We start from the raw sequence: 72,089 nt of genomic DNA, 5'->3' as shown, positions 1-72,089 counted from the left end.
TTTTTTTTGGTAGCGGGTTCTTATTTTTAGAGATACCTTACGTTGAAAATGATAAGTTATTACTTTTGTTAAACATACCTATACATTTTACTAACTTATTTTTAAACTATAACAGACTACCTTTTGATCTCTAATTTAGTAATTCGTCATCTTTTTTTTTGCATAGTCCAGCTAAGGTTTGATGGACAGTAGTTTTAAACGGCCCGTCTCTGTCATAGAAGGTCCCAGGTTCGAAGCCCTGTCAATCCAATATATGTAGGTATATTCGCTTATAGATTTTTATTTTTACTAGCTCATATATTGATCTGATAGACTTGTAGTGGGTGTTCAAAGACCATCAGATTAAAGGGTTATGAAAGAAGATTTAATAAAATCCAGATTAACTATAACAAGTAATTTCCATGTCCCGGTTATGTAGAACGGAAGCGGCTTAATTAAAACTCTCCTAATGAAGGACGTAAGCGCTTAACTTATAATAACAAAGGTGAAATTACACGTAAAAGGCGAGTAAGGTCTGCCACATAGTCGTTTAGTCCCAAGTTCTTTAGGCGATGGGTTAGCAACCTGTCACCATTTAAATCTTAATTAAATATATAATTTTACCATACAGCGACTTAGAAATTTTATGTATACGGTGCGATGAAATGTAAGTAGGTAGGTAATGATGTCCCAAGAAAGCTAGAAACATGTAAAGAACGGTTTTAACTGGATAACAGAAGTTTGGTAGGACCATTTTTTTATATTACCCTATATTCTTGCTATATATACATGACTTTATTTTTGCAAACAAAAGTAATTTTTGTCCTTGTTTATGACGTCACTATTTTCGTAGGTACAGCCGCACGCACCGCTTATGTCGATGTTTGGCCACGTGATGCTTCCCAGCGGAGCGTCTGTTATCCAGCATTATGCTAATTTTGTGCACACGCATCATATTATTATAACTTTTGCATGTCATAGTACTTTCAACGTGAGTTATATCTTTTTTTGTGGTTCCTACATTTTGCTTGAATTATTCTGTGTTTGAAACTCACAGTTATTCAGATATTTTAGTCTGAAAAGTAAATAGGTATATATGTATATATTCCTTCTATCAAAACAATCATTCTTTTAACGTCTTCGGTTGTCCAGCAGTTAGGTATTTTTATCTCTTATTGAATCTAAATATATAAATGATCTCGTGCATCGTTCGAAGGTCTTATTCCAAGTTCAGATAATTAAATTTGATACTATGACAGTATCGTCTGAAAAATATTATAACATGTCTACAACAATTCTTAACATCACCTCTTTTGGTTGGCTGGAAGAGATCCCACTTAGGGATAAGCCCGCCTTTGTACTGTACTGTTTTTATTTGTAATGTACTCCTTTAGTGAACAATAAAGCATTTACTTACTTACTTTTCTTTTACAGTTATTTGAAAATCCTACAAAACGCGCTCTTACAAATAAGCTCGTCCAAAGCTCGCTTAAGCAATAAGTCATAACTCTGAAGACAATGTCCAACCCGTAATGTGGCTTCCCGGGCGACAAAACTTTCTGGCTCGAAGCTCGAAGCAAAGTTCAAACAAAAGCGACACCGTCAACTACTCTTTTACACTGACAAGTGTTGGTAAGTACCTATTGTCTTAAGATGCTAACTATAGTTTTAAATTTCCTAGTGCCTGCGGCTCTTTGGTTTGTTTTGTTATTATTGTTTTTTTTTTTTAATATATACTAGAACATTCAGCTGCCATAGATAGTCGGCAAAATTGATCTACCTTAGTAAAAAGCCAACGATAGATAGACAAATATTGAAATTAGCACAGTTTTTCTTTGCTTGCATTTAGACATAAACATTCGTTTAATTTTCTTTATGTTACAATAGATTATAGGTTTCCGTAGAAGTTATTTTTTTATGTAGTATATCCTTTACATAATTTCTTGGATATCTTCTTTCTAATAAGTATCAGAAAAAAGGTCCCAACAAAAAATGAGTGACAGATAACTGCTATAGTTAAGAGACTAACTATGTTCTTCTCCAGACTCTTAATTATATGTACGCGAAATTTCAATAAAATTAATTCAGTAGATAACGCGTAAAAAGACAACAAAGAAACATCGAAAGAAACGCACTTGCGCATTTATAATATTAGTAGAAATAGGGATAGGCTTTTAAATATATGTAGGTAGCTTTTAATTGTTTATTATTTATTATTTCATTATATACGCTTATTATATCTTCATACGGTACCTGTTATTTCTTGTTCACTAAATTTTATGTAACCACTAACGGCGTCTCACTTACTTCATAATGGATCATGATGCGGTTTACACTGTTTCTGTTTACTTTAGTCTAAGCCCTTTCTTTTTTTAAATCAATGATATAATAATACCTTAATTAAATTAAAAATTGAGTTATATTAATTATTCTTTCTTGTATTTTTTAATAGCTTAGTTAATCTGAAACTCCTGCGATATATACAAAAAAGAGGCGTAGTAGTCTTGAGGAGTTTGAAAAAAAAAACAGTACTAGATAAAATTTCGATATTGGTTTTTATAAAATATATTGTCAACAAATTCTTTATGTCTCGTTTGGGAGATTCCATTACAATTTATAAGTACACATTTTCCCAACCCACATTAATTATCAAATAACCTACATATTGAAATTTTCCGCAGAGGCCGTAACGCCGCAAGACGGTAATTTCAGAGGTAACTAAATCTATTACAATACAGCGTTGCGTTAAGAGGCTTACATTAACTCACACGGTATTATTTCCCAAGGTAACTAGATATCTTCCTTTATAACGGCCTGACGTTTATGAAGGTGCTATCAAATGATGCTCGTAAACATGTAAGCAGAACATAGGTGATATTAATTAAAAACGACCTTGTGAATATTGGTTTATTATATATTTTTTAAAGTTCCGCACCCAAATGGCAAAAGCCTTTTAGTTTTGTGTAGTTCAGAGGTATGGCTTAATGATGGAATTGAAATTCAAATGACATTGCTAGCTTAAACTATAATCTCAATTTTATTAGCCTTTTAGCCCTTGATTGACTTTTACAATTTGTACGGGAAGAGGTGCAACTAATATACGCTTTATAATAATGTTATTTACCATACATTATATAGGGTCACGCCTATATCCCTTGCGGGGTAGACAGAGCCAATAGTCTTGAAAAGACTGAATGGCCACGTTCAGCTATCTGGCTTAATGATAGAATTGAGATTCAAAGAGTAACAGGTTGCTAGCCCATCGCCTAGAAAAGAATCCCAAGTTTGTAAGCCTATCCCTTAGTCGCCTTTTAGGATACCCATGGGAAAGAGATGGAGTGGTCCTATTCTTTTTTGTATTGGTGCCGGGAACCGCACGGCTGTAATTTACCACACTACGAAAAACCATGTTTTGTCTCGTACGCAATAAAGATAAATAAGTGTACAATCAAGGTATGAAGGTACATATATTTGAAGTCACAAAACCTAATTTACATTTAACTTTGTTCAAAAGAAAATTTTAAAGTAAGATTAACTGCAGCGGTCTTATTACCAATCGATGATTTGAATAGGTGAAAATCCCATTGAATAGCTCTGTTGGCGTATGGTGCAAAGTAGAAACTTTTGGAAATTCTAAGATATTATTTTAATACATACACAAATCCCATGTTTGTGAGAATGAAAGCAGGTATTATTTTAAAAATATTGGTAGCACTATGATGTGATTGGCCTGGGTCTTGGATGTTTATCTATATAAGTATTATTATAAAATATAGTATCGTTGAGTTAGTATCTCGTAACACAAGCCTCGAACTTACTTCGAGGCTAACTCAATCAGTGTAATTTGTCCCGTATATATATAAAAAATGTCATCTTTCTTCTGGCGCATTTTAAGTCAATGTTGAAATCTCTCATACTTCCATGACACTTCTCGCGCGCCAGTAACCAAATTGACGCTAGTTTCACTTGCGTTCTCATCTCTCTGGAGAGAAACCCGTAGTCTATTGTGATCACAATGCAGGCGTAGGTAAGTTAGTTAAATTACACATAACGATTAATTTCTGACCTCCGTAGCCCTACAGGGGACATTATTCAGCTTGAATCATGGTAACACATCCAGCTGCCTGAATGAGCAGGTTTTACTGGAAAAAATATTAGATTAAAAGTACCCTAAACCAAGCAGCTAAGTGTTAAACGATTGATAAAACTTGATGAGTCTAAATTAATAACTTTTTATGTATGTAAGAAATATTAAATTATCGTTTCGTTCACAGTCAGCCTATTGGTAATCAAGATGAGCTGGTACACGCAAGCGCAAATAATGCTTTTTACTCTGTCCTTGGAAATCCATAAGTTGTCGGTATCAGAGAGCAGAGACGCGGGGAGGGAATTTCAAATTTTCACGGCTCGCATGGTAAAATATTAATCGCGGTTATCCTATACCTTGCGCCATCGGTCTGAAGTTGCCAAGAGACGTTAAGGGCGCATCAGGGGCCCGTCTCATTTGCCACAGACAAGGAAGAGGCGGTTCTCATCCGTCACGAGGCGAACAACTTGCTTCTCTTATTTACGGTAATCGACAATCAAATTTGAAAACTCTATGAATTTAAATCCATGTGGATATACATTATTTACTTGAGTTACGTTCCCTCCACGATCCTTACAGATTCGAAAAGTACTATTGAATCAAGAAGAATTATGTTATTTGCATTTTAGTTGATCAAAATTTCATACATTGAGGTGTAGATAATGATCAAAACAATGATTAATGATTTTTGCAACGAGTGTAATCCGATTGTCACTAATATCAGGTTTTGTATACAGCTTAGCTCGCGTAAATTATCTTTTATATGCAAATCACATACTAAATCTTTGTCAGTACTCTTAACTACTCGTAGGTATGTTTATTATGAAATCGATTGGGTAGATAAACTGTGAAGAATAACTTTCCATATATAGTATTAGTATGGATCGTTGGAATAGAAGGATGGAAATGGAAATATAGATTTTTTACTATTTACTAAAATGAATCCCTTGTTAGAATCCTTGTTCAACATGTCATGTCAATCAGTTAATATAATCGATTGTCAAACTAAAATTACATTCCTGATTTCCTAAACACGCACCTTTTAGGGCTGCGGCATAAATTTGAAACTTTTGATTGTAATTTCTATTTTATATCTATAAGTAAAAATTTGGTTAAAACTTTGTATATAAATTAAGGTATTCGCGTAGATTTAGATGCGACGAATATTTATTTAGGTACATACTCGTATTATAAGAGTGAGTTAATATATACATAATATGATTACGTCTTTACTACTTTCGGGGTAGTCAAAGCCAACAGTCTTGAAAGACTAGAAAGCCAAATTTATTGTTCTATCCTTTCGGCGGCTTTTCCGACATCAATGGGAAAGAGATGGTCTTAGTGGTCCTATTCTAAAGTGCGAGAAACCACTCGGCCGAATGAGTAACTGTAATAAATTAAGTCCCATTTGGCTACGTTACCAAAAACTATTAAGTGACAACCCTAAAAACGACATAACACAGATTGCGTCCATAATTTATGGCAAGTACACGACCCTAGCAATTTCGATGCGGGACTTTCCCTTCTATTCCAATTTCGCGATGTTAGAAAAAATATGACGATATTATTGGACGAGTCAACGTATAAGGGCCGGCGCGGTCAAGCGAAAGGGTAACTTTTTATTTCGAGATGTTGCATATCGGCTTAATGAGATTCTTCAACTTATAGGAAGATAAGAACGTCTATTGAGAATATCATTTTATAGATAAAACTTACGAATTTTCATAACGTTAAAGAAAATCATATGTCTTTAGACAAGGAAAAATATTTAAAATACATTTTGCAGTCTAGATTATTATATCACAAAGCTTTTCATATTGGTGTGAAATATGACTCATTAATATATCACAATGTCTAATAATTGTGAATTTTTATCTTCACAAAACCCTTGTCTCTTCTATACGGATACAGATTTAAACAGACGTAAAATAATAGATCAAAATATGGATCACCGATGCAAATCAGTTGCATCCTTCTTATACTGTGAGCTAGGCTTGTGCACTGCACATAGGTATAAAATCTATTTAAAAGATTACAATTTTTTTTTGTGTTGATCAAAATATTACATTCCTTCGTCAGAATCTTTTAATTATATTGCAATTTTAAAATTAAAATAACAATAAAATTGGTTATGTCCTCGTCTAATTCACGAATATCTCGCATACTTCATCTACTTTGGCTAATGGAAGAGAAACCATAATAATCTCAATACCTCTCATTTTTTAGTCTACGGATCTCAAAATATGTCGGATCCGAGGCAAGCATACTTAAATGAAATTCCGAGGCGGCCTTTCTTTTTCGTACCTCTCGGCAGTGGTCATTTTTTACGTAACATAAATGAGTTTCTAATATTCCAGTCTGGAATTTAATAAAATTGTACCACGCGTACTGATACTTTGAATACTTGTTCATTTATTTTTAAGTCCACTGATGAGAAAATTATGCTATGTAAGCCTGTCTAGGAATTTCAATTCTTATTTTTTACTGGACGCGTAGTGAACTCAGAAATTTGTTGCAGCCAAATTTTTGAACATAATGGAATAAATAATGAAATTATTTAAAAATACTTTTACGGATTCATAGCACTAATGCGCGTGCTGTCGGTTAAGGTTTATTTTTATATAAATATTAGGATCTGCTATGCACAGGCAGCGGAGGTCAGACTGGAGTAGGTTCTTATTAAAACCTGACTTATACAGTTCAACATCGTGGTTTAAGACGAAATTAGGGTTGTTGCTCAAAGAGGTAAAGATTCACCCGGGACCAACGCTATTAAGATAAGTGTAAATAACGTCAAATCATTACACAAAATATTGCACGGAATTCTGACATATCATCGCTTTATCTGATTCAGATTTAAATCTATGAAATGTTAAATTGGAGTTGACCTGTTTGTGAAGGAAACGAGCCAAATTTTGCATAGACGGTTTCCGACCGAGCATTACATATTTATGAGTTTCGTTTCAACTGAGTCGAGCACTGAGCTATCGCGGAAAGAATTGAAACATTAATGAATGGTTGTTTTTACCGTGCATATAAGATTTTAATGTGTGTTTAAATCTTAAATAACAAATATATGCGGGTTAAGAATACTAACTCGAAGAGCACATATTTTACAATTAACACATAATGTAGACATAAATCCAAGACCCAGTTCAATCAAAGACAGCTCGTATTTCATCATACCTCGACCGGGATTCGAAGCCGGGACTATATCTCCCAGCGACAAGCAGACTACAGTTGCAACAATGCTGCCGATATTATCTTTACCTAAACTCTTTTCACAGACAACAAATAATTTTACGTATCTACGTCTTAAAGTAATTTGTGCATGCTTTAAATAGCAATAACTGTTTTCGGCTAGAATGAGATTGTAACTTGTTAATTATTATTCACGTCTACCTCCTGCGTATTTCGGTTAAGTTTTGTAATGGAAAAACTTTTTTAACTTCCTAAATCTCGAGGATCCCCATAAATAACTGTTACAGAAAGCTGTTACGCACGAACTGAGTTCTTAGTCTACAGACGAAGGGTCAGCAAGCACGTAGGTAATTATTTAAGATACTGCTCAGTGAAAAGGGACGTTTTTGCAATAAAATGCGCATAGAATTGGAACAGCTATTGCGCGTTAAATTTTCTTAAATTGATTTTTATAAGGCCAAACTGAACGTTAATTCGTTGTAGTGAAAGGTAACCAATTGTTAAAGTGTTGTATATTGATGAATGTATGCGAGTATATTGTGTTTAATTATCATTCATAAAGTATTTAACCAAGAAATATACACAATTGATTGCATAATAAAATATAGTACTTACCTACGTTTTACAAGTGACAAGTGGTATAGAGGTATAAGCTCTATCTACTATCCTTATAATACGACTAGCTTTCCGCCCGCGGCTTCGCCCACGTGTAATTCGGTTATATATAGCGTTTTTTAATGATTTCGACAGGGCTTCTTCTTCCACAGGCTGAAATCTTGTTACAACTGGAATTAAATATAGCCTGTGTTACTCAGGGATGATGTAGCTTTCTAATGGTGAATGTTTGAAATCGATTCAGTAGTTTCGGAGTTTATCGATTACATGTGTAAACAAACAAACATATAAAAAAATAGATTGTTCCTCTTTATAATATTAGTATACATACAAATCTATATAGAAAAAGTAAAGCGAGACAAAATCATCGTCTCAAAAGAAAAAAAAACAGGATTTATAGGACGAAGAGGCCTTACAGGATTTCCTTGTAAACAATATTTTTAGTTTTTTTATTATTTACCAGTATGAACAGGTTAGAGGGAGAGCTGACACGCGAGCAAGCAACATACAGTTGTCCATGAGAGAAACAATCTTCTCTTAAATCAACACCAGCGACTTTAAAAGTTTGCCCTTGAGACTTATTTATCGTCATCGCAAAGCAAACTTTAAAATTACGTTTTTGACAATTTCATAGATCTGTTTAAGTATTTGCGTCTGATAGTCATCATCCCATGTGAATGAGCTGATGATGGAAGGTACAACTCCTCAACGGTTAGGAGTTGAAAGAAAATTCTTACGAAGTTATACGTACATGTGAGGCTATTAGGTTGACCTGATAATAAAAAGTAAATCTCATTAACGTTAAGAATTTAGGTGAAAATGGATGCGGACAAATTTCGTCTCTTCACTTGTTTCCTTTTAGCTGTTTGTATGGGTAGTGTTAACACAAAATAGGGATTTAAAGGCGTGATGTTATTAATGTTATGCATGTATGTACATAATTATGTATGTTATTATGTATGTTAAAGAGACGACTGAAAGTTGTCATACAAAGTCTTTTTTTTTAAGGATGGGAAATCATCAAATGACCTCTCCCGCTCTGGGTGGAACGGAAGGGAGTGTCAGACTTTTACTGACTAAAACCCACCTCGTTCCTTCAGTTGCCCTTTGCGTTCCGGGGCCACGGTATCTCGTTAGAACTTTCCCGCAGCCCCGGCTCAGTTTATCCCGTTTCCCCCCCTTGGGGGTTGACATTTCAAAAATCCCTTCTTAGTGCTCACTTATGTTACTAAAGGAACCTCTGTTCAAAATCTCAGACTCCTATAGGTACCGAGCGGTTTCGGCTGTGCGTTAATAAATCAGTCACCCAATCGCACCCCCTAAATCACGATTGGAGGGTAGTTTGAAAAAACTTATAATGTCAAACATATTTACTTGCCTATGTACGTGTTCATGCCAAGTTTCAAGTTTATAAACCCAAGGAATAAGATTTTTCATAGAAACGTTTTTACCCCTTTTCCCCCCCTTGGGGGTTGAATTTCCAAAAATCCTTTCTTAGTGCTCCCCTACATATCCCAAGGAACCTACATTCCAAATTTCAGCTGTCTACGACCAGTAGTTTCGACTGTGCGTTGTCTGTCAGTCAGTCACTCAGTAACGGAAGAGTTTTATATATATAGATTGCTTAACATAAGATTATAATTCATGTCTTTTCAGCATTATGATATTTGTTTTAAGTTAGCACTGCATTTTCATAAGATTGTATTTCAAAAAAAGAACTATAAGGACTCCAGAGCTATTACAAAATTTTTCCGCTCCTACTTTGAATTTCGAGCGTGTTTTTATTTTCTCTCCCAAACCAGTTTAGAATTTGAATGCCAGCATTTACTCGCTATCTATGGCGGTTTAAATCCTCAAAAAGGAGTCCAGTTGCAAAGGTTTGCGTATCAGATTCACCGGATATGCTCTCTCTTTGAGTTATGGCAGCGGCTTCCGTGGATGTATTTCCGGTGGGCCGATGCAGTGGTCAGTTAATTACTCAATGATTCATAACTAATCAGGATGCAGCTTAGCCCCTTTGGATAGTGGATAAGTACATAAATAATGAGGTTTATCTAATGCCACTTTAGTTAGTAATCAAATATTATGTCTAAAAGTTGTTTCGTTTGGTACATACTGATCAATTTATTGTTTAACTTACTTACTTACTTTATACTGATCAACATACTGATCAATTTGCTTTTTTTGTACAAACTTTGCTGAATTTTTCTTACTATTTAGAACATTATTTACATTCTGACTTTCCTGTGCTGAGAATACTTAACTTGCGAATAAGTCTCACAAAAAAAAATATTTGAAAGAATAACACTATTCGAATTAGTCAGTTTCTATGATTGTTCGTTTGGCTACGAATCACTATTCCAACATCAAGGCATTCAACTGAGTGGCCTTTGTGTATGAATTTTGCTTCTAATAATATTTAAGGCATAAAGGCGTGATAATATGTTCTTGGGTTTTTATTGTAAAATATATAACTTAGCATATGTAGTAGGTTATTAATTTCGCATCCAACATATCGCGAGTGATAACCTGAACAATTTAAGACATCAAGTTTCTGTCTCAACAGCCTGTTATAATGTCTGTTCTCGTCGCAACAACGGCTCGACAAGCCATAATTTATCGCCCAGAGTTGCCCACCGCGGCCACATCTGTTTCCTTTCACGTTTAAACCGTTAAGATATTTGGATCTGTGTAGATATAGTTAGAAATATAATGAGCCAGTCCGCGCCTGATGGCGCACTCATAGCAATGATTTAGTGCTGAGGTTGGCCGATGTTTAGTGCTATTTAATTTTGTGTGTTGAATTTTGTATTTTTGTTTTGCTGTTTACGAGTTCTTGGTAATTTAATATAAATTGAAATTATAATTGAGCACAAAGTGATACGTGCAGGCAACTCTTATCATTATTAATATCATTAACTGAATATAAATATATATCACTAGCGACATTTCTATTACTCTTAGTGAATTGAAAAAAGTGTATTTACAAGGGGTAACCACTTCAGAAGGGTCACGAAAGGGCTGTTGTATTGTGAAAAAAATACCTTCGAAAGTAAAAAAAGTGGTTGTACCGAATTGGGAAACAATCATTCGTTTCACATAAACATGTTCTTATCTATTAAATACATAACTAATTATTTTCCATGTGGTTCCAGGTAATTTAATAGAATGTAGGGCCATTTTACTTCTTTCCCTTGGGTGTAGTAAAATGCGACTAACAGAATAAACATATTCGTCTAGTTCATCTTTTACTATGATCCATTATAGCATAGGATCTGCACAGGTTGTAGAGGTGACACGGGAGTCGCTTACCGCTGACTTACTCAATCCAGGTCAAAGACGTATACCTTGACTCCACTCCGGAGAGGTTTGGTTGACCAAGATAAGCCAGGTGGAAGATCTATGTAATATATTTAGTTATATTTAAGAAGTTAAATTGTTAATCTTTTTTTTTAATGTGAAAATTTTTAATTGGCCTTAAAGATTTATAACTTGTTATACATATTGATAAGAAAAGCTTTCACATTAAAATAAAATAGAATATCTATTTGTAACCATAATTTTGTTGCTTAATGTAGACACAAGTCTCAGTAGAGGGATGTAGTGTAATTGTGTAGAATAACAGCCAAGATTGAGTTGGCTCATAGCGTAGGTCGAATAGCAGCCGCCTCCGAGTGGCAAGTTTCATACAACTTTACAAGATAACACACAATGATATAGAGTTCAATGGAGATGTTAAGTGAAAATTGGTTTATATGACGGAAGTAGCTTGTCACGAGACAAACGCCACGGATTATTTTCAGATTTAGAAATAAAGATTCGAAAATTGCACATTTAAAATTACAACAAAACAGTTGAAAGTGGGTATTTTTCCTTATTGCACGTCATAAATTGCTTCAAATTTCTTTTTCTTTTAATTCTTGAACCATTAACTTGCTATAGCTTTTTCTTAGGTACATTGATTTCTTTGTAAAATGTACATATGACTGTTAGAGTACTAATTTAATCAAAATGTTTATGTTTCAGTAGAACGAACAAGTGATTTTTTTCTGAAATATTTATTCAAAAGTTCTTCAAACAACATTACTTTAATTAATAAAAAAAAACTAATACATTTTTTTGTATATATGTATAATAACTTTATGTCACATCTAGAAAGTTCATTATCTTTGTAGCTCAAACAACATCTTGAAATTGTTGCCTACACTTTGGAGCTAAATTGTGCTTGCCTATACAAGCGAAATTTATCTTTAATTTAACATTTCATGGCCGAAATTTTAGATATTATTTTGCTTACCTCTAGGTCAGTAAAATTTGCCCTGAATAAATACTTTCTGTAATTTAAACGCTTGTTATTTTAATGTTTGCGGTTTATGCCAGCGCTTACCCGTTTTAGTTTCATGCTAATTTAAGCTGAATCAATGTTTTATTATTATTGGCATTTATTATTATTTATGCATACATTAAAAAATAATTCTGAAATTAATCACTATTTTTATTTTTTATGCTGAATTGCTTCTGAGTAGTAATTCCTAGTAAAAGATAATAATTGGGATCCAATAATAATTGGCATTTATTATTATTCATGCATGCATTAAACATAATTCTGAGAAAATTAATCACTATTTTTATTTTTCATTCCGAATTGCTTCTGAGTAGTAATTCCTAGTAAAAGATAAAAAATATATATCTGATGAATCAATAAAACAATAATTTTTAATTAACTTGGGGCGATAAGTTTTAAATTTATTACCGCAATAACTTTCTAAAAATCGATATTCCGCTATTGATTTAAAAAGTATATAAAATCTGTCAATATAATTTTAAAGATCGTAGTCAAAATCGGTTGAGGAATTTTTGAGACATTCACAATTTTGTAATAATTGAAACTGTTCCCTTATGTTAGTATTCGGTAAAGTACTACATATTATCTGCCATTAATACCAAATAAAATTTTATAAAGTTACAATTAAATTGAATACATAAAATTTAATAATCGTTCAAGATCAACTTCAATACTAACAGGTAAAAAAATGAGTTAGGAAATAATAAGGTGGCAGCTTAGCTACGAACATTGTACGGAAGGCTACGATGTCTCTCGGGGGTCGTAGCTGGCAGCTACGAGGCGTAGCACCGTCGTCGTAGCGTACGGTAACGAAGATAGAGTTGTGAGGTTATAGAGCCGTGCAGATGGATAATTGTTTCTTAATTTTATTTTTTTAAGACTGATAGAATCTAGTAAAATATGATTAGTATGTCTTGATTCATGGCTGTTATGTATTTTGAGCAGTCGAGATATTTAATTATATCTGTATGATATTTTTCATGACAATAAATGAAATTGTTCCGTGAGTAACTTAACGCAAATGAAAAAAAAAAGAAATACTGATCTTTCAGTCATTTTCTAAACTCAGTGATTCTATTGCAAGGGGAAATTTATCTACTTTTTTTGTATGCACAAAATAGTAAAGTGGTTAACCCTCTAATCTTCTTAAAACATCCACAGGAGAGAAAGTCCATTCTCTAGAGCATGAAAAATCTAAAAAATCAAAATCAATATTTTATTCAGTAAATAAAATATAATTCACAGGACTTTTTCATGCCATTTTACATTTCAATAAATTAAATATTTTAAGTTATATTTAATACCGTACAAGTATTTGTAAAAAAGCTACAATACAAAATACAAACTTAGGTACATAATTTATTGCAACCTGTAAGTAAAATAAGATTGTGCTTTCCAATAGATTTTTAGGCATTGTTAAGACGAACGTAATCAGTATCGTTCATCGCCCCACGCAACCGGTAGTTGGATTTCTTGAACCGTGAAATTTTATCAAGAGAATTAATCTCCTGAAACTTTCCCCTTGGACACAGACTTTTTATTTTTTAATTTCGGTGAAATTGATTTCGTTTTATTTTTTATTTGACCATCGGGTTTTAGGAACGAAGGTCAACTTTGATGTTTGCTGCAGCTGAAATTGATATTGGCCGATATTTTAAATTTTCATCAAAATTCTACTTAACTGTTAAAGAGTTTAATTAAAAAGCTTAAATTTTATGTAAATACTTTTTTTTTTTTTTTTTTTTTTAAGAATTTCGGGAAACACCCGTAGTCTACATTAGGAATCTACACGCCAAATTTCAAATCTCTAGACCCAGCAGTTTGGTCTGTGCCATAACATGCCAGTCAGTCGGTCACTTTTTTCTGTTATTTATGTAGATATGATGATAACTGCTTATGTATTATCTATACAAATCATAAAACCAATTCTTTTCAGGAGCTTGAATAATATTATTGATAAGGTCGCCAAACTAACCTGTATCATTACCCCTTTTGATATTATAATTATTGTGATAATATGTATGTGTCTCTTCTTAACTTTTCCCACTTTCCCAAGTCTGAGGGAAGTAAGCTATCATTTATTCTAAAAAAAATCGAACCTTTAAAAGTTACAATAAATCAACAATTCTGTTCCTGCCAAGTACTGATAATTGCCTAGGGCAAATATTTCCTTCACACTTACGGCTGGGAAATGTATTATTATTGAAACATGCAAAAGGCGTAGTTGTAGTTTTCTTTTTATAGGAGCAGTAGCTTATTTTAATTATATATGAAAAAAAAATCTGCTACTAATACAGTTGGTATTGTTGGTTATATTTTCTACTTTATTATAGTCTATGAGTTAATTTTGGTATGAAGTGTATTCTCTACCTATCCCATAAGGAAAGATGCGTGTCTTTCTTCGTTTCCTCGTGCCTAACGTGACATTTGTTTATGCAAACAGGCTATCTATAGTTATCTTGCTTTCTGGTAAAAAATAGCAAGTAAGAGAACTAAATATAACAAAATATCTTTCATGAGCAGTCTAGACCCAACACTTTATTATAAAAAAATATATATTTACGAAAAACTCCGCTCAACGTAAATACAGGTGTGTCGAACCTATTATTAAGGCAAATAACATGTCTTCCGCCTGTCAGCTATAAGTTGATTTCGCGTAAACTTACTGAAGAGAATTTTTTATCAAAATTTGAAGAACCGACAAAACTAAAAAAAAGTAAGTACATGCAGTTGAACGTGGCCTTTTAGTCTTTTCAAAATTATTGGGTCTATCTACCCCGTAAGGGATAAAGACATACATACATACATAAAATCGCGCCTCTTTCCCGGAGGGGTAGGCAGAGACTACCTCTTTCCACTTGCCACGATCTCTGCATACCTGGGATAAAGACATGATTATATGTAATGTGAAAACATATGATTTTGTATAATACGTTAGACTTTTATGTTAAAAATAAAGACCCGTCAACAACTTTTTCCCAAACAATGAACGGTGGAATCGTAACATAAAGCTTTTGTTCCTCTAAGCTTGAAGGTACTCATAAATAAGGTTGGAGTTGTTGAATATTTGATAAATCAGACGCCATTATCGGATAGGGTAACCGGGGTAAGCATGTCCGGAGTACGAAACAGAAATAAAGCAGAGCTAAGTCGTCCTAAAAACGTAAGACATACAGATTGGTGAAGAGAAAAAAATTTACTTGTAATAAAAATGAAATTTCAGTTGGGGTTTCCAAAAAGTTTTTAAGCAAATCAAGGTTCGAAAAAATACAGCATTTTAAAAGACATCCAATTTAATAAAATGAATTATTAAAGAAAGATTTTTTTGTAATAACGAGCGCGGCCTTTTAGTCTTTGCGAGACTGTTTACCTCGCATGGGATAGAGACGTGATTATATGTTGCAAGAAGATGAAGCAAAACCAGTATGGAGTGATCAAAGCAAGGGGATATTCATAGTCTAGAAAAAAGGCATGATAACTAATATATTTATATAGTAAAATCGAATAGTTTTGGAAGTAGTTTAAAACTTCATTTTTTCATTACTTTAAAAAGAATGCTGTTTATTTTATTCATGCATGTTACAATATTAACTTCTATACTTTCATTGTTTTGTGCGCATGTCCGGGTTGTTTCGTTTCGATCGGTGGATGTAGCCGTGAGTTGTACGTGACTTTAACGCCTTCTCAACTCTCGCTGAAATTACGAGTTGCATCTTGCTTTCTGAAGGCGCTTTGTTGTCTTGTTATGGTTTTATAAATGTTACCAATTTACTTGTGTAGCTCATTGAAATATACATACATACACATTTCATGAGTTTATCGCTTACATATAAGACAGAGCTAGTAGATTGATGGCTTACTGGTGTAAAGGACATTCAGATAAATTGATAGGTTGCTAACTCAAAGAAGAATCCTTAATTTATAAGCCATTGCTGAGTTTTTCAATCTCACGTGAAGTAGCAGCTGGCAATTTTAAAAAAAGAAACCTGATTAATTAAGCCGATATCTCTATGATGTGGTTGAATAGAAACGTTGTGTTATAGAAGTAAGATCGTGATAGACTAAGAAGTAATCATTAAAATATTCCAAGATCAAATATTATACAAACATTTAATTAAGATGCAAGCAATTAAGATAGAGTAACCTAATGCGAGGTTACGCATGTACAAAAAGTATAATAGATAATAATACCCCCATGGGTTTGGTACGTCAATCGTATGGGGCCCGGTGGTACAAATCGTCAATAGTGCCGAAAGTCAATACATAAGTCCTGTCGCTTAGTAAAGTGAACCATCAACATATTTTTGGATGAAGTGATCGTCGATGTAGTGTCTGTCGATTGACCTAACTAGATAAGTATTGAAAAAGGTATAAATAACAAATGCTGAACAAGTTACTCACCACTTTTATAAAGAAAGCGCCAAAAGAAAAAGTTCGTTCATTTATTGTTTACTAAACGAATCAAAGCGCGAATAATTTTGCATACGAAAACACACATTACTTCATCCCTCGCTTTTACGGAAATTCCCTAAAGCGCGACTGAATATTTTATGTTACTTTACTTTCCCGAGATATTATTGTCTAGGTGAGCATATTTTACGGTTTATAATGTCGTTTGTCATCAAGTCACATTAAGACAAAGCAAGCGAAATAAATGCCATATTTTCATTCCACTTCTGATATATTCAGAAGTTGTTCCCAATTTAATGTATAGAATACTGCATGTAGCTAGCATACAGGATATGAAATGCCTAGAAGACGCATATAGTTTACGGAATGATCGAACCTACGTAGTACGTTATTTAATTCGCAATTAAATAAACAAAAGTGTTTTGTAACACAATGGTTTTGTAAAGTGATTTGCAAAGGGATTGATAAACACAAATTGTAGATATTCTCGTATCTTCTATTAAAATATCTACAGAAAATGTCATTACTCTTATTTAAGGAAATCCCTTCCTGTCGTGGAATACGATTCTCCGCAATCCTTAAGTCGTCTCGAATTTTCATTATCAATCGAGTCTGTATCGGAAAACGAGGGGCGGATTATAAATGCAATGTTGGAGGCTTTATTGTTAACTTGGAGGCGGTATGAGACTATACAAAAGATCTATGGTGTGAATTTTTAATTTGCTTTTGTGCGCTTGTTAAAAGAATGTTGTTTATATTAACTCAATACAAGACATAAGTAACAATAAATCTTATAGCGGGGAAGTAAACAAATATTTAGATCCTACATTGGTTTTTAATTTCTAGATTTAAAAAGGAGTTTTTATTACACAAGAAAACACCTAGTCTTTTAATTAAAAAAAAAGTGATTATTATTGCAGACGATATGCAAAAAAATTCTCAAACCAGAAATATTATCGAATAATCTAGAAGCGAGCTTAAAGCTAATCGAGGAATATTCTAAGGTCCAACAGAATGTTCAATTACGAGCGTTGTGAGCCGTCTAATAGAAGGCTGATTCGCTAAGAATGCCGGCTGCCTTGGACCAACTTTAAAGTAGATTCGACAATTAATAATATATATTTCAAAAATAAAAACACAGTGTGTGCTTCTCTTCCTGCGTAGATCGTCAAAATCAATCAAAGGAATGACCAATCAATTTGGGATATTTCTTTAACGCGGTGAACTAGCAATTCTGTCATTAAGCAAAATAATAGGTACAGCTAAACGTGGCCTTTGCCCTTTACATTTTTTTGTATGTATGCTTATGTTTTGTTAACACGATAATGTACGAACCGTTGGTTTGATTTGATGAAATTTAAAAACTATGCAGGATCTATCAATGGAATTTTTATGTTCGCGGCGCATCAAAATCGGTTTACTAGTTTTTGAGTTATTCACAATTTTGTATAAATTGAAAGTGTTCGCGAGCTATAATATTTTAAGAACCAATATCAATTTGTACGTTTCAGAAACTTTTTCAGCGGGATTGTTAGTCTATAGTAAGTACGTCAATGTCGACTGCCGAACGAGATTGGCGTTACAACGCAAAACAGAACAAGGCTTATATTTATTTAAATATTATGAGGAAAAGAATTCGTGGTATTACGAATTGTTTTCCGTTTTGTGTTGTTGCGTTTGATTGTTTTATAGGACTTGAGAGATTTGTGTAATATTATTTTCATTGATGCCGTGCGGTGTGGTTGCCGGTACTTTAAAAATGGGACCGCTCCATATCTTCCCATGAATGTTGTAAAGATACTTACGCTGCGGCAAGTGAGTGACGGTCTCATAAACTTGGGTTTCTGCTTATAATTTAATGCCGTGTAGTTCCCGGCATTTTAGGATGGGACCACTCCATCTCTTTTCTATAGATATCATAAAAGGCGACTAAGGGGTAGACGAATAAATTTGGGATTCTTCTTTTAGGCGATGGGCTACCTGTGACTATTTGAAACTCAAACTTGCGAACGGAAAACTTGCAAAAATCATAGATATATATACACCCTTGCGGGGAAGACAGCGCCAACAGTCTTGAAAAGATTGAAAAATTATAATGAAAAAGAAAAACAATGTTCAGGTAAAAAATATGGTTGTAAGTCCTATTTGAGATGTACAGAAGGCTAAATGACTTCTTTTTACGAATAATATTTAGGTATCAACTAATATAATTTTTAAAAAAGCAGACCCCAAAGCGAGCAAGCGGATTCCGAAGCTCAGCAACTACAGGTTCAACTGATAATACTCAAAACTGAGAAAGTCTCAACTAAATAAAAAACCAAAAAGAAGTAATTTATTTTTATTTCCTCAATTCTTAATTAATTAGAGTCTCTTGAGCAACAAGCACTCTTTGACATTACTACTTATTTGCACCTTAAAAGGCAACCCCATTAGCAGAATGAGCGTCGGGGAATGAATGGAGGTCATTCAGAGATGTCGTCTGCCTTCAACTGGGGGACCTTTGAGGTTCGATGAGACGGCAGGAACTATGAGATGAACGTCTAAAAATATCAAGTATAAACTCGCTCGTGTTTGACTGACGGGCTATGTTTTGTTCCAATAAAAGTTTTAGTTGATAATTTTAATTTAAGTTAAAATATAATATAATATATAAAATACCTGTTATCCTTTTTAGGCAGAGAATACGTCTTTATATTATTATTTTGATATAAACCATACAAATATTATGAATGAGTATATGTGTTTGTTTACCCATCTTTCACGGCAAAACCACTAAACCGATTTTTATAAAATTGCATACCTACGTGTAGTGAGGACTACAGACGAGGTATTTACTACAAGATTTTTTACGCGGGCGGAGTCGCATGTGAAAGGTCGCAAGTTAATATTTAAGAATAATTTAAATTTAAACAACGGGCCCAAAGATGAAATAACAACTACTCGACGTACTTAAAATTAAACTATTTGCTTAATTAATAGTTCTACTTATTTTATACTATGAAAAAACAAAAAGAACATGAATGTCAGAGCGATGTGTCCACCAAAATAATGGGTGCCCATCGCATCGCACATTAGGGCGGATTGGTTTAGCGATGGGTAATAAATCAATTTGTATAGAGAATGTTTTTTGCGACGGTTCAATGACTTCTCTCTTGCACCTATCGATAAAAGGGGTAAGTGGACATACCAAAAAAGGCTATATTTTTTTTTAAGAAATCATTTGACCTAATACCTACAACAACACCTATCTACTGTTTGTAGTCAAGTTTTTCAATTACGCACGAAAACATGCTGGCAGGAAACTAAAATATACAGCAATAAAAAATCATAACTTCTCATTATTTACCTTTCAGCTAACAATAAAATTTGAAAGTCTTTTAGGCCAGTTACATAAGAAGGAACACGTCCTAACACCTTTTCTTCCTGAGTGCAAGTCCGGGTGAAGAGAGGCACGGATATGCGATAACGAATGCAATTTTCCACCCCCGTGAGCGGAGTTTAGGCGATCTGATCCTACATTTTACCTTGCTCCGAACTGACCCTCTCCTTTTAAAAACACAGTATTGTCTTTTGCTTTTCTTTCTATTTTAATTTTAACCATATTATTATCTTCTCATTTTCACTTATGATAAAGAGAGCTTTATTACAGCTAGAGTTCCGTTTACGACCATAGATTCTATAAAATTTGCAGTAAAGTTATTTATCATATTTTCAAGTTAAGTTATTTATAATTAATATATGTATTTGTAAGAAAAAAAGCCTTGCTAATTTGGTATATATTGTATTTACTTTATGTAAGTTTATTATTTTGTTTTTATATTTGTATTTTATTATATTTTACATTCTGTCAGAAAAGTATCGGGAATGGATTATTTATTTATGGTTCCAAATTCAAATTTTTGTTTTTTTTGTTGTTGTTAGATTGGCACAACTGTTTTCCATTTTGGCGCGGAGTTTGAGTTGCATCTGTTGTTTACATTAAATACAGTGCTATTTTTAGTTATATCATATCTAGTGTGTATTGCTAATTTCATAATGGATAAAAACATCGAACAAAGAGTTTGTCTTAAATTTTGCATTGCCAATGGAATATCGTGTTCGGAGTCACTGAAAATGTTACAGAAGGCTTACGGTGAATCGACTTTATCAAAAACTCGTGCTTATGAGTGGTACAAAGCGTTCAAAAGCGGTCGAGATGTGATGGAAGATTTGCCTCGCTCTGGTAGGCCATCAACGTCTGCAACTGAAGTTAACATCGCAAAAGTGAAGGAAATAGTGGCTGAAAATCCTCATTCAACTTTGAGAGAGATAGCCACCGAACTTTCTGTATCTCACGAGTCGATCCGTACCATTTTAACTAATAATTTGGGTATGAAACATGTTGCCGCTCGGCTAGTCCCAAAAGACCTGAATTTTTTTCAAAAACTCAATCGCATGAGAGTCGCTGAGGACATGCTAGAACGAGTCAATTCCGACCCAACATTCATGAAACGCATTGTTACTGGTGACGAGACGTGGGTTTACGAGTTTGACATGCAAACTAGTCAACAAGCTTCGGAGTGGCGCCTTCCAACTGAACCGAAACCGAAAAAACCACGCCAAAGTCGTTCAAAAGTCAAAGTCATGTTGACTGTTTTCTTTGACTATCGCGGTGTTGTGCACTCGGAATTCTTGCCGGAAGGTCAAACGGTAAATAAGGAATATTATTTGAGTGTTATGCGGCGTTTAAGAGAGCAAATCCGACGAAAAAGGCCAGATTTGTGGAAAGAAAATTCTTGGATTTTGCACCATGATAATGCACCTTCGCACAAGGCCATCATTGTGAACGAATTTTTAACCAAACACTCAACAAATACCATCGAGCAACCACCATATTCACCAGATATGGCTCCAGCCGACTTTTTTCTTTTTCCTAAACTCAAATTACCACTTCGTGGCACCCGTTTTCAATCGGTAGAAGACATAAAAGAGAATTCGCGGCAAGAACTGACCTCAATTCCGGAAACAGCGTTTAAAAAATGTTTTGATGATTGGATTATTCGTTGGCGTAAGTGTATCGTTTCTAAAGGAGCATATTTTGAAGGTGATAAAATAAATTTGGATGAATAACAAACAGTTTGTGTATTATTGATCTTTTCCTGCTACTTTCTTGACAGAGTAGTATTTATGTATTGGTTTATGTATGTCTATTATTAGTTGTGTGAGTGGAGTACACGCCTGTCACCCTTTCCATCATGTCTCCTATCTCGGGTCTGCTGGAAGAGATTTCTTTTGAAATAAGCAGAACCTTTGTAATTTTGTTTCTTGTGTTTATCATTCTCGATGTTTTCTGTGTACATAAATTAGTAAATAAATAAATAAAAAAAGCTTACTTAAAATTATAACAAACAAAAACTTTAAAAACTAAGTGAAACAAAAATCAAACGTACGAGTACTTACCTAATTGTTTTTCCTTTATAACATTCTACAGAATTTTATATTGATAGACGCAATGACCTATATGCGGGCAGTAAAATCCTAATTCACAATACACTAATGCCCAAGGGATCACTATTTAGCCCAGATAATCCCCCTTCATAGAAAAATGAACAATAGCCGGCACTTTTATGTAAATTAAATGAAGGGATCGTATGTGCACATTATTGCAGATAAGTAGGGCATCGATTACTTTAGAAAATTATGTCGGAATCCCTTAATGCCGACCAACTGTGCACTAAGACTGATTTCTGAATTGATTTAATTTAAATGGATTTATGTGTATTCATAAAATTAAAATTCAATTACATGCGACTTTGATGGCGTCCACCATACAGCTGAACGTAGCCTTTCAGTATTTTCAAAACTGTTGGCTTTGTCTATCCCGCAAGGGATATAGACGAAACTACATGTATACATACATAAAATCACGCCTCTTTTCCGGAGGGGTAGACAGAGACTACCTCTTTCCACATGTATATTATATAATTACTCGATCCAGAATCCCGATCGAAGGCTCACGATGGGCCCCTCGCTAGAGATATGAGCAGATAGCCCTGGCTAACTTAAGGAGAACGACGATAGCAGTGACGTAAGTGATACTTAGATTATACCTATTGCCATAAATCATCAAACGCAATAATGTCAAAAGGACAGACTGAAATTCGATACGAAATTCCAAATCGCATTAAACCTAATTAAGAGTCTACTCGCGGCTCAAAACAGGCGTTTTCTTTGCCAAATGCGGCTATTATAGTATATTTGCGCGCTAAGCCCGAAAATCGATGGGGCCGGTGTGCCCTCTCGGAGAAACTTTCTAACGACATAACCGCATGCAATTGATATGCCCCAAGAGTAGGCCCATTGTAAAGAAAGGAAAATCCTGATCCGAAAATCTTGGGAGTCGAATCAGTATGCGGATCGTGCGCCGAACGATGTTGGTGGCTCCCCCTGCTGAGGCGAACTCCTTCAATAATTTGACTTTGTTGTTATAACTCAGTTTTGGTTGTTTGTCGCCGACGGATTTATTAGTTTAGAGGAATGCGTTAAATAGCGTCAATGTTGATTGCGCGGTTTTAAGATTGATCGTTTTTGAACCATTATTGCGACACTTCATTTAGCTTTGAAGAGTTTGAAATGGATTTTAACAAGTTAAATATTACAGTTCTTACTGATCACATTAACACAGGCCGCTTTGATCATTTTCTACATATTCAATACTAATGGAAACTAGGATCAAATCCACTGGCAGTTTCTAGTAGAATGTAAACTCACATTTTGGAACGGTACCATTAAATCACTGTATTGTCGTGGCCAATCCTATTGAACTTGAATGGGGTACACCGCGCTGGCTTCATCAAATTGCATTGAATGGACGTTAGAGCACTCATCGAGCTTGCCCGTTCTGAGGGTAAAAATTTGAATGGAAATACTCAAATACCAGCTCCGACAATTTTGATCTTTAAACAAAACGAAATAAGGGTTAATTGAGTTAGTTGTAACGAGTAGGATGAAAGGATAGTGACGCCCACTCCCGTACGCGGCTGGACGGTGGTCACAATAGACCGGAATCAATCTGATATCGAAATTGGAGAACTAACGTCGATTTTCCTTTATTTTAACTTTGGTTAGTGAAATCCAATCAGGAAATTTTAAACCCACTGTTGAATTTGCGTTTTCGGACCGTTTTCTAATCCCGTTTCGTGTAGTTACATTTCTCGGTTTCCGAAAAACCGGCTAACGGAATTTCGGAACTTCATTTTGGTTATTCTTTTTTTAAAGATAATTTAGTGAATAAAGTTACAAAAGATTTATTTATTTATTAAAGTAAAATGTTTATAACAGTGTTCGCATTTTACATAATGTCTTTATCAAGAAACAAATGAGTGTGATATCATCTCCCCTTTTTAATGACTACACAAAAGTATCTTTTAAACTTTGACACTTCGAAAATTGCTTCGAAAGTTTTATATAGATTTAGTCAAATTTCTGGGTGGTTTACGTCAGATCTATAAGGGTTGGAGCCTCAATGCATTCACAGTCACGAAGGGTTTCGCCCCCCAAATCATGTCCCTCCTGTTGATCATTAATGATGTCGTCTCATGCCGCTTTAATGTAGGTTACTGTGTAAACAGTGCCTCCGGGTGGTTGACCTTTAGATAGTATAAGACATGATACAGGTTAAGGAAAACGAAGGTGACGAAATACGATTCGAAGGTATGACAGATTTACTAATTGTTAATAAACTACCAGTAGACCGAAGCATAGCAGTGGAGGATAGAAAAGAACGAAATAGATTTATTTTGAAAATTGGATACAAGGTATCATTTATTGACTCACATCACTTCAATCAAATTATATTTATTACAACACCAGTACAACTCTGAACATACAAGGACGGGGAAGATGACTTATTTGTTAAATTTACTTCACTCGTTAAAAAGCGAGCTTGAACTAGAACAAGAATTACTTTATTTATATAATACAGGTAAACACCAAACGCCATGACTAACAAAAAATTGATTTACAATCTTGACCCAAAGGTGGATTAAAGGCAAACAGCTTCGGTATTTAACCTTCAGGGCTGCAAGGTCATGACTTATTAGATTGATGATAAAATATTTTAGATTCTAGAACTCCATCTATTTTATTTTAATGATTTTACATGTTTATATTTTTTAAAAATATAGCACCGAGTCGAGGTTAAGTACTGAATGCAGCAAAATGCATTTTATCTGTCCTCACATACTTACAAATACATTATTTTAATTTCATCGTTATGATATGTCTAAATTAAATAGGAAAATAGCAAATATTGTTCGGTTCTCCAAACATATCATAATATTATGCTACGTTCAATGTTTATTTTACCACAATGGGTTTGTTTTGCATTCTTGCAAACCCCATAATTCCTCAGACTACGACGAAATTTATAGCTGTCCAATATAAAAAGCGGCTTAATTGCGCATAAAATATTTAAGATAATGTTGACAATAGCTAATCCTGCACCCTTTCTTACGCTGACCATAAATTAAATGCACTCGTGTACTTAGCAGACAGGCGCATGTCGTAACCATTAGATGCCCCGATGCAATAGATGCAAGCACAAATCACTTACCCTTGTAATATTAGAAATTTTTGGCGACTAAAAATAATTATTATATTCTGAATCTTATGTGTTTTTACTGATGGTACAAATTACAATGTGAGTTTTCTTGTAATAGTAAAATTAGACTTTATGCTTTGGCTTCGGGATATAAATAGGGGATTTTTATCACAAATGGATGGATAACATGGTGACCTACATCTCTGGAGAGAGACTATGCAGCGTTAGTTCTGTCTACTGGGAATAATATATATGGGGTGCATTATGCACATGACATTTTTATGTTTTCGGCGTTGCGTCTGGTGGGAGAGCTTTTACTTCATACAAAGTGTTACACAGTGTGTGAACTATTTGGTACACGTTCGTGCACTTCTTAATTTAAATCTTTGGTTCAGTACTAAGATTTATTTCTGAAGTTAATAAGAGATGTATCTTTCCATTATGTCATTTATACCTTAAGGAAAATTTTAATGACCTTACCTGACCTATACACAAATTCTTAATAATGGCACTTGGCGCATTTTGCTGAAACTTTATGAAGAATGAAATGAAAAATTTATGGAAATCAGCTCAACCCCATCCAAAAGCTAGTCAAACATTTATAACGATAACTGTTTAACTTATTTTTGTTTTGATTGACTGTTTAAATTCATATTTTTAGTTTATTTCTTCTTCATTCGTAGAACTTAACTAAATGATAAAATTCAATTAATAAAATAATATAAACTGCCGCATATGTCCCATTTGAAATTAAACTCAAATTGAGTGCCATCTAAAATAGCGCGGAATATATCAAGCTCAGCTGTTAATTCTTAATAGTTTATGCAAATCTATGTCAAATGCCTTTGAAGATAGAACTCTCTCATTCCAAGATGAAAACAAAATGCTGATTTGCATGTGCAAATAACAGTGTAGTGAAATCCAAACAGCAATTTCGTAGACAAAAGAGGGCCAGCTGCGTTTTCGAGGGACAAGAATTAAACAATAATTTTCTTGTCCTTTAGCTGGAATGGCGGGTTTCGGCGCCCAAATTTTCCTTATTTCGATACAATGGAAATGAATGATGGAGATTATTGTTGATGCCAGCTGATGGTCCGTGAAAACCTTTGAAGTTCTTTGAGTGATTAAGAGTTTTGTTCCTGTCAGCTTACCTACTAATTTGTAAATAATAAACATTGTTGCTGACAGATTCTTGTCATAAAATAAAATATAATCCCATTCATAACTAATTCACTTAAAAAAATCTAAAACAGGTTTTTTAGCATGTTAAGTTCCATAAGTTTTGAAAAGCTTATGCTTTGAATAAAGAGATTGAGATCCCTATGATATGAGGGAGAAAGAGATTTGTTTTCTGCTTCTTCTATTACAAACGTAGTTACAAATTAATAACTAATAAAAACATAACTTTCGAAAATAGTCATTGGTACATTGGCCGAGGTGGGATTCGAACCAGTGCTTTTCTACGCATCACGAACTTTAAGCGGGATCGGCATCTTACTGATTCGACCACCTTGAATCCCATATATAGCCTTTAAAGGAAAAAACAAAGTGTTTCCCATTAAAACGGACGGGTAGCGGCGGACAAAAATTGGCGAAAATCAATAAATATTTCGTCCCCTCTAATGTAATGATGGATCGAACTTACTTATCTGTCGGCGGGATCACTGGTAGCTGATATTTTGGTCCTTTTGTACGGCACACTCGGCTTTGTTTGCTGGTCTGATAGAGTATTGTTCGAAAACGTCGTTATTAAAGCAACTAAAATACTAAAAGCTTGTATACATTTTTTTGTAGTCGTTTGTAATTTTTTGAGAGCATCCTTTTACGCTTGCAAGCAATAGTAAGTCTTTCTTAACAAAGAACTTTAGGTCAAGTTAGCGCTTTTCTTTAATTTGTTTAGCTTCACTCTCTTCCACAGTTTAACGTATATTTAAAATAAAACGAATAGTGACGTGTGGTTCCCGGCACCAATACAAAAAAGAATAGGACCACTCCATCTCTTCCCCATGGATGTCGTAAAAGGCGACTAAGGGATAGGCTTACAAAGTTGGGATTCTTTTTTAGGCGATGGGCTAGCAACCTGTCACTAGTTGAATCTCAATTCTATAATTAAGCCAAATAGCTGAACGTGGCCATTCAGTCTTTTCAAGACTGTTGGCTCTGTCTACCCCGCAAGGGATATAGACGTGACCATATGTTCGTAATATATTAAAATAGAAATTGGTGTTAAAATATTTTTTAAAGATACCGACTGCCTTATTTACTATATAATTTCATTCAAATCCATTAAGTGTTTTTAGATATACAGATTTACACCTAAACTTTAGCATTTAAAATATAATTGAAAAATAAGATTATCTCTAAAAGTACTATGCATATGTATTTTATGTGAAATTTGTGACAAAAATAGGCTTCCACGATATAACAGGTCTTATATAAACGTGATCAAAGTATAATATATAAATCAGTATGCAACTTTATCGTGTCTAGCCGCCATATTAACTTGGTTGTGTCAAACTTCCCCCATGACAAGCACCCTATGTCGTTTTAAGACGTCTATTTATTAAATTCATACACGCAGAGTTCATGCGTGTCCCTATACAATCAATTTAAATATTCTTTTAGTATGTATCAATTTTAATAATTATATAATAATAAAATAAAAGTATATAATTATACTCATCCACAAACTCTTAGTGATCATTAATCCTCACCTATGGAGTATTAATAAAAATATTTTAAAAGCACAAACACCTGATATTTAGGTTCTCACAAAAAAGTTTGGAATTATTTTAATTGAGATTCCCTTAAATACAAAAGAAGTTAATTACTGGCCAATAACGTTAAAATACTTTTATAACAGGATATTTTATCAAGAGCAGAAGAAATATTAATTTTGCTTTTGCAATCAAATGTTATTTAGGAGAAATTATCTACATATTTCAAATCCGTTGAACTATTGATCGTTAGTCATTCAGTTCATTCATCAATCGAACATCTCGTAGCCGCATTAATGACTATCATTGAAAGAGTTCATTAATTAATGATTTCCGTTAGAGCACTCTTCAATTCAATGAGTTGGCAGGCCATGGTTCTTATTTTAAAAGAGCATATTCAATTACATCAAGAGAAATGGGTCACATGCGATATTTATCAAAAAATAATAATTTATTTTCATGAATTTTCTGCAAGGCATGGTAAATCGGTTAAGGTTCCGAATAAATAACATGCACAACATTATTCACAATGCACATGGTGGCATAAGTTCTGATCTTACCGAGACCATGTATGTACTTATGACCCTGAGTTATGTACATTAGTTTAATTGTAACCGATGATCCTAACTCACATTGTTTCAAAATCATAATCCAAGGCCTAAACCTTGGATTCCTTCCCATGCAAACTTTATAGAGGTCAGACGGGACTCGCTTCTTGTATAAACTTGACTCCAGGATAGTGGTCGCAGATGTACCCCGGGCTACTCTAGAGTAGTGGGAATGAAAAGAACCAAGCTTTACACCAGGAGGTTAATGATGAATATGACTTGAACTCAGGAGCATTAATATGAAGATTCATAATACTAATGAAACAAAGAATTTCATTAATAGGTTTCTAATAAAAGATTATATTTCAACAAACGTACTAAGAGATAAACCGATAATTTGAAAATTTTGAACTTTACTAGAGATACACACTTTACTGAGAAATATATAGCTAACGATTAAGAAAATTAGACAACAGAAACATCGCTGAAGTTGTAACTTGTTTAAATTTTGGAGTTTGCCCGTCCTCATATTTCAGAACTGTCTGAAAACTTTAATGCTATCAAGTTTGTGAGTAATAGCGAGTGTTGCCAACAACCAGTTTAATCTGACGACAACCTGCCTTTTGGTCACATAGTGACTAAAACTCTTAAACTCGGTAGTGGTAAAAAAGGGTATTTTTTTTGGAAATAGTGTTGCTTGATGAAGTCTTATTGTTACGATGAAGAAAACAAATGTTAAACTGTGAAAAAAAAACTATAGCTGTTTCGGTTTTTATTATGAAGTAAGCTTTTTTATCTATCACTTGTTTCATTCGTAATCCCTAAAAAATTTTTTCTTAATACATATATAGAGTTTTATCTTTCTAGTTGTCACATACATACAATCACGCCTATATCCCCGGTGTGGTAGACAGAGCCAATAGTTTTGAAAAGACTGATACGTTCAGCTGTTTGGCTTAATGATAAAATTATTCGAATAGTGACAGGTTGCTAGCCTGTCGCCTAAAAGAAGAATCCCAAGTTTATAAGCCTATTCCTTAGTCACATCACATGCAAACTTCTTGCGCTTTATACCCCTTTCTTTCATTCATCTAGCTAGCCTTAGGCAACTATCCTGATCTTTTGTGACATAATACTTACATTACATTTCATGTTCCTTACGGTGTAGATAGAGCCAATAGCGTCGAAAAGACTCAAAGGCTATTTAGTCAAGAAGGAATCTTATATTTTTACTTGTTTCATATAGACTTTAGTGTTGAATAGCCTTTCTATTATGTGTGAGAATTCAATATATGGTTATTGGTTTTCACGTGTATTGCTAATTTTGATTTTGAAAATTTATTTTTATATCATCATAGGTATTTAAAATTGTTGTTTTATATACACATAGAAATAAATTAACGATATACCATTGGTACTTTTAATGCTTACATACTTACACCCATACAAATTATTATATATATATAATTACATAAAATTCTCTTAAACCTGAAACATCAAATTCAGTCGGCATAAAGGAAACTGCTATAACATACGAGCTCAAAGTGCCCCTAATACTGTGTTTAAGTGGGCGAGATTCAGAGATGTTCAGAGGGTTTTCAGAGCCAACACTTCTAAGCCTTTTAATATCGCACCCCAACTTGCTCTTATCGGATCTCTTACATACAGTTACCTTTTAAAAGGATTTACACTCCGTAAACATACGGCGGGTAATTTTTGTTCCGGACAGAAGTTGCTTTGGTAAGATAATTAGAAACATAAAATATAAGACGAACATCATCAATTCTATTACAAGATAAATAAGTACTTATCATTTCTGGTATTCAATTTTGCTTTGGGACGTGTATGTATTATTATATAAAGAACTGACTTTAATAACATTTATTTAGCACAGTGACGGACAAAAACTTTAGGAATAAAATATGCTTTTATATTTCTGAGTAAGCGATCACGTATAGTGAATAATATACGAATTGAATATCAGCCACAAACTTACAAAATTGATTAGACTCGTTTTACTTAAATCTTCTTTGTCCTGACGTTAGTACCGAATACATACTACTCTGGCCAAGAGCTAGGGGAGCGCCTATCGATGACTCATTATCGTTGGTTATCATACTATATTGTCTCATATATATACCATTTCCCATCAGAGTTTGGAACACTCCGTATACTAAGAAGAGCAACTCACGCCTGCATCGCGCGATAAAGCCATACAGACATGCGTGATTCCCTTTAATTCACTTAATTCACACATCGGGGTCATTGTCAAGCTGTAACGTCCTTATAAAGTAGCAATGACGATTGCCCAAATTTAATTAAACCTGCGTCTCCCAACCCTTTGGATGAGAACGAATGGGCTCTAAAGTTCTGGGCACATGGGGCGCAGTTTTGTAATTTTATTAATGATGTAATAACAGTTCTGTCAGACGCATGTGTGTGCCCATGAGCGATAGTGAAGTCGTTAGTTCGGACGGGTTAATATTGGAGGGTAAAATGGGACTGTCTATGAAACTCGTTTAATAAAGTGTGATCGTTTAGTGTAGTTTTTCAGTAATTAAAGGGACAATTGCTTTTATCTTGTTGTTCTTAATAAAATAATAGGTAACTCAGAGCAGATCGCAGTAGCTTGACATTGTGTCTAAGTGTATATTATGTGTGTACTTTAACATGTTTGAGTAAATGATATATAAACACTGTCATTATAATGTCACCTGTTAATTAATTGGCAATTTTAGCAACCTAAGCTCTAAATTAAAAAAGAAATTGTTAACATCAAACAATAATAATCCATATTTAATTGTAAAGTGCATTGACAACTTTTCAAATTTAACCCTAGCTCTGAAGTGAGAAGCTCCAAATGCACGAATAAATAAGAGAGAGGTAAATAGATAATGTCTATTCATAAATTCATATCAAAATAAAAAAAGAGATTGGTTGGCAGACTCCTAATCAAAATGAAAAAGAAAGCTAATCTCTAACCAAATTCTCTTTAATATTTTTCAAAAAAGAGAAAACCTGAATCACTCGATCGTTTCCCTCACCACTCGAACACAGAGTTCTAATCACAAACGTTTTCCATTACCGTAATTGACGGCACCGCACCTTCCCTTCCAAATCATATTTCAAGCAAAATAAAACCCTCCCGTGGCTGTGACACAACTTAATTTAGCAATTAACCCCTAATTGGATTACATCCGTCATCGATGGAGTGGACGATGGGCTGGTCGGAAATAGCACCTGACATTCAAATTTCTAATAGAATTTTAAGATAGGTATAGTTTGAATGCATTTTGAAAAGTACATTAAGTTTTATTTCACACGTATCTTTTCCCGAGATCTCTTTTAGTGCTACAGTTTTGTTTCCCATACTAGTTTCAAGTTCTACTTGTTAAAACCAGCAGTTTCGAATGAGCTGAACTGTCAATCAAACAAAAACAAACTATTCTATCATTGATCCAAATAAATATTTTATTTTATTTAATACATTTCGGTAACGTGAGCCCAAATTTATTTTGTATCCAACTAAAACCGTCCATGTTTAAAATCTTGACTGCCAGTAACACGGTGCCCACTCTTAAAAATATCACTTGAAATATTCACAACCCACATTGAGAGAAGTTTTTTTTTAACTGTCGACGCGAGACCCATTCTCATGACCCGCTCACCGTTGATCAGTTAACTTTTAAAGCTCATTAAAATAGATGGTTCATTCGGATCGCGTAAATTTTCTGCCTGGCGGAAAATTAAAACGATACCCGCGGCGACCCGCGCCCGCCATTGTAAGGATACGTATGCAAAATGGAACGTAAGGAAAAACGTCGCGTGCGACGAACGTTGCTTGGGCAAAAAATTATCGCGAAGGTTGACCTATTTTTGTTAAAAATGCATTGTTTTGTAAACGAAGAGGTTTTTGTTGCTTCTTTTTAGTGGACTCGTTTTGCTGAGATTAATGATGCTAAAAGAATAAAAAATAAATAAAAAAACGACAATTTACTCATTTCGAGCTTGTTCAAAATTTGTGTTACGAAATACTAACTTAACGATACGTAACGAAACGATATTTTTTTTAATAATAATAACATATACAGCATCAGAAAAAGTATGTTTTGAAACACAAAGGGACAGACTGACTGAAGTCAGTCCTATAGTTAGTTTCATCAATATTGATAAACTGTAACCCTTTATTTTGAATAGAACAATTATACATTCAAATTTTGTTCGACGATTCGAAGGCTGCCCTCATAATAATTCAACAAACATTATAGCGTAGGGTTTGTTTCTGTTATCACAGTGTACAGACAGACCAAGTGCTAAATGTCCGCCAATAATGTACTTATCGCAAGTACCAGGCCGAGCTTTGGTTTACGAGTCGCAAATTGAAAGCTGCGGTAACAATTGTCGCGTACCTACACGTGGTAGGCTTTAAGCTTTACAAGCTTTCATTCCAGATGTGTATTAAGCTATTGTCTGGTAACTCTATTCAGTCCAGTTTATAATTAAATTTTAGCACTCTTTTGTGTGATTCGTCGAATGTATTTTTTTTTATTTGTAGCTCTAGCCATTACTGGTTTGGACAAAGAATTTATTTATATTGGTTATTCGAATACAAGGAGCATTTTTGTACAAAATATGTAGGTAAAGATTTCTAAAGGTAGCATTTAGTGTAAGTTCTCAGGAATTTAATATTTGGCTATTATTGTTGGTATTTTAAATGTATATACATTGTAATATAAGTTCTACAGATGTATTATTTAAAAAGGGAGGTAGAAATACTCGTATTGTTTATTTTATTAGTGAGCTTTTTAGGTAATTTAATTGGTCAGCTTTTTTCCAGTGTACTTGTATCAAATGAAATGCTGTATAATGTAAAATATCAAACGAATAAAAAAAACATGAATATTAATCATTTAAATTATTTTATTCAAAATAGGTTTCAAAGAAAAATACAATAATGAAAATAAGTTTTAGATATTTTCAAATACACTCTTCCCATGTGTAGTGAACACGGGCACAAAAATAGGTTTTTTTTTAAGTGGATGTCCAACATATTGGGTGGAAATTTACTTTGACTTTTTATGATAAAACTTTTTTACATAATTCTTTATATTGTGTATGTATATTTGTTACTAAAGAAAAGTAAACTTGTTACATTATTATACTATTGGTTAAATTTCGTAATCAAATATATCTTTATGAATAATTTTCAGCCGTCCATTTAACCATCCACTTGCAATTGATACATTAACTTTAAACAAAACTTTTAAATAAATTTGTTAAATAATGAAATGAGTACCCTTGCAATTTTTGTGATCGTTAGTTAACAAATACAAGCAAGTAAATACGGTATTGATATTTCGACTAAGGAATGTATTGATGTTTAACCGACTTGCAAACCAGAAGTAGTAGGTACCACAAAATAATGGAATTTTTATTTTAGGTACTTTTTATATTGCAAATCTATTTATAGTGATTTTAAAAGTTTGAATGGTCCAGATTATAGAAACTACTCTCATTTATGAATTATAATAATTTTATGTTTGTGTGACCACGACCAAGTATAGGTATGGGGGTCAGATGGGAGATAGTGTAAAAGTTTGACTTTAACCAATTCAGAATCATGGTCTACGGCGGACCTTGTGCTTTTCTCCGGAAAGGTGGGGAAGCAACCGGGACTAAAACCAGGTGTTGATAGTATACAACATTGTATAATAGTATACATACATATAGTCACGTCTATATCGTTTGCAGGTTATACAGGACCAACAGTCTTGAAAACACTGAATGGCCCGTTCAGCTGTATAGCTTTATGATGGAATTGAGATTCAAATAGTGACATGTTGCTTGTCCATCGCCTACAACAGAAATCCTAAGTTCATTAGCCTTTCCATGCTTGTACTGGGTCTGTTGGTAAGAAAATCCTTTTTTTTTCGAAGTGTGATTAGGAACTAAAGGATATTCTGGTTTTTAATAAATGACTTGCGATGATATAGTTTCTAAAATATGGCACTGATAATCTAACAACTAAGCAAGGTATCAAAGTCGGGAAACAAATGTTGAAAATACGTCGAAGTATAAAAGGCGATCAACTTTATTCTTACATATTTACAAGTATTGATATAGGGCGATTACATTCATTCTTATTTAGATTTTATATTAAGAACTAAATATAAGAAAACATGAAGCTTGTATTACGTTTTGATATAAGTTATTTACAGCAGTAAATAGATCAGAAAATTTATTTTCAATGGAAAAATCGTTACAAAAAGTAATTCCATTATAATCTTTTTTTCGTTTATTCACAAGTTCACTGATAAAATTATTTTTATAATTTTGCTTTAAAACTTAATGTTATCGCCCTTTAAATAACATTTTTTTAACTATTAGATGCCTAATACAGATGATATGCAATTATACAAGTCGTGCTATTTATTTATATTAACAAGTGGCTATGTCAACTCATATCACATTATATTACGTAGATTATAACTTTAGTTTTTTTCATAAAAGCTTGATTTTCGCTCACAATTCTTACCTACATATTTGTAGCTACAATTTCTATGGCACGTCAAATAATACTAATCTTATGAAGTGAAAGACTCAAGTCAATGTATCACTAAATAAATAAACTATAATTAAAACCGAAATATCTTTAAGAAACAATACACCGAAGTTTGTTAATGAAATTAAGATGAAGTAGGTACATAAACATTATATAAGTTTGAAAATAAAATATAATAACAAAATATGATTGTTAAGGATTTCTGTGCTGTGCCTATTTCCCTAAATACTACCGCGTCTCTAAATCAGATTACGACAGTGGGAGATAGAAGAATTGCTAACTTCAGGCACCAGATTGTGCATAATCGATTGGCCTGGTGCTCAAAAGGTCAACCATTTCACATTGTCTAATTTAAAGAATTGTAAGACTATTTTACTGATTGTAACTACATAATTTTCTTTGAAGTAAAATAACATGTTATTCAAAGTTATTGCCAAGCGTTATTTTGTTTCAACGTCTAATTATTATTACTTATCCTAGTGATATAACGGTTACAAATTCGATTATTGATATTCAGACGGACATATCAATTGAATTATATCAAATCCAATAATAACATTATAAACATCTATCAGAATTGATAAATTAACATACCATTTCCAATAAGTTTTGAAATATAAGTTATATCTACTTTTTACATTATTCACAATGAAAGTATACTTAGAAGAGCAAAATGAAGAATTATCAGAATACAAAGAAAATTCATATGAAGGAAGAATTGATCACAAGAAATCATTATAATAGTATTATAATACTATCTGAAACAAAACAAATACCTCATAGAAATAAAACTACTTAGATGTTTGTTTATTTCTTCACTTTGTCTTCTTGTATCCTTATTTTAGTTACAGCTATACAAAGACTAGTCGTAAATGTTACAAAATAAAATATATTAAATATGAAAGTATAAATCAATCACTTGTATTGTGCGACACTTTTAGACCGCGGCTATTAGGCCTAATTTCGTTCATTAATTCAGTTCCCACATAAAAATAGAGTTCAGTCTTAAAACATTGTGAAAATTATAAAAAAGGGTTCTTTACACATGACGATCTGTACAACGTGAGGAAGAACTGCGATCTTTCTTTTTGACGTCACTACACTATAAGAAACTTCGGTCTATACGTCCGTTTGGCACAGGTCGCCGAAAACCGGCAGAGCGTGATACTACCGCGTCACGGAGTCCACTCGTGTTTGAGGGGTGGGGGGAGGGTGTGTCGGAGCTAGTGATTGCTGAGAAGGTGCTCCTAAACTCCCTTGCCCATGCCTGAATGAAGTTAATCGAGCTATGGTCCTAGTCCCATCGTTATCGAAATTAGGCCTCTCATACTGATGCTGTGGCCTCTGCCTGCGTGACTGCATAGCCTGCAATTCATCATAACCCCCATCTTCTGCATAAGATTCTTCATCTGACTCATCTTCTCCAAACGCTCTATAAGTTGTCTCAGTTTCAGAATTTTTCCTGGAATTGACTCCGTAAGTCCGCCCTATTAGTGACTGAGTTACTTCTGTCTTTGTCTTGTCTCCTTTTCTTTCATCTAGACTTTGATTGTATCTTAGTTGGACCTTTTGTGTTTTATCTAATGACGGCAAGTCATAGAATTTTAAAACGTTTGGATGCGGATGTCCTTGGAAGTATTTTTCACTATAGACATTGCGATTGTAATATCCACCATTGCTGGCTGGATATAGTTCTTCGTCAGGTGCGTATCGGTTATCGAAAGTATCGACATTCTTTCCTCCCGGCGGAAACCATCCCTATAGGTAAGAATTGAACAATATAAGAACTGCATGTGATAATCATTTAAGGAAAAATTTTGAATGAACATTTGCTATAAATTAAATTTATTTTTCAATGCAAAAATGCATACTAATATAAACTTAAACAAAAGCAAATAACATACCAGTGAACTGACACACTGTCTAGTGTTAGCAACCAGAGTAACGGACGCATAAGCTGCTGGAGAATTCGCCGTCTTGCTTGTATTCCAGTCATTTGCGTTGGCTCGCGCCGATGTCACCTCTGCATATTCAGGCAATTGTTGAGTCACTTTATCGTATTCCGAATTAACTTTCTCTTTACTCTGATTAGATTGATTACTAGACATACATAGTCCCGGTTGATTCTCCATCCAAAGTAATGACTCAGTTTTAGTCACAGTATTCTTGTTGTAACAACTACTAAGCGGATGTGACAAAGACACCGCGGCTTTAATGTTCATCTGTGTGACTAAACTCGTGCCGTTGGAATCTAAAAACAAACAAGAATATTGAACAATAAGTCAATGCTTAATTGTATCAATTCCATAATTCTTATGCAAATCATCTCGTTTACTGAAGGCTTAAAGATGTAAACGCGGAATATCAAACAAAGCGGGGAAAATTGGCTTAAAGGTAACTGGGTGAGTCAACAAACAAATCGCCTCGAGAAAACAAAATAGAAAACATTTACATTTTCTGGGTCTTTATTTCTCGGATTTGTATCATTCCTTTGTACCCCGAACGTGAATGCAAAGTGAAAGAGATCCACTGCGCTCACTAGAGAGGGCTCGTGCTACCTTTCAACTCGAAAGTAATCTAGCGCCCCTCCTCGGCATGGCAAAGCCTCCATCAAACAAACGCTCGGCACCCGTGCCACCCCACGACACCCGAGGAATGTTTTTAATTTTGAAATTCTGATGCCGATTCCACGAAAAAAATGTAGGCGTCTCGAGATAAGCTAAATAACAGTTTATTTCTAAGTCACCCTATCTATGGAACGTGTCTTGAGAATATGATGATATTAATAACATATTAGAAATATTCTTACCGTAAATGTTGGGCAACGCAGATTTCTTAGCAAATATATTATTTTTCCGAACATAAATTATGCCGCCAATCACAATTATTTTGAACAGTACGATTGCTCCAATCAAAAAGTAAAACCATGTTTCCATTACAAAGTCCCCAGCGACTATAGACACCTCCCCGTTCATTGGATATCTGAAACAGATAGAATGTTGACGTTGTTATATGCTACTAGATGTACTATATATTTTTTCTTTTACATTCTTTGGTTAAAACATTTAATAATATAGCATAAATTGTAACACTTTAAACTACTTATATAATAACAAATATGTAATTAGTTAAGGAACAGACCATAGACCACAGAATCAATACTCTTGCTTTAAATAAAATCAATGACGGAGCAGTAGTTAACATAAGAAATAATATTAACTTACTTAACGACTAGTAAGTCATAAAATTTAGTAATATAATCTTACCTTGACAAGGGATCAAGTCCAATTGAACGAGAGTCGATATTGAGATAAACTTTTTGGCTGTAAGGACCAAGTCCCACAATGGTTTCTGCTGCAATCTGTACGGAGTAACTAACTCCTGAAGTTAAGTTTGTCATTATAAGGCTCGTAGCGTGATGCACAGTGGTATTTATTGCGACCATAGATTTGTTAGCGGGAATGTCCAACCAGTTCACAATGACATTATAGCCTGTTATAACACCGTTCTGTAAATGCAGCTCTGGCGGTGACCATTTCAAGTGCACAGTAGTTGTATTCAAAATAAACAATTCAATATTAACTGGCGGACCATCCGGTGCTGAAAAGAGAATACAATTAGTAAACCATTTAAAGGCAATGTGATCATGATCAGCAGTATTAAAATTTCTATTTCATATAAATATTTACCATCATCCAAAGTTTGAGCCACCCTAGAATTGGACGGCTTTCCTTCAAATCCCTTATAAAAAGGAATGAGGAAAAACTCGTATTTTGTATATTTTCTCAAAGAAGTTATTTCATATCCAGATACGTCGTTGGAATGTAGAATAGTTTTCATCTCGTATTCGGTTGTGATATTATCTAGAGGTTTGTAATATATGAATAATCCCTCCAAGGAATAGAAGTTCAGTATTTCCCACATGAGCTTTATTGTTCTTGCATCAATTGGTGTAGCTTCAATTAACTCTACGACGTTATCAGTCAAAATGTTGCTTCTGAATTCCGAATTGTTAGAGTACGCTCCAGTTTCCCACAAAGAATATTTTGTTTCTTCAACAACATGAGCCGCGTCAGATACCGGGCTCGGAGCAGACAATCCATGCGAGTTTTCGGCTCGAACTATAAACATGTAAGTAACTCCCGGTAGTAGCGATTTAGCTGTATAATGTGTTTGGTGCACTTTCTTTGCAATAGGTACCCATCCTCGAGAGTTTCTCGGCGTATTGTTTCCCAATAAAGTTTCTCTAGAAAATACTTCAACTTGGTATCCTAAGATAGAGGATGATCCAATTTTATTATTCTGATTCCATGTTATTGTTACACTAGTGTCTGTTACATTGAAAATCTGAGGTTTTGTTGGTGGGCCGGGTAAAGCTGACGCGTCTGCAGCTCGGAAAAAGTGTATGTTAGGATTGATTGGACTATCCACAAGTAGGACACCACTCCATACATACTTTCCATTTTGGGATGAAGCAACGCATGTGTATGTGCCGCTATCTGTTTTATCCAAATCCTTTAGAATGAGGGTCCCATCATTAGAGACATTCCTTCTATGATTTTGTATTAATGCTTCCCCTTCGAAATACCAAGCAATGATTGGTTCAGGTGTGCCGATCGCTGTGCAGGGGAAAACTGCCATCGATTTTATAGGTAACGTTTGGTTAGAGGGTCCGTTTGTTATGATTGGCGGTGGGCGGTCATCGTCTGACGTCACGATTAGTTTCGCTCTGGCAAACGAACTGCCGGCTAAGTTAACCGTAGAACAAACTATGGAATGTCCACTATCATTTTTATTTGTACCATTGATAGTCAATCTGATTACTCCTGGTGAAAATTCATAAGCATGATACTTTCCCCGGGTGGTACCAGGTAATAGGATGGTCCTGTTGCCTTCTAAACTCCAAAATATAGTTGGATCAGGCCTGCCAAATGACAAGCATTCGAAATGAACCACTGCGCCACTTTCCGCATGAATAATATCTGGCCTTAACTTTATTGACGGCGATTCTAAAATTCAAACAAAAATATAAGTTTAGTGAAGATCCATTCTCAGTTTAAATAAAGTATACTAGATTTTGCCAACAGTTTCACCTACTTGAATGTAATTTAGAGACTATAAAAAAATCTTGTGGTCATATATTCCATCCTACATATTGTTAAAACCATTTTTCAGGGCATTTGGTACATCCTCGCGGTAAGATTTTAAGCTTTTTTACTCTAGTTTTTTGAGATACGTGACCATGAACAAATAATGTCGTTTATATTTATTAAAAAAAAAAACTCACCGTATACAGTTAAATATCCACTAGCACTAACAGCACCGACTGTGTTTTCAGCCTCACAAATGTATTCGCCCTCGTCTAACAAATTCACCATGTCAAGCCTCAGACTCCTATCATCCAGCACTTTGACGCGGCCGAGGGGCATGTTTCTATCTCCAGCGGTGCGCCGCCACAGCACATCGGGAAGAGGGTCTCCACCCACCCGGCATTGGAACGTCACGCTGCTACCAGTATGCGCCACGACATCCTCGGGACCCGTGATTAAGTACGGTTTAACTGCACAACGGAAAATATCTCTCATTATTATTAATCTACTCGACAAAAGCCGTCCGGCTTATATCTCAACGTCGACTTACAGAAATTACCAGAATTCAACGTTCAGATATGAATAGCGCACGACAAATTTCAAATAATTGAAGTGGAAATTCACAGCGTAGAAAGCATTCGTGTGGAGAATGGAACTTACTGTGTATTTTGAGCGTGGCAACTGCAGATTCTCTTGTACCCGCTGCATTCCTTGCAATGCATTGGTAACGTCCAGCATCGGTTTGCCTCGCATCTTGAATTACGAGACTTCCACCATCCACTAAATGCATTCTGGAACAACGTTAACGCAGTCAGGGAATATGTAAATAAAAGGAAACACCAATTTATTTAATAATAAATAGATTCCATTATTTCCTAACAAAGTACTAGTAACAAAGTAAATCAAATGTGGGGCGGAATAATTTTAAAGGAAATTAACATTTAATATAGGGAACGGTGAGTCAAAACTATTGAGATTCTTACTTGATTGCTTGTTGAGCACTTCAAAAATCCCCTCTCTTTTATAACTTTGATGTACCCTCCCCGTGACTGTTAATTATTTTTATGCTTCACCATACGTAACAACATGCTCCCTCAAGATCGAACTTGCATCTCATAAAAATTCATAGACAACAAAATGAAATAAATTGCCAATAAAGTGATAACTGAAATTCAATTTTGTTTTTGAATCGATTTCTTTTGCTTTTCTTGAATAAAATTGTAAGGCAAATATATGTACATATATTTTTCTAAATATTTTTTTAAATAAACCTATTTCTTTTTACATGATTTAATTTAAAGGCATACATAAAATTACAACTTTATCAAAAATCTTAAAAGATCAAAAGTCTTACGATCATCAAAAATATTGCGTTAAGGTTTGACTGGCAGAGATGCCTTGTGGCATTAAATCCACCTTTTACGTGTATAAAGTTTAAATGAATAAATAAATATTGTTTTATACGAGTACATTGATTAGTCGTATACCAACACAAACATTAAGATGTAGCAGTCGTTATCAAATATAATCAGACGGTGTATTTGTAATCACAAGGCTATCGCATTTCCACCTCGCCACTTACTTTCAAGAGAGCTCTCGAACGTATCCTCGAATTTGGCTCTACTTCGGTGTTACTACTCGTAAGCTTATAGATCTAGTGAATTCAGGAAAACGGTGAGTATAAATATTTTTATAAAATCATTGTATGGTGTTCTTTCATTAGATGTTTTTTTGTTAAATTGCATATACTGTTTCGAAGTACTTACAATTTACTTAGACGATCACTTATTGCAAATATAAATGAGTTTACGCTTTTTGAATTATTTTTCAGGTCAAGGTTTTTGTTTGTAGATATTTATTCGATCATTTTCAATTAAAAATTCTGAGAACTTACCTAGAATCACCATCAAAATGAAGAATTTGGCCATTTTTCTTCCAATAAACATTAGGTTCCGGAGCCCCTCTGGGTGGCGAACACTCCAAAATAACAGTCTCTCCTTGTGCTGTTTGTGTAGAAGCTGGTTCTAATCTGAATTCTTCACGAAGCACTAAAAGAGTTACTTTGAATAAAAAATAGGCCAAAAGTTGGAAGGCATTTCATTATTAGGAAGTTTACCACTTAGATTGACACACTTGTATACATACATATAAGATACTCGTAAATAAGAGAAATATAAAAGAAATATAATCTACATTTGTCTTCTGTTTTCTTTTTTCATTTGCTTATTTTCTGAATCTACCTTATATCTTTATTTACATTATAATCTTTATCCTACTCTATTAAGAATTCAATTACCTGCGACGTGTAGACTGGCATTTCTACTCCTCGCTGTACCATAAGGATTGGTTGCTTCACACCAGTAAACTCCGGCATCTGAGTGTGCTCTGCCATGAGTCGCTCTCAGAAAGAACAAGCCACCAGCTGGCAACAGACTTCTGTGTGTATCAGATACTACTAAAGCACCACCTTTGTACCATCTTATGGTGGGAGGTGGTGATCCGCCTGCTCGACAATTTAACGTCGCTGGCTGATGACGTGCCACGGTGACGTCCAGGGGCTGTTCTATGATGTAAGGAGCCTCCCCACTCATTGAATCATCGCTTAGCCCGCCTTCTACTAGACCTGTTAACAAAACATCAATATTGCTTTAATGTTTATGCAACATATTGCTTTCAACACAAATACTTCATAATTCAAGTGGTTATTTCAGGCTGCGTATAATGAAAGGCAGTGTCCTGCCCACTGCAATTTCCTGCTTTATTTTAAATTTACCTAACAAAGACTTTAGTGGGCTACGGTTTATTTTAATAATAGGTGGAGTATGTCATTTGCAGCTACTCTAAAGCGGCACAAATAATAATGAGCCATAAACACAGGCTTGCTGAAGGGGTCCCCCAAGGATGCTGTTTGGGACCCCTGCACTATTTTACTCTGTTTACAACGATACGCGCAGATGTTAGTTTTTGACACTCGAATTGATGTATGTCTATTGTTGTGCCCGCCATTATTGTTGCGACGTAAAAATCGATCACCAAAAAAATTTGATTGGGTGTCCGATATTTTGCGAAGTGAACCTTTGAAAATAGTCTACAACTCTAAAGACAAGGTTATTTTTTTGGGAAATTAAATCAATACGGATTATTCTTTGTACAGAGTAATTGTGTTTATTTATTCACGTGTCCCAACATTGTGAATGCGGTACGATACAAGGGCTAATCTATAATTGAATCTCCATTCGATTTGCTATCGTTCGATTTTTGGGAACAAACCCCTATTTTTGCTGTTTTATTATTACCTCATGAGCACTCGGAGCTTTTGTTGTTCGACCTAATTTTCAAAATACATTTTATGAAAAGATTATCACGGAAAGGATGATTAAATTGATTCCTAAAATTCTTTATTATCATATTTTTTTTTTTAATGTTCCTATTCTTATTAAACCAACCTTATTATTCGTAGTGGTACTTACATATTAATTTTTTACCATTTTTAGATGTTTGTTTGAAATATAATGTTTCCTAAAAATTTAATTAATTAAAAATTACACAACGAGAGAACTATGCAATCTTATAAGAATAAATTATCCGTCACTCTTAAAATTAATACTATGTGAGTAGAAGAGATAGAGATATAGAGATACAATATTGTGCAGATTGGAAAGAGCATAAAATATAGTTTATGTTGATCTTGATACGTTAGTTTATCGCGCATAAAACGTTACTTTATTGCATAGTTGTGCGTTAGAGCCGCATCGATTATATTGGGTATTTGGCGGGAAATATCATTTTCTGATTTACCGATAAATGTTAATGATCGTAATAAAGTATTTGGAAATGGTAAACAAATAAATATTTGCAGACAAATAACGGCTGTTTTCTTAATGGAAAAATCGGAAAATTACTTGTCACGCGCGACAATTAAGTGAAAAAAGGCTAGGTTCAGGCTAAGCCAAAAGGCACTCTAGGCTTCTCTAGTACTTGGGATTAACTCTGGTAGGAAAAAGAAAGATTGACTATCTGAATTGAATTTAGAATTTTTGTGCAATTTATTTTATATTATGAAAGAGTATTCCCAAGTTTACATTTGCAGTTGATGGCTACAATTCAGAGCCCACCCTCAAAAAGCGATATGCCAATTAAACGTTGAAATCTGTGCAAAGATCTGACCGATTCAAAATAAGGCATCCACTGAATAGGAAAAAATTGTCCTATTTGATACTGCTAGAATCCAGAATAATTTAGTACTACTACAAAAAAATCATAATAATAGATTTCTAGCCCTAGGATTACATAGAACTAAGTGGCAACTTTCAATAATAATGAAGATTAACGGACCAAATCCAAGTGTTACTGCTGGGAAACTCCCAATCGCCCACGCCAATGGCAAAGGGAGTGATTTTTAACTTGAGCCATAGTAGTTACGTTCTATTGTTCAAACGTCTTTGTTAAAAAAAGTTTGCGAGGGTGACTTCGGTCCCCTGCTAATTTACTGGCACATGTTGACACGCGTCGAAAAAAAATATGATGAAATTCGGTTACAGTGACACGGGTTTCACATTTAAGTTTGGAGACAGACTAAGTCGCATTTGAATGCGAAAATATCAAACTTTTTATTTCTAGACGATAGTTCTCATTAGCCATAGAGTAGAATAGGACTTTTCCATCTCTTCCTCTGCTTAGCATTATGATACATCCCTCCTTCTTTAATGTATCTTAAAGACGCCACCCGTAAAAAAATTCATGAGGTGTTTAGTGAACTTTGAAGTCACACACATATCAATTCTTTATACCTTACTGTAAACAGTAATAGACAGAATTAATTGTTATACTGTACAAAGGCTACGTTTAGCTCGATTGCTTGAGGTTGATTCACAGATAGTCACTATTTGCTAGCCCATTAACATAGCTATAGCCAAGCCTTTATAGAATCTCAAGTTTATACATTTATGAATATCGGATATTGATCCAATGAGGAATGAGTTGTGTTGAGAGAGTGTTCAGAGTAGATAGTAAAATTAAAAACGAACATACGGCTGCGTTCACATAGCATGGAAATGTAGGTTTATGGCCGCTTAAGTAGAACTCTCTTTGATTCAGCGAATAATTTTCTAGTTCAACGTAAACCTAGCTTTGCGATATGAGTCAAGATCAAACGAAGAGTCGACATAAAAATATTCTTTGATCGCTCTTCCACACACATGCACATTGAAATAAAATCAAATTACGTCATCTCTAATATCACAAGTCTTCATTTTGGTGTTTGTGAGCTGAACTGTCACCCCATGTAACTAGATAGGCGTTTAAATTTCGAATATCTAATTCTAATGGCCGTGATTGGCTCCCTTAGGAGGTAATCATGAGTTTCCGAACTTCGAACACGTGTTCAATTTTGAGACCCTCCTGCAATTTGAAGCCTATGGAGTTATTACTCGCAGTGCAGTTGTCGCGACATTTTGACGTAATTGCGCTTGCTCAGCGATCTTTGATAAAATGTAATTATCGCGCATAGAGTTAATTGTAAAAGAAAATGTGTGTATGTCTAACATATTTTATTACATAGCAGTAGGACGTGAAAGTCACGCCTCATATTTACAAACCATAGTTCAAACAGGCAGAGAATGTCACGGTTAATAAAATAGCACTTAGGTTTTATGGCGCAAAAAACGGAACACGCTCCTTTGCACATGTGCTAAGAATTAGCCGTTTCGACTCCAACGGACGCATGGATTAGTTTAATATGTATTTCGTGATACAATGTTTATCTTGTAAGGCGTTCTTCTAATGCACGAAGGAACAAATTGTTGACACAGTGTCATCTTTCATAGGGTCCGACATACCTGCGACGAATGAGGGCAACAGGACGATTGAAACAAAATATTTTAATCAACGGAAAGTGAGCTTTGTAGAGTATGTAAGAGAGTGTATTATTGAATAGGAGGAAAGGTGATGTTGGTTGAAAATTGTAGCGATTTCAATGTAGTTGGCGGAAAGACGTTGGTGACAGTCGCATCATTTCTTTTGCTTTGTTATGACTTGGCGCGTGGACAGATGAAATAACAGACCAATATGACCGATATGATACTACCAATCTTAGCGTTCACCTTATTACTTTTATTATTTTAATGACAAGATCTACTGTGATACCCTATGATGACTATTACAAAGGTAATATGGAATGACATATCTTAATTTGACAAACTGTAATTAATATTTAATCAGTTGGTTGTATATCCCTACTATACTTATGTTATAAATGAGAGAATCCATCTGTTCCGCTTTCACAGCTAAACCACTATTTGAATGAAACTTGGCACAGATATGGAATAAAACTTTGAGAGTTACATAGGCTTCTGCTGCTTTTTGCAAAAGATACTTCGTTATAAAGGTTCTCTGGAGGAAAAATGTGTTTTATATTTATTGTCTATTTACGTGGGCGGTAAAAGCTAGACGTATTATTTACAGCATATATATTGCAACGCGATATTATTGACTATTTATATCAATCAATACAAGCCTAGTTTTCAAATATCACTTCCGAAAACATTATACCAATTGTAAGATCAGTATTCAAACATCCAAGATACACAACAACAACAAAAAAATAGTTTGCAAACTAAAAGTTATCTGATCGGAGATCCTTCGGAACGATGTCGGCCGTTTTTGGCGATGTCCCTTAGCGATACCATTGATATTAGCGGAACGTCTAACATCTATATTAAGACTGGCATTATGTAGAATTTATCTGATCAGAACAGAAAAGAAAACACAAAGACTCCTTAGGTTTTTTTGAAAAAGAGTTGAAATACCGCGGCGTAATTTCAAACACTTCCGCCCAAAACACTAAATTACACGTTTTAAATTTCGAACGCATAAATGTCCTGCTTCGACGCAAGGGTCGTATGTGCGTTTGTATTCATAAAAGTCACAGTCCTGTTTAAATCAAGATTCGAGATATCGGACCATTTTTCAATTCATTCTTTAATACAATGACATGCACTATACTAGTGTCTATTGTAAACTATCGCCCCGAGCAATCGACTCTGTTTATTTTTATTATTCTTTTTTACTACATTTTACGCAGCATCCATCACGCATTAGGCACAAAAGATAGGCGTCGTTTAACATTAGCTTAACTTCTTTACGCTTTGATAACCGCCAGGGGTGCCAGTTTTTTGTGACTCGACGCATGCTCGACCACAGTGTATAATAATTCAATCCAACTGACTTTGTCAACTGGGGGACCGACGTTGTCCAGACATGGAATTTTTGTAGGATGTGCCGTATTGATTGTAAAATATATGCCATAGGCAGATGTGGGACAACGCATGTGTGTTTTGTTATCCTAATGAGTAGTGTCAATAAGTTACGCTTTCCTCCATTCAGTAGGCCCCGGGGAGTACCTTAACGCTAACGCTGTTTATTTGTTAGACATGGTTTTTACACCACTAAAATCTCCATAACAAATTATATGTTTTTTTAAAGATGTTTGTTTATCTTAATGAAAAACGCAGTTGTGATATTTTTACCACACGAAATATGTTCAAAGTTGTTCTATTTTAATTTTTTTATTTTCTTGGAGCTCAGTTCTTTTGATATCAGAGTAGAGATTGCGCGACTGCAAAAACTAAAATAACAAGAGAACGAGACAAGTGACGGGCGAGATTATTCAGTATTCTCAGTAGTTTGCTGCAACCGTAAATATATTAATACTTTTCGTGAAATTGTTAAAATGCCCTAAAAATACACACATACATACAGCCAACAGTCATGAAAAGAAAAAAAAAATACAATTCGTAAATAAAATGTAAAAATTCTTCTTGTATGTAATAGTAACACATCATAACATATATTATCATTACCAATATTTTATACACCTTATAAACGAGTTTTTCAACCTTGTATACATAAAGAAACGGCGATACATTCCTAACCACAGACAAATTAACGCAATATTGTTCGAATGACACGGTTATTTTCGCGTCTTTAAGTGTAGCAACAAATCTTAGATGGTACGGCAAGGCACTAAATATCAAATAGTGTGGGGGAATCACCCCACGAGGGTGAATACCAAGCTATTAGCACTGGTTGAACTCTGCCTTTGCCGTTTATTTTTATACTTTATTGCGCTAAGGAGTAAGTAAGTTTGAACGGAAGAATTAATTTCTAGTTGGGCACAAACATGGGGTATTTTTATCTAATAAATTAGCTGTAGGGTGAATATTTATTGGTATTTATTTCATGATCTTTCAATTTCGATTTTTTTACGTCTATAAAATTTTAAGGCTTCACCGGCTATGTCTTCGTAATATAAACTTAAATTTTTTACTTGCTGCTACTTATGTTATCATATTTATTCATATAATGACTACTTTAAGACAGACGTTTTTTTCTGTAATAGAAGACAAAATAGTTCAGCTTTTTTTACGACTGAATAAAATTTGAATCTCTGGTTATAAATCTCAGTGACCATTTAATCATGAAGATAAATATTTCTTTAAAAAATAGCAACACATGGTTGGTTATCACCGGTGGCAGTAACCATAAAATATATCATAAATTTTACGTCCCAAATTCTGAGATCTGCGTTGCGACAGTTGACATAAAAACTTGGCTTTTGCTACAAGTTTTCTAAATCATATTTTGATAATTTTTAAGCCAACAGTGAATATAGCCTTATTTAAGTTTTATCTTTCCGGTGCCTACCAAATTATTCTATAAGTTATTGTTTAAGTCGAAAAATCCAGCACTTAATGTTATGAACTCGTACTGAATGTACTCGTTGAAATATTTTACTTCTAATTCATATACGGAAAGTTGAGTATCATACTTACCACAAAAAATGTAACCAACGCATGTAAATAAAGAAACAAGACTATTATTCCTTCTTTTAGCTTTAATAACTTTAACAAAATTCTTTCGCTTAAACTTAAATTTAAACATTAAAATAAAGACGTCTGTCTAAATACAGCTCTAGAGAATAAATTACAAATTTGAAGTCGGATCATACGTCACCTTCTATAAAGAACAAAGAAAGGGATGATTGAACATAGGATACTTACTGAGGTAACAGCAGAAGATGAGACTTAGCAAAGACGTCACTCCCAGTGTATCCATTCTGCAAAACTCTACCACATTTTTAGCGCGATGTTCACTTCACTTTGAATTTGAGGTATTTTTTCATTGCTTCCCCTTTTATTTTTCATCTGAAACAAAAAGATTAAAATTTAAATAAGGATTGATATATCTGATGTGGAAATCCGAGGACTTCGAAAACTAGACCAAGTGGAGAGAGAAAAGTCGGAAACACGCAGAGATGAGATAGAAAAGGATCGTTATTAAAACTCGTATAAGTCTTAGGAAATTGCCAACCAAAACCAACATTGTAGGAGAATTAATTAATTGGAACATAGTATGAGTTAAATTAATAGACAAAAAATATTTAGTAGCAACCTGTGCAGGCAATCTGGTCATAATAATACTATAAATATATTTAAAAAATCCTTTATTGAGTGATATATATATACTGATAGACAACGCACAGCCCAAACCACTAGTTTTCGGAATCCCATAACGAGAAGCTTGCATGAAGGAAGTAATGAATTTGGATGAAGCGAAAGAAGTATGCAGGGATCATGGCATGTGAGAAGCTAAAGTCTCAGTCTATCCTTTAGAGGTATATATTATTTTCGAAAAGACAAAAATATTCCTTTATATATTTTCATCTTACAATTTTCCAACATCCAAATATATGTTGAAATGTAACTCGTTTGCGGGCCTCTGTAATCTAGTTTTCATTTTAGGTTGAATTTAATAAAACCCTTTTCTTTATTGAATAAACGTAACGAGGTCCACGGTTCTAGCCCGGGGCACCGGAATCACATCATTACGGCAGAGCTTTTATCTACACGTGCTACTTAGTCCAATATTTCTAAAAGAGATTTCACAGTTGTTCAGCCTGTTTATATTTTTCCTCATTACAATGCGAAAAATTTTTTGATTTTGCCTTTAAAAAAGTATTTAACAATATATTTTGGCTTAAAAGATAAGTTCTTTAAGTACCAACTTACGTGAATTTCTTTAGGAACATTATTTCGTTAATACCTTTGCGATTTAAGTCTATTGTTAGACTTATTACAAATCAGAGATTTCATTTGGAGATTCCCAGCTCATTTTCATAAGTTATTTTCAGTTTCACACTGAGTTACGTACGAAACTTTTAAGTGGCCTTCAAATATTATTATTTCAGACTGTCACAATAGAAGTTCCTTAGAAATGTTCAACAAAATTATACAAACAAACAGAAGCCTCCGCAGTTCATCGACTCGACATTTCCCGCCTCTCGCAATAATGTAAACAACTTGATAATATTTATTTGGATTAGCAGACGACCATAAACATCTGTCAAATCGAGATCTGAAACTCTCAACTCTTAGTTATAATTCTCAGAATTATCGCAACATTTCCAAAATAAACTTTATAACGGCGCATTAAAATGCTTGTTAATTTGACGCTTTATTAATCTGGATTAACGTTTCATAAGAAATTGCGTTGGGATATTTTCATGTTTTCTGCATCGAAACACGAAATTAATTCCGTTTCAGATTTTAATGGAAACGTAGATTTGTGACATATGTATGTTTTTAAATTATTTTTATTAGTTTAGAAAATATCAAAACTTTTTGAAGAGTTAAATTGAATCGGTACGGAACTATGATTTCTGCACTCATAAGCAAATCCAAGACCGCTAAAGTAATAAAAGGGCCTGATTATTAAAACGGCATATAGGATCGCTAGTTAGCTGTATCAATCCAAATAAACACATCACTTTAACCCCATTGACGACATGGGGTACTACAATTTTAAGACCGCTGTAGTTATCTCTTCAAAATAAATACTGACAAAACATAAATTAAAATAGACAGTTTAACATTGACCCGTCATTTGATATGGCTTGCGGAAAAGAAGACTCAATTTTAAACAATATGTACCTACGCTTCATTTAGTCCTAGAGTCATATCACCCTTAAAATAAAGGTTATTTACAAAACATACGTAAGTGGATTCAAAAACTGCGGGTAGTTATTCGATAATAGTAATTGAACCCTTCAATATTAGATGATTGGTACAGTCAACCGCATATCAAGCCACCCTGCACGAAACTCTGTTGTGCGGTAATAAAGGCGAATTTGCAATGAATTTGGGTAGTTTGTAAGCTGTTGACTGTACTATGGTCAGTATGACCCCGATTTAACACTTGGCTGGTTCGAATTTTAACCACTCTTGACGAGAACTTCCGTCATTGAAGTGTGGATGATACTTGTCTATGATTATTGTGAATACAATAGTATAATATGTTATTCAATAGATAACTATATAATTTGTGGTAATAAATAGCAATTTGTTCCAGCTATCACTTCCATTAAAAACATTTTGCATTTTTTATGGTTTTCAACAAACTTACTCTTCCAGTTGTGACATTCTTTTATTTATTTTGAAGAAATCGGTTAAATATCAACAACAAATCGTACCCGCCTCCAAGGTTATTAAACCTTTAGATTATAAGATTTCCCTTGGCCCAGGTATCATGCGGATTGTGACATGAAAGCTGAAATCTAAGATTTCTTGGAGAGTTAACAAGTTAATGTCACATAAATAACCTCATATAACCTCATTTATTTATACACCTGTAAGAGAAGTCTGTGAAACATAAACACCATTTTCTGGTCAGTTATGTAAAAGCAAGACAATCTTTGCTTTAATAGCCACTATAAAATAACATGACGAAACAAAACCAAACTCTCTTTATTAGCGTCAACTTTCTTTGATCCTGATAAAATTGTGCCGTAATGAGACCCCGCAGTAGCCAGATAAGATATGCCCAGTGTCCCCGGCGTAAGTTATAAATAACAGGATTATAACCAATAAACCCTGTTTAAAAATTATTATAATGATAACGGAAATTCATGGGTTTATGACCATGTTGCAAAAGGGAAACATTTCCGGGATAATAAACGCTGCGGTACAAATTAAATACTAAAACAGATAGGACACTTTATACCACACATGTTCCGTAAATATGAGTGACGTTTGAAATTAATGAGAATAATCTGCTAAGTATTTATCAAGAAAAGGCACTACAATAATAAAGAAATACACTCAGGGGAAAATAGTTTTTGCCTAGTAATTTTCCTTGGGAGTGTAGCTCTAGAAATACATACTGTGTTGTTATTCAGATTCCTAAGAGACCTTTCAAACAAAATCGGGTGCGAGTTAGTATAAATAGAATTATATGGTTAAGCTGGTCTGCGTACTTTATAATTTTCTCTTGTAATATCGAAATAGATAAACAGGTTTACGAATATTTCGGTTTAATTTGGGTTATTAGTTGCCTATTATGCTGGATAATGCTAATGAAGTCGGCAGATATGAAATCCAATAGGAAACCACGTAAATTATTGAAATTATGCACAATACAATTATTGGTTTTCAATTCGATGGCAATGGCTATTATGGATGACCGACATTTGCAAGTGCTCAATTGGTATATAAGTAATATATGTAAAGGTACTCGTATGTATCGCATCAAAATTTTGTCAAAATATTTTTAGACAGATATAAAGTAACATATGATTCGGTACGAAAAGCAAATGTGTAAAATTTTATATCACGCTCGAAATCATAAGAGAATAGGAACAAAAATACAGGATTAATAACATTTATACCGCCAATTATTTATCGTCATTACTGTGGATTTTCATCACTGACTGTAAGCTACCAATACTAACATCGAAAAAGGACTCGTATTTGATAGCAAAAAAATCATCTCAATATACTGATGACTCTAACAAATTGTTACCTTAACAGATGAGCTCATAAGTTTCCTTTTTTAGCATCGTGGGGTTGCTACATTATGGCTACGGGATTACTCACTGTTTATAGCTGGTTAAATAAACAAGCACTGTAAGCAATAGGTCTATTATTATAACTGTTCTCACGACCCACATATGCTAGTTAAATCTTAACCAAAACATCGCGGCCAAGGCTAAGTTGTAATTTATGGCCACTTGAATGATGACAGGGTAAAAGGGGAATTTATTCCCTTTGGAGCTGGCGATAGATAGGTAGACTATTCTCAAAGCGGGTTGATATCGGGCGGGCAGGAGACCGTATTAACCTTTTCTTATCATGTATTAGAAGTTACAATATCGAGCACAAATTAAACATTTTGAGCATAAAAATACGCAACTGGGATAAACACCAGGCCTAGAGTTTCGCTGGTTTCTTTCCTTTCTTGTTTATTTTTTTTTTATTTTTTAAGTATTACTATAAAAATGTAAATATATACGGGACAACTCACACAGATTTAGCTAGTCACAAAGAAAGTTCGAGACTTGTGTTATAGAAGATATTTACTATACGATTACTTGATGAATACGTAAATAGATAAACATCCAAAACCTAGGTCAATCAAAAACATATTCGTAATGGCTCTGGTCGGGACTAAAATCCGGATCCTTCAGTGTCACAGGCAAGCACACTACCGACTGCGTCACAGAGGGCGTTAAATACTGCTTAACTAGAACCATAAAGTTAGAAGCAACAGGAAAGTACTTAAATTTGTATTGCGGCGTTTTAATAAAGCAAAAAGAGTTATTGAGTCTTTGGAGTAAAATTTCTCTTTGAAAAGAAAAGTTTTTAAAACTGACGCTAAAATTACTAATGTTTTTAATTTTTTGCACGAATAGCGAATTTGTTCTTGAGATTGTTTAACTCTAATTTACATGTTTCTTATATTAAAATTTATTGAAAAATGTTACTAATATGTTTACTTACTTTATATTAAGGAACTCCTGCTCTAGCTACTATTTTCACAGTAAATTCCAGCACAATATTCATCGAATTAACATTGTGACAACATAAGCGTAGTTAGAATTGTAGTGACACTTAAGTGCATAATGCTGTGTTTACATTTCAACTTTCGTAGAGATAACTTTAGCAAACTTAAAGCCAGCGCTCACTCTGTTTATTTTTCACATACTGACTACGAATATTAACATTAGAAAATTGTGTACGAAACATTATTATTGTTGCTTTCCTATTATTATAACGGTCCGAGTAAGAAAATGTTTTCGCTAGTTATTTTTGGTGTGTATTTACTGTCACTAAGTAAATAAACAAACGGATAAGGCGAGCGTGAATTTGTTACAGAATAGAATAATGATTTTGCAGAAGAATACCTTTTAAATTACTATTATTTAATACTTAACTTAAGTATGGTGTATAAATATTTTTTTATATCAAACAGTATATATAATTTTAAAAAAGGGTATGCCAAGATGGTTTGGTCATGTGGAGAGGATGAATGAAAGCAGGTTGACTAAGCAAATATACAAAGAGAGCTTGAACGGAAAGGTAGGACTGGGAAATCAAGACATTCTGGCAAAAGGTCAGGTCAAGAATATCCTACCTACCACCAAACTTACATAAAGAGAGTTATGAATGTAGATGTAACGATAGAAGTATGTAGATATCGTGGCAAACAGAAAGATGAAAACTCTGCCTACCCCTCCGGGAAAGAGATGTGATTTTATGTATGTATATAATAATACATAATATAATAATAACCTTTACTGACATACAAATAAATTTAATTAACTGCCTTGTTAATGTATGGTGCCGTAGTTGTTGCGGGTGCTTTTAGCCACTTCGTTCGACATTCACTCTTAAGAAAATATGAATTCGCCTTATTGTAATTTGTAAACCGTACGGCTAAAAATCATTTTAGCCATCACTATGTAAAGCGTTGTCCCACGGCAACCTGGTCGCTGTAATATTTTTGTACCCTCTTTAATTTGAGTTTCGTCGATTATGAATTACGACAAACATCAGCCAGGAAGCTCTCACGAAACCCCTTCTTATATGGAGATCACACGCGGTAGTTACCAAAACGTGGGTGTATTATAAAAATAAATGAAAACATGCATTTTGAATAATGTTTGTTATGACGGAGCTACTACAACGGCGACGCCGGCGCCGGTGAGACCCACACAGAGAACGATTGATAGCGAGATCTTTTTAAATATGAACGTTCCACTTTTAAATTGATTAATTGCGTAGCGTGACGACAAACTAAGTGTTTCCAATTTGGGATCGAGTTGTCGAATGTCTGGCACTAACCGATTGTTCAATTCATTTCATTCATTAATTTTGTATAAAATGCATGCCTATACTTAACTATATAAATATTGTTTTCTCAGTAAGTGATTTATTTTGTGTAAATCTTATGAGAATAAAGTTATTCTAAACCTAGATTGTTTATGTTTTTCAGTGAAGCGTTACATTCCATATTTTACTATTTTATGTTAAATATATTAAATATAAACTTTGCTCTTGGGCCTACTTGCTGAAGATACATTGAATTCTGCTTAGGTCGACCGATCATCACATTTATCTAATTTATCCATAGGTACTTTCATATATCATTTTACCTTGGAATTTTACCCATTATCTATGTCCATTTAAATTATGGAATGAACGATCTTTTCATAATGAAGTAAGAACTATTTATGATTACTGATAGACAGTATTAATAAAGTTCCAAAAACGTGCGAATAATAGAATAGACAGAGTCAGATTATTGCGGCTTAAGGATCCCTTTGTCGCGTTGTGCGTGTATCGCCGAAATTGCACAAGTTTTTACAAAACTTTCCAACAAAGCGTCGTTCACAATGGCGATATTTTTGTTCGTGCGGTAGCCACTGACAGCCTGCGTGATGTATTGGACTCGGGTGGAGGATTATTTTTACCCATTTCACTAAGTTTGCATCTATTGTGTACGGCGGAAGCGGTGCCTCAAAGCAGGCGGAGAATGACGAGTTTTGAAGGTTAGGATTTGAAATACAATACGGCGAATGGATAGTGACGATTTTTATTTATTTTATTACTAACTTTTACCTGCAGTTACGCCCGCGCAAATTTAGCGCAACCTACAAAATAATACAGGTTTTTCGCAAATCTCACGGGTACTTTAGTTTTTATTAGGATGAAAGGTACCCTTTGTACTTCTCCGTATACACTATATGTTTGCAAATCAATTCAGTAGTTTTACTGTGACGAGGTAAGAAGCAAACAAACTCACTTTTGCATTCATAATTTGGAGTAGAGTAGCTGTTGGGAAATTAATGATGATTTTAATGATAGTTTTCTCAAGACATCTACGATACACGTATGTTTTTTAAATGAAATCATAGTCGAATTATGTACCTATAAAAATAAATAAAAAAACAGCAATTTTACAAACGATTTTAACCTTTCCCTCAATGCAAGTACGTGTTCGTTATAGGAAACCCTGAAATAGAAGTAAATTCGCAAAACATACTCAGTCATAAAACACAATATCTGCCAAGTTAACACCCCCGAGTTATTGTGACAAAGATGTTCGCACGGTCCGTATTGACGAAATAAAATGAACCGAGTAACTTTATGTAGCACCTGGAGCCTTTATTATGATATTTAGAGCCTACAATGTCATTTTATTATTATCGCTTGTACTTCACAATTGTCAATGAAGAGTTTTTATGAGGGAATATGTATTTATTGGCGAGTTATATTGCGGACACGATACAGCTTTTCACACCTACTACTTACATTAGCATTTGTATAAAATATTTAAAGACTAAAATCAAATTTAAGATAAATTGTAAGGCATAACAGTAAAGCAATTTTTTAACACTAAATATTTGACCAAATTTTTCGTGCTAAACTAGAGGTAAGTACCTACATTATAAAATAAAGATATATTTACCTAAATACATTTCCAAATTACAGCGCCTATATGAAAGACTATAAAATATCACCAAAAGTGTATAAAAAAATATTTTAACTTATTAATAAACGATAGCAATTGAAATAAAAATGTCAGTTGAACATAAAAAATCAAAAGCGAAACGAAGTTAAATCCGTCGTTTTAAATATTTTCCACTTTGAAGTTGAAAATAGAGATGTCAAAACGTTCAAAGAGCAAAGTTTAGTTATGTTATCAGTGTGGACAGCCACCTTACAAAATACAGCGCCAGGGTTATGCAAGAAACATAAAAGTTTATTTATGACTTAATTTACTAACTAGAGGAATTGTAAATAACGCTTAGAAAGCCTTTAAAACTTACATTGTATCAAATAACCAGCTCTGAGATTACGGTGATAAAGTTATTAACGCTTATGTCTTAGTTGACATTTTATTGAAAATGCTTGTGAAACGGCTATTAATTAATTGAAAATTATTTTAGTTCGTGAATTAATGAGTACCTATTCATTATTGTAAGAAATGATTTTAAGAATATATGATTTTTTTTTATGATATGAATATATGATTACGGTGCAGAGCTTGCCCTAGCGATTATACTTATTTTATTGGCTTCAATTCGTAAGGGCCGATAAAGTCACAAGTGTGCAAAGAAGTGGTTTCCGGCATTTTATGATAGTGCGACGGTATGATAGGACCACTCTATATCTCAACAATGTAGTAAAAGGTGAGTAAAGGAAAGGATAATTAAGTTTCAATTATCTTGTAGGCGATGGGTTAGCAACCTGATATATTCTAAAGAAATAAACGAAATGTCATGTTTTATTCTTTAATGACATTCGTCTTGTTGCCGTGTAGTTTTTATAATGGGATAGTAGTTGTTACTGTATATTGAAATAAAATAACATTGTTTCTGTTAAACACAGAAATACTGTTTACTAATAAACCATAACTCAGTTAAACATTACACCAATATAACGCCGCTCCTTAGTTCTAAATTAATTAGTAATTAATTAGAATTCTCAAGTAGAAACCGCACAAAGCACATACTTTAGCTTCTCATTGTGATGTTTCAACAACAGTATGTCATTGTAGGCCACCAAACTAAGTTGAACAAAATATCCTTTGTTCCCAAGACGATATAGATAACCTTTACAACTATATAGACGATATAGGGATTATCTCTAACTTGATAGTGTAGTCAATAGGTCGATTCGTGGTACGAACAATGATCAATTTATTTCGGAAATGAACTACTCAATTACTTATTGAGTATGCTAATAACTATTATCAGTAAAATTTTCACAGTTTAATTCATAAAATCAAATTTTTCCAGCCAGCCCAAAGTAAGTTTGAGATTTATGTTATGGGATACCTACTTACTTAAATATACTAAATTAAAAAATAAATATCCAAAACCAAGGATAATTATCCGCGATATTTTATCATAACTTAACGGAAAATCGAACCTTGGCACCCAAAGAACTTTCTACTGGGCCAAAAAACTTTACCTAAAACTTGTCATATATTTTATTATCGTGTTAAACAATACAACGGAGAATTATATCCATTGTTTAATTTTTTCCACAAATTTGTTATGTCTGGGCAGAAACTGTTATTTATTAACAAAGCGTGCGCTCGATACCATAACAACGGACCATATTTTTTTTAAAGTGTTATCGGTATAATAAGAATCGGTAAAATATACACAGTATTTTTTAAACTAAAACCAATTCTTTTCCTAACTTTATTTTACAGACCCGTCAATAAAAATATTGGAATAATTGACTTGGGCGCTTTGGGTGAAGTGTCAAATTTTCCTCGTCATTACACACCACTTGGACATAAAAATTCAGCAGTATTTTAGATTCACGCCATTTCTTTCAGATAAATGTCAAGCTGTGAACGTAATTATTGTTCATAATAATTATCTACATTATTTATGCTACACTTCTTTTATAAACCATGAAACCATGAAATAAATCCATGTCCTTATACTATTGTACTTTAGTATAAGCCACTGATATTAAAAAAAGATAGCTCAGTATATGAAAGCCATTAATATTGACTAATTAGCATTGCAGCAACATCCTGGTGAAATGTTATAGCGATCGCAAAATGAGCAATTAAATTACACCAAAAAGATGTTCCGCGAATGTCTTTGATGTTCAGGAATTTCTCGCATTAGCAGCTGATTCATCCTGACTGGCTAATTTTGGATTTACAGCAGTGCCTGTGACGCATACTACGAGCGACATGATCTGTATTAAACTATTTCATATTGACTCTATTGGTAATAGAAGACTTATTATTAAGTATGATTTCCGTAATGATATCTGTATGAGCGTAATAGAAGAGCAGATTTTTTAAACTCGGCAATACTACTACAGCGATTAAAAACTAGTGATGCAACGGAACTGGCATAACGGAAGCAGAAACGGAATCAGATGTCAAAAGTAAATCTTAACGGAAGCGGAAGCGGAAACGGAAGCGTTAATAGGTACTATAAAGAAAAAGCACAATTTTGTATTTTTAAATGTTTTTTATTAAATTTGTAGTAGTACAAGTAACAAAATTAAAATTTTTGATATACCCACGACATAATGGTTTAAATGTACCAACCTATCTACTCTAAACGATGAAATTGGTTTCATAAAGAAATGTCTACTAAAGCGCCCCCTGATGAATTATTGACGTAAAACCTATCTAAGAATATGTAGCAATTTAATCCAAACCCATCACTGAAAACCGCATTAAAATCGGACTAGTGGTTTTGAAGATAAATGGCAACATTTGTTTGCACAAACAAACACACAAACAACCTCTCACCCCAAACGCGTTCCGTCGTGGGTAAGAATATAAATTAGTAGTCAAAATTAAATAGCGGCAAGTTATATTTAATAAAGAGTAACTTGGCCGCTTTTTCACCTTTTAGCCTATTTCTATGTTCTTCATATATTAAACCAGCTCCGCTAAATAATTGCTCGCTGGCTACACTGCTGGGGGGAGCTGATAAGTATTGGCGAACTATTGGCAAGATATGGGGGTATTTGGGTCGCTCTCGCCCCGCATCCGTTTCGAGTTCTGTTATTAGTTTGCGGAACCAGAAGCAGAAACGGAACTGAAAAAACATGCGGAACTTCTGCAGATGCAGAAGCGGAAGCAGAGTTCTGTTGCAACACTATTAAAAACATAGCTACAGTGTGGCATGGCAAAGCTCTTGCACAATGTTTGACCACATGTTACCATCGAACCACGCCAGTATCAAAATATTGACCCTCTTATCCGCATTGTAGCTGCATTGCACTTTTATATGTACAAGTGCGTCCATCTCTTGTTTGCTTACCCCATTAGCTGCTAGCACTTAATGTGCAGCAATGCCATCAAATTTATTTATCCAAGTGAATTCGAACCGAGGCAAGAATTCCGCCTTATCAAAGTCATATTAAAACCAATTACAGCTACCTTATAGTTTTTGCGTCCCAAAACGCCTCGTTATTGTAATTTATTTAGGAGAAGTTTTTGTTGTCAGGGATGTTTAGAGGGTGGCCATGATAACAATTAAGCTACCTACTGTTAAAAAAAATGTCACCCTTTCAAAAGCTCTCTGCGACCACTGTCCAAAAAAAGAGGACACTTTTTTATCACCTGGGTTGGTCACAAAATGTTTATCGCCACTCGACGGCATGTTGATTTATGCTTCCACCCCGTCAAGGACCGGGACCCAACCGAAATGAATTAGATTATTTAATTGGTCATTTATTTTAGAAGATAACGCACTTCAGTGATGGCCGAGCGTTTTTAGGTCACCGAAGTGGTGCTTAACGGACTAAATCGAGTTTGATCCGGAAATTTCAAATATTTCGAAAATATGTGCAAGTAATGTGAAATTTTGTTAAAAAAGATTGAAGCACCAGCTGTTGATCTAACTTGAGATTTATTACACATAATTGCTATGAGGCGCCCGATATCTCATACATTATGGATACTCTTCGAGAAATATGATGTGTTTAAAACAAAAGGTATAAAAATTGACTAAACTGTGGCTAATGACCGGCTTACACTTTCCTTGAGCCCACCCGAGACGTAAAAATTAAAGGCTTATCTTAAATTATGCTTAATTGGAGGGTCTAAAAGTATAGATTGAATTTCAAAAGCATTGATTGATAGCCAGGCCCTATACTGCGTCTTTGATAATGGTTTACGTAAAAACCGATATTAAAATAGTCTTATTAGCATAAGTTGAAATACGACATGCAACCGACAAAGCTATGGCTAATAAAAGTGTTTGATTGCTACAAGCTATTTTTCATTTCAAAAATGTCACAACTCACAAATGTATGAACACGATGTTTAATATACTTTTTTTTATAAAATAAGATGGATTCACTAAGAGTTCCGAAAGAGCTTTTAAAGACTTCACATTTGCAATATATTTTACTTTTCTGTATCAATTTTAGGATTTTTAAGCAAATTATTCTTGAAAATGTTACATTTACTCGATAATAACAAAAACTATGTATAGTAAGAACCTTTAGAAACTACTCTATAGGTAATACCAAGATTTTTATTTTCAAAGTCCTTGTCATGAGATCACTTATACAATCGGACTTATAATAGTTCAGAAGTAAATCCAAGCATGAACACAGGAATTGCAAAAAAAAATTACTTAATATGGTTTTGAGGATCATACATTTTTAAAAACCCTCTTAAATGAGTAAGTAACATTAACGATACGAATTTTAAACTGTTAATTAAAAATTGATCTCTTTGTACATAATTATTGATATTTAACGCATACAGTTTTGCCAATTAAAATAATAAATGATGCAAGAGAAAATTAATAACATGCAACGTTACAACAACTGTTTTAATAGCAATGTGATTTCAACATTAATATATGCAGAAATTTAAACAAAATAAACCAGAGAGAAGTGTTTTCATCGTCAAACTAATATTAATTTTAATGCAAACACCATTGCTGGGATTTTTTAAACAACATCAATTATTCTGTCTGTAAATAATGTAGGACATGGGTTGTTTTATGTCAGTTTTGCAATATTTTCGTGATTTTCAGATTTTATCAGAGCAATTTTAGTTATTTTATTATATTAAAAGAAATCGGAGATTGGTACATACTGCATGTTGTTTTATCTGTTAGCAAGTTTTAATCTATTGTTATTTAAGATAATATTTCCCTTACAGATTGTAAAGATTAATCAAGGGAAAAGCTAGTACATTTTGGGAATCTTCTTTTAGGCAATGGGCGATCGACCTGTCTGTCATCCCGCCATACAGCTGAACGTGACATTGTGATAGTAGACTATGTCTACTCCATAAAGGGTTTATATGTATGCATGGCATAAGGCATGATTATATGTATGCATAGATTTTAAATTTTAACTTGCTGTTTACCCGCGTCTTCACCAGCGTAGAATAGTTACATCAGACATCATTTAAGCGGTTCGCAGCTATATAGCTAAAACGAATCCTATAAAGTTTCGATCACACACCTCTATGAGAATAATTAAGTACAAAAGATACAATAAAAAAGTATTAACATAAAACTCATAAATTCAGGGAAACTTTTCCTGAGTTTACGATGTGACACAAAAAATGTTTCAGAACGTAATCAAATCTGTTTAATATTCAGGGCTCGGGTTTCACAACGAATGCTTTATGAATTCCGTCCCAGAGATTCCATTACGTTATTTATGGCGGAATCGACACAACCTTTATTTATGGCACGACTAATTACAACGCATTTGCATTTTACTATTTGTTTTATGCGTTGACATAGCACGTGATTGCAATAGAGGTTGAATGGGTTGAATGAAACCACGTAAAAAAGTTTGCAATCCAAGTGATAACCGTTAGCAGATTCTTTGTCGATCATCATTTGATTACTTTATCTATGTGGAAGAAATTAATGTATAGAATCTATAGGAATACTTATTTTTAAACAATTATCTTCTGAAATTGCTCTTACTTGTGTTCTGATACTTTACCCACTTTCATATAAAAGATGATTTTTATATCGAAAGCTATTTATTTATCAATAATAAAAATATCCTTAATACTTTTGTTACACACAATCCACTAAGTAGGTACTCAAGTTCATATTCTTACACAACTTTCAATTAATTTTAATTCAACAGCCATTAATAACCAAGACATTTTCATTAAACCGTCCAAAACAAACACAGTAAAATATGAATGCTCAAATTTTAGTTATGAAGAGAATGTAACACTAAGCGCCGTACAATGGAGTATTGTGACTAAAACCCAACACAATATGCTCTCTGTTCGCCCTTTCAACATAAATTCCACCTAAATCCTTCAAAATGAAGAGCGTCTGAGAATAATTCGTTAATTTCTATAACAGGAAGCAGTCTTAATTGGTTAAACAAAATGTTCTTATTGACCCTTGAAAGGAAAATAGTTTTACGCAAGAGCAGCTGCTGTTGAAACACTGAGTGGTTTTTGTAAGGCACATTTTTTTTCAATCTTTGAAATTTAAGCGCGCAATCTTGCAACATTTTTTGTTTATACTGAATCTTGGATGTAAACCGTGTGCAACGGAATAACGACATTCATTGATAAATGTAATGATCATAATTTAAACAAACCTTTATTGGGAACATACATTTTTAATTTTGAGGTTATAAACACGGGCAATTGACCACGTATGTAGTTTATTATATGTTGGTGATCAAAGCAGTTTAGTTTGCCTGCTTAGTTTTTAAAATCATTAACAAAAAAACACCATCGCCCAGGTACTTTTCATAATTAGTGTAAATATTTTATGATCCACAAAAATGCTTGCTCATTTACACTACTACACGTACAGTATTCTAAATCCAGATATAAAGAAAAAAGAAAGTCACGACGTAAATAATTGATCAAGAGGGCAGACTCAAAAAGATAAACACCAAGATAAGTGAAGGAATAAACCAATGAAAGGACAATATGTCACCATTAAGATACACAGAACAGATCTTCACCCAGACTCCCGTCAAAATAGAGATGGCGATCGGATGTGGGTGGAATGAGACAGTTAATTCTAATTATGGCAGTATTGTGTGGCAAAATTTTATCGCTTGCTATCCCATTGGCGCTCATCTTTGTGAACGTGTAATTGTACCCATTGTCCCCAAATGCCATTTTTGGGCAAACCGTGTGAATCTAAGCTGAGGGGGATATTGCCGACGCTAACTTTCGCTTCAGATTTATTCCATTAGGAAATGTGCAGTCATTACATCCATTAATTTAATAAAAGCTCAAAAAAAACTTTAATTGAAGAAATAAATAATAATCTTTATTTAAATACTGAAATCGATGGTATGTCGATATAGTCAGTTTAATTACACCTATAAGTTATATCAGTTGAAAAAAAAATCACTTCCGGTGATGCTCCAAAAATGCATAATTTAGTTGAAAATCAAACAACCCAGACAGCATAACTTACGCATCGATCTTGAACAAACAACTACTGCAGTTCGTTAAAAATAACGATCCTCCCAGGGGATTTGCTAAAAGGATAACAAAATAAATATCTACGGTTATTGTATCTATTCTTACACGTTGGCCTTTTAGACAACCACCAATGGACTCTAAAGTTTCATCGCGGCTGTCGGAACGATTAGCGCTCTGACAGCTAATTTATATACTCAACTTACTGTTCTATTCCCGGAGGGATGGCCACAGACAGCTCTTTGAATAGACACGGCAGAAATATCGCTCAAGATTTCTATCTTGGGTATCATGTAAGCCGTTTTTAGTGTAAAAGGTGTACTGAAAATTAACATTAAAGAATTATTTGGAGATAATGAATAAGATAAGTTGATCAGCTTGTACCGTTCCGCCTTTGTACCATATACTATATCTGCTTTGTGTTGTTTTGTATGTTTTCTCTTATGGTGCAATAAAGAGTTTTATCTATCTATCTATCTATCTTGATGTTATCTGATAATAAGAACAAGCATACGGGGACAAATCTATGGAGGTACGTCAATCATTTATTAAGCACAATATAATCCAAAGCGGGTTGCTTTATAAAAAATCCTTTCTACCAAAATACCCACAATCGTCAAACATAAGGTACTAATTACCGACAGACTACTATTTACAACAGTTCATGTCCTTACTTGATTCCGTGATTTATTTATTATATCGAAATGGGAAGAATTGATAACAATTTCCATCTAATCAATTTACTGGCTCATAAATTATTGTACTTAAATCAGTATAGGTAATAATGCACTATACTTTGCAACAGTAACGAAAAACGCGGCAGCTGCGCGAAGCTCACACCTCATTGCTTTTTCCGTGACATTGCCCGATGATATAACGATACTGACTTTTGCAATAATGTTATTTATTTTTATGAAGATTAATATTTTTATAAACTTCCTTTTAAAGACGTACAGTAAATCGATTTTATGAGGCAGCTGTTTATACTTAAGCATTAATTATAATTTATCTGTGACTTTAAAAATATATTCCTTTTCATATCAGTAATCATGAGTATAACATTAATACTAAAAGTGCCGCTTCTACTACTTAACTATTGTTATCATGGAACACAGCAGGCGAACCCCGATGAAACCCTTCCCGCTAAATTTGGAAACGATTTCAGGAATGGCGTCTCTTGACAAATAATTTGAGTACAAATTGGTCCAACATTTCATGTATTAATGGCCTTGTTAAGTCTTTAAATATTTGACGTGCCGCAACAGAAAGCAAATTAACACTGAAATGTATGACAGGCATTGTTTCTGTAGTATTTTCATATACCCATTTTTGTTTTGTTTTGTATTTCCTTTTTATTCCTGTGTTGTTTTCTGTTTAAATCTTAATTAATTTCAAGCTTAAAAAAACAGATTTTTTTCTTGTAAACTGCTTGTTAACAGCTACTTATCATTTTTAAAACGACATTCCCTCACGAAAATCGTTATTCCAGACCGTCTCCCTAATAGCAGGGCTGCGTGTGTGCAATGCATACCATAAATTATCGAACCACGCACTAAAATAGCGTAACACCCCAAAAGGCATGGGAACGATATCACAACCCCACAACCGCACGCTAAATGCCTACAAATCCGTCGTTTGGATCCAAATCAAAAAGACATCGAGTCGATCCGACTCCGATTAGCAACGCCAGTTCAATAAACAATTTATAGGGGCTAAAGAAGTTTCTCAAATGATAAATGCATCAGTCACGCGAAGAAAGAACTGGGTAAATTGAAATAAGGACGAACAAAGAGGAGGCAGCAACGCAGCCGGAAGCATCGCAGATTTTTCCCTGTTATCCCAACAACAATGGAAGTCAGCTTGAATACTCACCTAGCTGCATGAAGTCTTTTGTTTAAATAATTATCCGACGGATGGAATAATTAAGCTTAAATTCAAGGCTGTGATTAAACTGGCGTATTCTAAAACGTTATTAATGCCAGGTGTAGTACGTTGTTGTGTTGTCAAATTATGGTTATTATCTTCGTGTTAATTTTTTGTTTGAGTTGAATGAAGGAACTCCAAGTTGGGGATTATTGCTATTTTAAAAATGTAATTTAATTCATTATTATTAATACCAACTGTAATATCAATAACCGGGTATGTTATTGAATGTTGTGGTGAACTTATTGGTAGCTGGCCTATTGAATCGTTGATCGGCCATCGGTCACTGTTTGACAGCAGACTCAATAGACCAGTGGCTAATCAAGCGGGAACCAAACCCATGGTTTCATGGTAGTATCATCAATCAGAGAATCGCAATACATCTGATAATGTATCGGTAACAACTCGCATTTAATTGTTGATGGATCGCGCCGAACCCCACCAAGCGAATTTCACGGCCGAATATCATATTTCGCGTAAAGAATTTTTTTATTCGCTCCGACCATGCATATTCGATACGGATTTATTATTTTCATCTTTACATCTTACCCTCTTTAGGGCTCGGAAGCGATACGTAAAATGACGGAAGAAGTGAAGAGCGGTAATGGGGGAAAATTGTACGTTATTCGATTTTGATATGATTTTGATAGACTTGATGGTGAATTTAGGTCTCGCTGTAAGTCAGAGATATGACGAGCTAAATTTTTACGAAAAACCTCTTTAATATTGTAATTAAATAAAACAATGATTCAAAATATGTTTATGCTACACGTTTATGCCCGGCCATTAATACCTAAGTAATTTAAAAATATTTCACCGGTGGCTAAACAAACAACTAAGATAGGAACAAGTCCGTGTCATAAAATTTAACAATATTTTTAATGCGTTATCTCTGACATATAAAAAAGACTCCTGAAGAAGCATTTTAAAAATATTTGTCCTGGAGATAAGCTACTTAATATAAATGCAAACAGACCAAATAATCTCGGTGAAGTAGTTTTCATCTATACTTATTCTTTTACAATAGTCGGTGACTTAGTATGTTCATAACTGCAATAATTTAAAGCTTTAATAAACCTCTGATTTGAATTATCTTTTACTTGTCAAAAAAGGTGATAATGGTTTCAAGCGTCATCTCTTCTGAGCATTTTAGGTCATCTCAACTCGAAGTACTAACTCTATATCAATTGATCTTACAACAATTTATATTACTTTTTGTACCAAATAATTGGTGAAAGGGTTGTTCTATTAGGTGATTTGTATCACTCTGTCGTATTAACTACTCAGTTGTTTCGAGAATGTATAATTTAATTTATACTCGCATCAGACTGTTCCCTCTATTTTTGGGAAGCGATCGCCCACATAACCAATTACCTATTCGATAAGGGACTTATTTATGAACCCGGCGGCTGTTCGAGTACAAAATTAAAATTCATTGTTTCTCTTATCCTGGAAACGAAAGATATACTGAGGTCACAAGATATCTTCACCTTATCTGAACAAGGATAGGCTTTTAAAGAGAAGGGAGGGACTGATAGCAAAGTGGGGGTATAATTATGTGACTTTATGAATCGAATTCGTCTAAATCGTTTCAATGATTATATTGTATTAAAACACATTGTATCAGATTTCATGAATTGAAGTTTGTCTCTTGTCGGATATAAGATATTATTGTAGATAAGGATTGAATTTTATAGCTTGATTCAAACTCATAAAAAGATAGTAAAGGTGTATTTTATTTCTTTAAACCACATTGACGTGCTTTTTTTTTGATGCTCGTTTTTATTACCATATTACTTTATAATATTAATCCAAACTAGTTAAAATAATATGTCATTACTTTTCTCATCGAAACAGTAGACGTATTGCTAGTGGAGATAATATGTATGAAAACGACAGCTTTTAACACGCAAACAACCTTGGCATAGTTTTAACGGATCACCTACCTGTCGAACATATCCTGGCGTTTTGTTGCAGTAATAGCTAAATACTTTAATTTGCAGAAAAGGTTTGGTGATTCTATTATATTTTATTGCGTCAAATCGCGATATTATCATAATTATACTTTCTACCAAATACGATCTACGTACCTTTTAAAAATATTTGCGTTTCCAAATAAATGTAAGGAATATTTTTCTACAAAATTAACTTCCTTTCATCTTAGGAAATATTTACCGTTACCATATGGCTCATAACTCATAAATATGTATATGTACAAATAACGGGTCCTTTTAGTTTTACGCTGATTTTGCAAACATGAAGGATTCGAGCGCGCGTTGGCGCTTAAAAGTGGGCCTTACCAGTCATGCACGTAAATATGCGCATACTGTATATTGTATGTTAAGCATTAACGCACGAATGTATGAGATGGGATGCATCCGTTCAGTAACAGATGACCTCTGCGACACAGGATTCGAAGCATTACAATGTACCGAGTTACAAATACCCGATTTAAAATAGAATACATTTATGTTACATCGCTTTCCTTGTACTGGAAACATGAGACGCGTTTTAAAATTTATGAATGAAACTAATATGCGTGTGTTATATTCTATATGTGAAGTTTTCAAATGCTTTTGTATCTAGTGTGGCTTACGGTAAAAACTAAAGAGAAACATCTCTTCACGAATATTCTCGTGTTGTTTGGAAGAAATTTCTTTATGCCATCAGACCTTCCATATTAACTGTTAAAATTTGATATTTCATAAGTAGGTATTATTATTATTGCAAAAGTCAATGAAAGGAAAAACTTAAAAACCATGGTTCCTTTAGGTGAAAGGTTCATCTGCATGTAGTATATCTGACACTCAATCCCTCAAAGCCATCCAACCCCCCTAGCATGACACTGTACAAAAACTACACGGCCAATGTTTTTACGAAGATAATAGGAAAATCAGTCCTTCCAAGACTCTGTCTACCCCTCAAGGGATATAGACAGGATTATATGTATGTACGGATGTAAAATAGGAAAATTGAATGATTTTAGCGAGATATCAGGTGGCATAGTTAAACACAATATTTCTATCCTTAATGGTTGCTGTGTTTTACTCGCTCGAATAATAAAGGGAACATTAGTGATGCAACGGTACAGTCAGAAACAGAAGCTATCCTACATGAATCTTTATCTCGCTTTAATAGATTTCAAATTTTAATGATTTGAAGGAGCTGATGTGTAATTGACTGTACCTCACACGATTGAAATGTATGGTATGTAGTGTAGTATAATGGCGCTATTAAATAGTAGCAGTTTAATTGAAGTTATTAATCATTCAAGGTCTTTAATGATTTTATTTAGGGCTTAATCTAATTTGGTTATTTTTGGGTGTGGTTTGCAAATGATAAATAAGTGTCTTATTTTTAAATTGAAGTCAGATAGAATAACAAACTAATATATTTTTTCATATTTACTACGTTTTGCCCTAAAACTGTATTTTTCTTTTGTTTTTACTTATTAATAAACAGGCAATAAAATTTTTAATAGTAATTTTTTTTAAATAAAATTAGTAAACGAGAAATATACTATAGTTCATTTCGTGGCTGACATTCGTTTCATGAATTATAAATGAAGGAATATTCAAAATTTTAAATAAATAGAGAAAGAAAGACACGACAGGAATAGCAACAAAAAAGATAAAAAAATCCTACGTAAAGTTAGACGATAAAAAATACTATTTAAGGTAAAGGGACTAAGAGAAAGACTTATAAGCTAAGTATTCTTTTTGTAGGCGATAGACAAGCAACCTGTCCCATTTGAGTAATAATCCATCATTGAGCCATACAGCTGAACGTGTCATTTCAGTCTTTCTAAGTCTGTTGGCTCTATCTACCCCGCAAGGTATATAAACGTGGTTATGTGTATGTAGGTATGCTGTTAACATACATATGCTATTTAAATGAAAAATAAACTTTTATTCACCAAAAAAAGTTATCACTTCTGTTTTAGCATGCATATCGCTAATTCATGGTACACTCTAAGGCGACGATAAGTGGAGGCCGGCTCGCCCGGAAGTCGATTTTTTTTCCTCAAACTCTTGAGAGCTTTGCAAAATGTCTTCGAAAACGACTTCTCTGTCCTAAGTACGTTTTGACATCCTTTTGCGAGTATTTTTTAACAAGTCGGCCCCACTTACACCTACTTCCTTGCGAGGATGGATGAAAAATGTAGATTTTTTTATTTTATTCACGACACGATTATTCACTTCGTATTATTTGTAAATGTAACTTTGAGCTTTTCTTATAAAAAAAAATCCTTTTTCTTTTTAACTTTAAACACGATTAAATTATTTTGAACTAGTAAAAAGTATTCTAAAAAACATTAATTACAATCAAAACCCGTTACAAAAATTTTGGATTCAATTGCTTTTTTAAATTATGGCAAAAATACCTAACTAGACATTAACAACAAAAACAAATATTGTATATAAAACTTACATTAATTCATCGTGAATCCCATAACACATAAATAAAATCGACACTAATTCACAAACAATCCGCTTTCGAATGTCAACACACACGTTCAAATTTCCCGCTGTACGTCACAGACGCGACACAACCTTCCCGCACGAGCTCCGGGAGCCAACTAACGTTAGTCTGGGAGCCAGTCTAGACGAGGGATGGGCGAAGGGAAGGGCCGATCGAGGGTGATATAACCCCCAGAATTTGCCCAAAAAACGACCAATATTGTAAGGAAGTACCGATTAGGTGAAGTTGTCCTTTTAGTTAATTCGATGCAGAAATTGTTAGTACGGGTTAGTAATGATTATCTTATAGTTTTGTAAGTCTTGAGTTTGTTTTGTTGATAGGTGGTTTAAAGTTAGAATAATAATGTAATACACGCGCTAGGGAAATATAGTGTTGGTGTATAAAAGTAATAAATTACAAGGAAAACTTATTAAAAAAGGATTTTTTTTTTGGAATTTAAAAATAAATCATTAAATTTTCTGTTTTTTTTTTTTACTTTTTTATAGAGATTTTGATGATATGATTTTGAGGTATTTCCGGAAGTATGAATAATGCTGAATTAAGATTAAACCCCTGCGATGTCTTAATCAAACTTGCAAAGATCCGAGGTAAGAAAACTTTATCTTACCAACTTTATTTATCTTCGAACCGTGAAATCTGAAATTTTCTTTGCCTTTTGAGTTATAATCAGATATAAATTGAATCCTCCTAATCTTTTTTGAAAAATAATTACGACTTTGTGTCAAAAGTTTTTGAAATTCAACGTAATGAGGCCTTTGATTTGTGATTGTTCCATTAAATATTCTATTCACTGAATGTAGGGTATAATTGTTTGTAATTTGATTAATATTACTAATATTTGTTGCCTGCAATTTCAGCATCCCAAGGGCGCCTCTCCAGAGTGGTGAGGATGCGACTGAGACTAAAGCCGAGAGGAATAAGAAGATGGTACTTTCAATCAGGCAGTAATGATACTTAATAAACCTCTTGTCTAAAGTTATTGGGATTTGCAAAAACCCAACCCGTTTTGGATCGATCATGGTTACACATCCAGTTACCTGAACTTGTAGGTTTCCTCACGATGTTTTTCCTCACCGTAAGAGCATCGGTTAGTATAAAAACTAATGTACAGAACGTTCAGGCAACTGAAAAACAACAGAATATTTGAAAAAGTCATTGGTACATGGCCGAGGTGGCATTCGAACCTGTGACTTTTTGCGTCACACGCATTTTAACCGGGCACCTCACCGATTCGCCCACCGACGATTAAATATACCATAGAGCTGCATAATCCATT

At 33.9% G+C, this 72,089-nt stretch overlaps 1 protein-coding gene across 1 annotated transcript; it reads right to left on the bottom strand.

Moving 5' to 3' along the window:
• Nucleotides 1-35,762: 35,762 nt before the first annotated feature.
• On the bottom strand, nucleotides 35,763-70,885 carry LOC106131139 (protein sax-3). Its single transcript, XM_060944547.1, has 11 exons — nucleotides 70,763-70,885; nucleotides 49,195-49,338; nucleotides 42,432-42,758; nucleotides 42,030-42,183; nucleotides 40,796-40,926; nucleotides 40,333-40,605; nucleotides 38,735-40,054; nucleotides 38,312-38,645; nucleotides 37,855-38,027; nucleotides 36,950-37,296; nucleotides 35,763-36,803 (listed from the first exon to the last, which is right to left on the bottom strand). Exons 2-11 carry the CDS (start codon nucleotides 49,247-49,249, stop codon nucleotides 36,213-36,215), a joined length of 3,705 nt encoding a protein of 1,234 aa, XP_060800530.1. The 5' UTR covers nucleotides 49,250-49,338; nucleotides 70,763-70,885; the 3' UTR covers nucleotides 35,763-36,212.
• Between the last annotated feature and the right edge of the window lie 1,204 nt (nucleotides 70,886-72,089).

Source organism: Amyelois transitella, chromosome 6 (genome assembly GCF_032362555.1).
Source record: "Amyelois transitella isolate CPQ chromosome 6, ilAmyTran1.1, whole genome shotgun sequence".
In the NCBI taxonomy this organism is placed as follows: Eukaryota; Metazoa; Arthropoda; class Insecta; order Lepidoptera; family Pyralidae; genus Amyelois; species Amyelois transitella.
Note: the sequence above shows the minus strand (reverse complement) of the source record. Positions and strands in the feature narration are given on the sequence as shown.

What these genes read in the sequence shown, in the direction of transcription:
- LOC106131139 (XM_060944547.1), bottom strand. Translation starts at nt 49,249, where the DNA reads ATGGATACACTGGGAGTGACGTCTTTGCTAAGTCTCATCTTCTGCTGT. An exon ending in CATCTTCTGCTGTTACCTCA is followed by an intron (nt 42,759 to 49,194) that starts GTAAGTATCCTA and finishes TTTTGTTAACAG; the next exon opens with GTCTAGTAGAAGGCGGGCTA. An exon ending in GGCTCAAACTTTGGATGATG is followed by an intron (nt 38,646 to 38,734) that starts GTAAATATTTAT and finishes TTCTCTTTTCAG; the next exon opens with CACCGGATGGTCCGCCAGTT.